A 53293-nucleotide genomic window follows, 5' to 3' on the forward strand; every position below is an offset into this window, starting at 1 on the left:
TAAAAGTTAAAACATTCGCAATTTTTTTAAAGTCTTTAAATCTGGAAAGTAATTTTTTTTCTCATTTTATTTTATTTAATTCTTTCACAGCTGATGTATTTCGAGTGCAACTTATACTGTTGCCAACTTATGCTGCGCAACTTATACTGTTGCACGCAATATTATTGAAGTAAAATTCATGTTTATACTTAGATAACCAAGTAAATACAGTGAAACAAAGGAATCTGACCAATTATAATTGATGAATTAATCTTATACTAATATTTTATAATTTATAGAAAATTTTCTTATAATTTTTTTATATTCTTATTTTTCTAGTTATTGAATGAAGTTTTCAATCGATCCTATTTCAACTAAGCGACCCTAGTCTTTCTTGTCGGAAATCCACAAATAGAAAAAGTAATTATGAACGATGATTACAATGCGCAACGACCAGACTTAAGCGAACTGAGAGTCATATGCATTAAGGCATTCTTAATAAAACCGTACCGTTTACAGAACTTTTTCATATCATTTTTACTATGTCACCTCATAACATTATTTTATTTAAAAAAAATATGAAAAAAAAGTGTTAATAAATTTCCTTTTTTTTCTCCACGTGAGTTAAATACGAGATTAATTGCCAATTAATGTTTCTTAGGTTGAAAACAATAAAAATATAACTGCTATGAAAACATTTCAATTTTCAGTTTTGGATTTTCTTCCAAGGAGGAAAGTTAATATTCATAGCTATCTTTTCAATTTTCATTGGGAAATGGTTAAAAATTCTTAATGTGATTCTTAATGTGATGAAAGATTATAACTATTATGTATTTCTAAAAAATATGATACACAAAGGATAGCATAAAATGTCGTAGGAAAATGATTTTAAATCTAGAAACAGGACAGTGATCTGTTTTGGCTAAAATGTATTGGTTTCGTATCAAATTAAAAACTTTTTTAAAAAATATATATTCTATTTTGAGACTTACATGCATATACTTTATCGCGAATAGTCATTTATTCTGTCATAAGTTCTTTTAAGCTGTTTGGCGTAAAATATTAAGACAAAAACAACAATACTGAAAGCATTGAGGAAGAAAAAAAAGATACTGATGAAGGAATCTGAACATTGATTTTGACTCTTCAGCAAGCGAAGTTGCTGAAATAGAGGAATTAACTTATCTCGAATCACCTATGACTCATTTTTCTATAAGTATGTATATTTTAATAGGTATTTTTAAAAATACCTCTATGAGGATCCATTATTCGTATGTCTGAAGTATTGATAAAATTGGTGGAGATGAACAAAAGATTATTGATTTGAAGAGCGCCAATGTGGCTGAATAGTTATTCAATTGGAAGGTGAATGAATAGTTTGCTAAGTAAGATGAAGGCTATCCTTCCCAGATACTATTATTGAAGTAAACTGAAAAAATAATCATTTGTTTGTTAATTTAGTGTAAATGTCAAAGAAATATAAGCTGAATAGAAGTCAGAATGTTTTATTTGGAGAGGAAATTCAACTTTCTAGTACTAAACTAAATTCTTAGTTTTTACTAATCTTTATACCTCTTCTAAATATTATACACTTCTCATTCTTTTTTTTAAAATCTTTTAAGACAAAATGAGGTCGTTTTTCAAATATTTGTGGCGTAATAATCTACTCTTCCTGTTTTTTATAAAGATTCATTTCTCAACTTTTTTTTCCATTTATCGACGATATTGTTGATAGAATGATAATAGGTTCTCCAAATTGAAGGTTGTAAATAGTTAATAGATTATGCGCGATTTTTTTTTTCTTTAATTTTGAAATCAAAGATATTTTTTACAACTGTACAATAAAAAAAAATTATTGGAAAATATGATTAGAAACAAAAAGTGAAATGAATTCTGAGATAATATACAGAGTGGTCATAATTAAATTTCCACTCATAAAAGGAAAACTACCGGACCAAATGTTATCAAACTTGATAATAATTTAAAAGAGGCCATCGAAATTTCTTTTCCGCCAAACAAAAAGTTCAAAAACTCATCACCAGAGGGGAAATGGCGCTGTATTCAATATTGTTAAGAAATATAGGACATGAAGACATCAGCTTAAAATGTGTTTAATTGTTTCTGAAATGTGTTACAATTCATGTTCAATGTGGCATCCACCATTTTCTGAAAGCAATTTAAATTGTATTTCTCAACAGTAGTGCTTAGCATATTAGAAGGAACATTATGCGCATGATGGTGTATCGCATCCTTCAGTTCCTCCAAATTGTTTAGATTATGAGACAACATACAATGCAACAATGTTTGAGACAACATACATTGAACAGGCTTTGTAACACGTTTCAGACATGATAACACGTTTCAGAAACAATTAAACACATTTTAAACCTGTGTCTTCATTTCCTATTTTTCTTAACAATGTTGATACAGCACCATTTTACCCCTGGTAGTGAGTTTTTGAACTTTTTTTTGGTAGAAAATAAATTTCCATGACATCCTTTAAATCAGCGTTTCTCAACATTTCAGTATTCGTGGCCCAGTTTTCAATCATAATTTTCAACTTGCCCCCCCCCCACTTACAATAAAAAGTATACAACAACAATAATGTATATTGAGTATTTTGCATTCTGTTTTTAAATTATTTTTAACTAACTGCCAGAAAAAGAGTATAAGTGAGCCAACATTGGCAAGAAACCACATCTGGCATTTTGCAAAGAGGGCATTGAACAGATAAAGCGAATGAAAGCGGGGAAAATTTAAATATTATATTTGAAATGAAAGCAAAACAGGTAGATAACGTTAAAAGAATATGAAAATAGAAAAAATCGTTAATGGAAGTTAATATAAACGGGGTGAGCTAAATTTAGAAACTGGGAATATATTGTTTCCAATAATAAAAGAAATAAACTAGAAGCATGACTAAACAAAAGAGAAAAAAATAAATAATGTTTGTGGAAGAGAATCCACACGACCGATGCCGTCTTGAGCCTGCGCAGATGTTTTCTCATAGGAAGAAGGAAAATGTTTGATAGCGCAAGTTTCAATTCCAGCCAGTCTGTTCTACCTTCTATCGCAATTGAGTATATCGTGAATGTGTATGTTATATATGTTTTCGTATTAATTGCAATTCACCCCATTAAATATTTACGGCAGCAGATTTATGCAGACTCATGGATAAATTTTTAAGCGGAAGTAAGCGAGCAGACAACAGTCAAGCATCAACAACTGCACAGACGGGCGTGGTTCCAAAAATAAAATCAAGAAAATATTCTCAAGAATGCTTAAATTTTGGGTTTACCAGTATTGAAGTAAATGAATAAGAAAGACCCCTGTGTATCATTTGCTCAAAAGTGTTTGCCGCAGGCAGCATGAAACCTAATAACTTAAACGACATTTGGAAACGCTTCATAGTGAGTACGTCAACAAACCCAGAGAATTCTACGAATTTAAATTAAAATCATATAAAAAACAAAAATTATTTTTTAAAGAAATATTGTCTGTGAATAAAAAAGCTTTAATTGTATCTTACAAAGTTTCATATAAAATAGCCAGATGTCAAAAACCTCACACCATTGGTGAAGAGCTTATGTAAAAACTATGTTTGGAGGTAATTTTTCAAAACAATTGCAATCTGTACCTGTTTCAAATGATACTGTTGCTCGTCGAATTGGTGATATAGCTGAAAATGTACAGTGTCAGCTTTTCTCGAAGTCGCTTGACAAATTGTTTTCAATACAGCTTGATGAAGCAACAGATAGTAATAAAGATGCTCATTTAATTGCCTATGTTCGATTTTGTGATAATATGTCAGTAGTAGAAGAACTACTTTTCTGCAAACCAATAGAATTCAAAACAACGGCCCTCGCATTATTTGCTATTTTAAATGATTTTATGAAGGAGAACGGAAGGCAGAGCAAACATAGAACGGAAAAATTGCGTCGGAATATGCACCGATGGTGCTCGTTCATTGTCTGGAAGATTCCAAGGTATACAAGCACTTGTAAAATAAAAATCGCCTCAGTGCGTCTGGACACATTGCAGCACGGCAAAACTGAGAGTGCCTATTTCTATTATTAAGCCTTCCTTCGAAAAACTTTGCTCTGCAAGACAGGCCCCAGAAAGTCACTATAAATTATTAAATTAGTTTTAATTTAGTATGTTTACATTAAGTAAGTTGTTTCACTTTAATAAGTTATTTAATATGTCGAAATGTTACCTGTTTTCTATGTGTATGTGTGCTTTCCTTTCAGTCGGTTAATCAATTTTTTTAAAATAATATTTTCTCTTGGGTATTCTCGCGCCCACCTAGGGGGGCGCGCCCCACAGGTTGAGAATCGCTGCTTTAAATTATCACGAAGTTTTGATAACATTTAGTCCATTTTATGAGACAATATACAATGCAACAATGTTTGAGACAACATACATTGAACAGGCTTTGTAACACGTTTCAGAGACGATAACACGTTTCAGAAACAATTAAGCACATTTTAAACCTGTGTCTTCATTTCCTATTTTTCTTAACAATATTTATACAGCACCATTTCACCCCTGGTAGTGAATTTTTGAACTTTTTTTTGGTAGAAAATAAATTTCCATGACATCCTTTAAATTATCACGAAGTTTTGATAACATTTAGTCCAGTAGTTTTCATTTTATGACCATCTCAAAGTGGAACTTTCATTATAACCACACTGTACAATCGTTTCTCATCGTTTCAAGCCATGGTGACTTTGAGGTAAATGTGTTTGTAACCAGAAGATTTTATTTTCCAAATTCAATGCAAGCAAAATTCCGAATAGTAATTAAATGACTGTGACGCTTGTTAAATTCAGTGATGTCAAATCCCCCCCCCCTTCTCTCCTTATGGACTTAGCACGAAGTTTGGAGAGGACTTTGTTCTCGCCATGTGGCCAAGGTTCAAAATTAAGAGTTTTGCCCGATAATAGCCCACATTTTTCTGCTAAACCTAATTTTTATTAAATTAAATATATTATATGAAATATATTTTTTTAATTATTTCCTTTGTGGTGAAAATATGAAACACATATTCCCAATAAATTTATAATCTCCGACATAACTGGAAAGTCTTTATGAGTCAGGCCTAATAACCAAACTTTATTTTTAAAAAATGCACTACTTAATGAGCAATGTAGAACATGAGCATGCACTCATGAAAAATTTAGACAATTTTAATTTTTTCTACTATCACTTTTAATTGAAAAAATTGTATAAAAGATTCATTTTTAGAATTTCATCCTAACGATCTCAAATCGGGTAAGTAGCGAAAAACACCCCTAAATGTAAATGAAGGCAATTTAGCTCATCATTTTCTTCCTCCAATATTTTCTTCCTTTCTCCTATATATCTCATTAACAGCTGCCTCCAATAACGTTATTGCCGGAAGTCGTAACAATACATCGACGCTCATTACTTTAGTAATCGTGCAATGCATTAGTCGTTTTCCTTGTTAGCACAAGAGGGAAACTACCGAAAGATACAGTCTTGTAGTGAACATGATAATAAATGTAGGAATAATAAAAAAAGTTCTTTGGTTAATTTTGCTGCTAATTACCGCTACTTTCTTGAGGAAAAAATTATTTCTAAGTTTCACCTGAAGATATCTAAAGCAAGAATCGTAAATATTATATTTACAAGTGTTAAATGGTTGATACTAACTGTATTTTAATTTGACAATCTTTGTTAGAAGGCATAGGAGAATGCAAGTTTTGACAAAAATTAAATTAAGAACTTGAAGCAAACATTAAATACTTTCAGAGTTTTAGTACTCATCGCTTTCAGAGAGTAAGTTTCTTGTGAGAAAAAGTAGAAATTGCAAAAAAAGCTGATATTAGACCACAGGCGTTATTTGATATTTTAGAAATACTAATGGGACATGCATTTGCTAGTGGCATTTCGCCATCGGTATATGCATGCATCTTCCTTATCAAACCGCCGACTGATCCCATAATCTTGATAGGTTAGATGTTTTTGTACAGTATCCAAAGATTATTCCAGAGCAAGCCTAGCTGAATCTTCATTAGGTTTAATTAAGGTTAATCTAACAATTTTAATTTCCCTTCTAGAAGCAATACTATTATTTTGGGATAGACTCCCCAATTTTGAACCAATTGATAACCCCTGCAGCACACTTCTGCACCTCACCATCTGTAGGGCATTTGATATCGAATTGTTTAATTTGTACCTGAGCTGATCTCGAGCCAATTCTCTAGTGAATTCGGGTTTCTAACCGATCTCACTAGAGAATAAACTTTAATTTTCAATCTTAATCTTCTAAGAGGTGCCTTCTGGCTTCATAGCCAAGACCTCAGCCCCAGATCATCGTGGAGAATTGAATAAAGTGGTCACAAAACAAAAGAGGTTAAATTCACTTGTTAGAAAAAATGGAATTATACTATGGTATCTTTAATATTAGTTGGTTTATAATAATGTAGTAACACTAAGCGCCATTCTTATTTTGACACTCTAATTATAATTACAATAAATGATTTAAGCTGTAATCATGTGTACTTATTAAATCACAGATCAATGTGATTCAAGTGTTAATCTGCTAATGCACAATTTTTGGGGTGTTTCTGTGCCTTTCTTTGATTGCGCATGTGAAAGATCGAATTTTCATTCTATAAATATCAAAAACAACAAGAAAAAAACTAGTTTTTGTAACAGTTGAAGAACATTGCAACTCTAAGGCGACACTGCAAAACTTAAGGGAGAATTTTTAAGAAAACAGTGTTTTAAAAAGTTAATTTAATCGGTCTAAAATATATAAAAAAATTGGTCACTCATTAATAAAAAATGCAAGAATAAGTTACCATAAATTCACATTTAATTCTTTCCTGCAATGACAAATCATTGGTATTCAGAGCTTATTTTTATTTTACTTTTAATAAAAATTAAAAAGAAAATTAATAATTGAATACAGTTTAACATTTTTAAAATAAATTATATACTTATAAATAAAATTCGGGAAAAAATAAAGTTGCTTTGATTATTTATTTATATTTATCAAAATTCGAATAAACAATCAAAAGTCACACTTACCTAGAACATGGTATTCAAATAAATCCATTGTTGTAGCAGGATGAGTTAGTAGTGCAGTCTTGGGCGATAATTGGTTGAAGGCAAATATTTTGCAGATCTCGCATGAAAATTGAAATTCGATACTCAGTTACTGAGTAACAACTTCCCCGCCGCTCTTAGAAGTTTAGAGTCGCTATAACCAAGTTGGAAAGGGATAAATGGCTACCTCAAATCTTCCATTCCTTAGTAGAGGAGCTATTGAATTTAGAAATAATCGAGCATTTCAATTTAAATGTGTCAAGTCAAAATTATTATTACATGCCACATAGACCTATAGTTAAGAAAAACAGTGAAACGACTGTCAAAATTGGTTGACACTTCTTCTAAATAGAAGAATTTCTATTCAGTAAATAATTGTTTAATGTCAAGGCCTCATTCAATCGATTTGCCTTTGATGACCAATTAATTGACCTTGGATTGATGATTACTAAAAGTTTGAATTAAATATGTTGCGTTGCTTCCTTTTAATGATTTCATCAGCAAATTATTTTTAAGCATCGAATTAGAGAAGATATGTATAATGTACTATTTTAGAAGCCTAATTTCTTTATTATGCTATGCATCTCCCTAATTTTCTTTCATCTTGCTTGAAATTTGGATTTCTATTTGAAATGATTAAACTGCCACTAATATAAAAAAATTTTCTTGCAGAAGCTATTTAAAAATGTGTTTACTGTAAAAAGTTTAGTTGTAATATTAAAAAATTGGTTTGTAAAGCATATGTAAAACAGGAGCCTATTCATCATGGAAAAATGAGAGCTCTTTTCATACCTTCGTCTTGGACAGTGAAAGAAAAATACTGGATTTCTAACCAGAATGAAAACAATTCCAGTGTCTTGGCAACAATGAAATATATTGTTGTAAAATAAACTTAAAAATATTTTTAAAAATTAATTAAAAATAGACAAACAACTTCATAGCAATTAAACTGTTATCATTGAAAAGTTATTTATTTATTTTTTACTTTAAAGATGGTGTTCAGTCAGTGCATGACAATTCCATTAATGACGAAGCAGGAGTTGAAACTTTCATAGGTTTTATTTTCACACATATATGGACACGGACATTTCTAAACCACAACACAAAAAGAGAGAGTGTACATGTCGCCGCGTCGGCGTCTCTGATACATCTGGTTAGGAGAAAAGATTTCTCCCTTTTCTCCACCGGAAGGAATCAAAACTCTAATAGATGGCATAATTTTTTTATTTCATAAGACTTTTAATATTTTTGGGTGAATAACTTCAAAATTTCATTTAATTTTTAATAAAATAAAATTCTGAAAAAGGCTTCTAGTGTGCGAATGTTCACTTTTCAATGCATATCTATCCCAAATTTGGTAGCTTTAGATGCAATACAATACCATCAGCTTAACAAGAAAAAAATTTTAATGCCTCATTTTCTAGAATGACAAATAATGCCAATATTAAAATAATGTTGCCTCTTATCCCGCTGGTTCCTCACAGAAAACTATCACGCCCATCTGGGAGTGATACCGCCTTCCGTTGGGAGCGTATGATCTGACGGTATGTCCTATAAAGGACAACACACACAGACATTTTTCTTTAGTAGTAGTAAAGATAATATTAACTTTAGCAAAATAAAGATGTATCAATTTAATTTAAATTCAATTTTTGTATAACCAAAAGAGAAATAATCACCATTGAATTTTGATTTTTAACATATTTTACCCTGCATTCAAACTGATATTTAAATAATATTCGGTTCAAATATCAATGCATTTTCTTTTTATTTTATTTTTATTCTGTGTATATAACTAATTTTTTGGTCTTTTGTGATAGTTAACTCTTTGAATAAAGTTCAAGTTGGCGAATTTAAAGAATTGTATTGATTTAATTAAATTAATTTAAAAAAATAAAGTATTTCACTGAACTGAATGCTAAAGATTTGAGTGTTGAGTACAAAAAAATATGCAAAGTAAAAATCGAAAGACAAAAAATGCCGCTCATCTCTTTAAAAAGAAAAAAAAATTCCTGAAAAATGCTTTCCCACTGCTCACTTAAAATCTTCTTGTTTGACCGCGAAAGAATATTCAGAAATGGGTTCAATAAAATTGATGTCCTCTTGACTTCTCAAAAACATTGTAAATATGATCAAATAAATGCTCCCCAAACACATAAATCAAAGAAAAGACGTGTAGGATTCTTTTTCCCAAATGGGGCTTCGGTCATGAAATACATAATTCTTCTACCGCTTGTAAGCATTTAAGTGGTCAGAAAAATATTTTCTTTTACTTTAGAAACACCAGTTAGCTGGTCTATTAATCTTATGGCAACAAAATGTAGTTGTGAAAACATAAAATAGAGAAAGCATATCGTTTAGTCATCTCTCGCAAACCAGTGAGAAAGGGCAACATTCCTTTTCATCTCGCAGTAGTACGCTGACACTCTTAAATATCTAAGAGGTTTGGTTTGGTTTGGTTATATTAACGTCCCGTTTGAAGCAACACTAGGGCTATTTTGGGACGGACCTCGTAATTTTGAACGCGGTCATATGACGAGGACGACACCTGAGCTGGCACCCCACTCACCACACCAGCGGGAGGACGTTTGGCATGACGGATTTAACGTGCAACAGAGCCCCTTACACGACGGTTCTTCGGTGGAATCGGGTCATGAACCTGAAACCCTCCGGTTCCGAAGCCGAGACTTTACCACCAGGCCACCGCGGCCCATATCTAAGAGGTAATTGGGGTCAGACATCAGAAGATGTCGTGTGTTTGTACCAAAAAGTAATTCCTTTCTATTTTGTTTACGTAGTTTCAAAATATAAACAAAATTGTTAAAACTTTGCTGAAGCATGTTCTTCCCTTTTCTGTGTTCTCTCTCTCTCTCTCGCTCTCTTTTTTTTTCTCACAACATCATGGTGGTTCGTATTGTCATATGTATAAAGGTGACCACTTGCCATCGGACAAGCTGGCAACACCACAAGTCAGCCACTGCCGTGGACCACATTTTGAAATTCTTGTCCAGTATTTCCCCTGCCATTTGACAAGTTCCGTAACTGATGATATTGGTGATCATGAGCTGAGTGCATACTTTGTAAGCCTTTATCAAATGGCGTACCTGCCATTGCAGAAATTTCCTAACCAATGAAAATAGCAACTATATTCTCTGTGCCTCAATGATTTATTCCTCTTCTTTAGTGTCAACCCTTCGGATCATTGATTCAGTTGCACGGAGCTTAGAGCAATAGCTTAAACCAATGCCAAGAAAAATCATCGGTAATTTTATTTCACTTTTTATATTAAAAAATAGTTTTATACAATGATTTATAATTCCCTATCGGTTTCTGACTGTTTCAATAATTTGCATAATATTTTAATTTGATTTCTTTAATTGTATTCTTTCAATGATTCTATAAAATTCTCTTTTCTTCGCTAATTTAAATCTTTAAATGTTTTTTTAATTGTGTAGTTGCTATTTGCCTCAATATTAAAAAAATATTCAAATTATAATATTTTTTGGTAAAATAAGAAGATTTAAGATTCATTCTGTGTTAATGTAGTTCTATCATGGATTTTTATTGCTCAGTCAGTATTTAAGAAGTTGTTAATTAACTAGCTAAAATTATATGCTGCAATGTTTAAAAGAAATATTCATGTGAAATTATATTTTAATGTGAATGTAATTTTATAGTATATAATGTAAATATATATTATGTAATATATAATGTGAATGTAATTTTCACTTAAATCATGTAGTTGACTTGTTGGATGTATTTGTAATTTTAATTATAATTGCATTTATTTTATTAATTCTGTTCTCGTTTTTTCCCCTGTGTTGTCTCTGTGTTTTTTTTATCATTTAAATGAATGTCATTGTATCTGGCAACCAATTTAAGATTCAATTTGTATTATGTTCTTGGCAACAGCTGTTATGTTGCTTTTTTATTAGCTTGAGCCGCACTCTACTGCAGACGTTCTGTAAAATTTTTATTCTAAATGGAAATTAAACGCGTTTGTACTTTTAGAAACTTTTAATTTGATCTGTAACAATCATTTGGTTCCCCAGGTGAGGCCAGTTTAGTGAAAACTGCCTTTAACTGACATGTATAGATGCTGTTCTTAGATAAGTAAAAACGCCTCATATTTCAAGCTCTTATGAAATTTATGTAGTGAAAAGTGGCTGATATTTAGTTTGTTTATAACTGAATTTCGTAACGAGTGTATTGAGCGAAGCAGATACTAAAAAGTTCAGAGGGCAAGCTAAAGCAACTCTTACTTGTTTACACAATGGCTTTAATGCTCAATTAAGCCTTGCTGAATTAAAGGCGCGGTTGGAAAAAGTTGTGCAAACATATAAAGAATTTGATGAATACGATGCAGCTTTTCCCGATCAAGATTCGGAAACTGCCGAATTTGAAACAAAATATTTCGAAACGAAAGTGATATATCAATCTGCCATTGAGGCATTGAACGGAGTTGCTCCGACTGTTAATCCCATGCCGGTTGGGGCGAACTATAAATTGCCGTGTTTAAACATTCCTAGTTTCAACGGTAAATATACCGATTGGCTCGATATTAAAGATTTGTATCTTGCGATGGTGCATAATAATTATTCGTTGGCCCATATTCAGAAATTTCAATATTTGATAGGGCTTTTAAATGACGAGCCAGCTAATATCATTAAGCATTTTCCGATTTCAGAAACAATATACGATGAAGCGTGGGGTAAATTATTGTCCCGGTACGATCGCAAAAATCAAATAGTTACATCACTTGTTAGAACATTCCTAGAACAACCCAGTGTAATAAATTCTGATTCTGTTAATTTAAGAAAACTAGCTGACGAAATTATTCGCGGATTAAAATTGTTTGACGAAAATGCGTCGTCTAGAGATGTTTGGTTAATTCATTTTTTTATTAGAAAACTAGATTCTGAAACATGCCATGTATGGTCACAAAAGATTGGCGAAGAGGAATTTCTTACTTTTGAATCCTTTTTTGGAGTTCTTAAACTCAAGATGCGTGTCCCTCGAAATGTTAAATGATCGTAATTTTGAAAAGCGATTAGCTCACAAAAATCATTGTGCTGTTAAGACTGTTTCACACCTTAATAAACATTCAATTCTGCAATGTCATTACTGCAATGGTTCCGATTCTTCATCAAAGTGTTATAAATTTAAAGGTGCAGACATTTCAACTAAAAAAAAATGTCGTTCGTAAGAATTCCTTATGTTTCAACTGTATGGCGTTTCATCAAGTAGAATTCTGCTCATCACAATCTTTGTGTCATATTTGTAAAGGAAAGCATCATACTCTATTGCACGAGGAAATTAGAAATAATATAATAATTTCAAGTAAAACTCCGTCTGATGAACAAATTTATAACGCTGATGAAGCAGTAAATATTTCCAGCTTTTCTGTGCAAGGTCAGAGAATTTCATTTTTACCAACTGTTACAATGAAGGTATAGGATTCATCCGGTCAAGGCCACGAGTGCTGCGTTCTTTTTGACAGCGGAAGTGAAGCTTCTTTTATAAGTGAATCATTTGTTCGTCAATTAAATATCCCTAGAAAAAGAAATGCTCGCATTTACGTAAAGGAACTTGGTGATTCAAAAGCAGCTACGACTCGCGGTTATGTAAATATTAAATTATTTTCTGATTCTGATTTGAAAAAAAAATTGCGTTTTAATACAGGCTTATATTTTTGATAAATTAGCTTCGCATTTGCCCTCCGAAAAGATTGACAGCAAAGACTTCGATTATATGCAATCAATTAATCTTACTGACCCCAATTTTAGTTGAAATAAACAAATAAATGTAATAATCGGTGATGATTATTTCTTTTCTCTGCTTCTGCCTGGTCTAATCGTTGGTTCAAAAAATGTAGTTGCACAAAATACCATTTTTGGTTGGGTAGTTTCAGGCAGAATTAAAACAGAAAGAGTACACCGCATTCCATTTGTGTTAATCGTATTAGTTTATATACAGGTGGTAACATTGATGCTACACTGAAGCGTTTTAGGGAATTAGAAGAAATAACAATTAAAAACCAAAATGAAACGATTGAAGAAGAATTTTGTGAGAAGCATTTCAGGGAGAATTATCGAGTCAATGATGGCGGGAATTGTGTTGTTCGATCGCCTATTTTCAACAGAACCGAAGAGTTGGGTGACTCTAAACCTTTGGCAATTTCACGTATGTTATCCATGGAACGAAAATTTAATTCCGATAAAGAGCTCTGTAGACAATATAAGGATTTCAGCTAGAATATGAAACTTAAAATCATATGGTTCCAGTTGATACGGAGAAAATTGGTCTGGTATATTATCTACCACATCATGCTGTTATAAAATCGAGCAGCTCTACCACTAAACTTCGTATAGTATTTGACAGTTCTTGTAAACCTAAATATTCAGTTTCCTTGAACTCTGTTTTAGGTGTAGGTACAACACTACAACGAAATAGTTTTTCAGTATTGCTTAATTTTCGAGTACGCAAAATAGCTTTTTATGCAGATTTAGAAAAAAATGAACCGGCAGATTCTTGTAGATGATGATCAAAATTTGCAAAGAATTGTTTAGAGAAATTCAGTAGATCCGAGAATGCGATCATATAAATTATGTACAGTTACGTATGGTACTGCCTCTGCCTCATTGTTAGCGATACGCTGTTTGTGGCAAATTGCATTAGATGCAGAAAAATGCATCCTCATGTATCTGCGATTCTAAAGAATGATATTTACGTAGATGATTGCTTATCTGATTCGAGTAATTAACCAGAAGCAATTAACATCTTTTCTAAACTGTCACAGTTGTTAGCAGAACATGGATTCTATTTGAGGGAATGGGGATCTAACTGTTCTAAACTTCTCAAAAATTTATCTATTGATCACAAAGACGCAAATGACTTAGAAATCCATTCAGATGATTGTGTTAAAACTTTAGGGCTTATTTGAAACTCTACAAATTACCAAGAGAATATTCATTTCGCAATCCTCTAAACTCTTTGACCCACTTGGCTTGCTATCTCCATGCGCAGGCATGCTGAAAATGTTTTATCAACGTATGTGGCTGCTGAAACTTGAGTGGGATGCTCCACTTTCAAAGAATGGATAGACAAATTGCTACGATTTTAAGAAGAGCTTAAGACTCTCAGTGATCTTAAGATTTCCAGGTGGCTCGATAAGACTACGAAGAGTATTTTCAGGGGTTTTGTGACGCCTCAGTATCTGCTTATGCTGCCGTCATCTATTATGTTCAACCTATATCTCCTGAAAGGAATGAAGTGAACTTAATGGTTGCTAAAACTAAAGTAGCTTCCATTGAGCAAGTGTCTTTATCCAGACTGGAACTTCTAGGTGCATTACTACTTGGCAGAATTTTTAAGGCTGTGACGGATGTTTTTTCAAGTTACGGCATTTCTTTCCAAGCCTGGTCTGACTCCAAAGTGGTTCTAAGTTGGCTAGTAGATCACCCTAGAAGATGGAAGCTGTTTGTGGCAAACAGGACTTCTGAAATTCTAGACGTTATACCTCCTTACCACAATGGATTTATATTCCATCAAAAGAGAATCCTGCTGATATCCCTTCTAGAGGTATTGATTCGAAACTTCTCCAGAACTCGTCTCTTTGGCATGGACCATCATTCTTGAAGTTAAACAGTTCAAATCGGCCTCTAAAATCTTCTATCAGTAATGAGACTGATAATGATGCAGCTGTCTTTGCTGAACAAAAGACAAAATCTATATTTTGTACTACAGTTCAGTTAACTGTGACAGACACTGTGGACAATTTATTTATTCTAAAGCAGTAAATGTAATCTCTTTATGTTTAATATTTATTTCTAAGTGCAAAAAAGGAATGTCTGCAGCTGATGAAAATATGCTGCCAAATTCATCATTTGTTCCTCCATCAACAAGTGAACGGCAGGCAGCTATGAAATTAATTATTAAGTGGATTCATGTTGTGTGTTTTCAGAATGTTTTGAAATTGATTAGAAACAATTTATCTTTAAATCCTAAAAGTGTTTTGAGTTCACTCTTTCCCTTTTTGGATAAAGATGGTATTTAGGTCGATTGCAAAATTATGATTTGGCTTTTAGTGTTAAGCATCCTATAATTTTTCCAGCTGAACATAAATTTGCTTTTGTTAACCTATATCATATAACGTACATGCATGCCGGTTCTAGTTTACTGGCTAATATTTAAAACAAAACTATTGCATTGTAAAGGGTGAGAAACTTATTCATTCTTTAACCCATAAATGTATTGTCTGTCACAGATATAAATTGTCATCAAATAGTCAATTAATGGGAAGTCTGCCAAAACAAAGAGTAACGCTTGAAAGACCATTTCGTAGCACAGGCATTGATTATGCTGGACCTATAATTTTAAAATGTTAAAAAGGTTGTTGCTTGAGGACCACAAAGGGTTATATAGCTCTGTTTGTATGTCTAGCAACCAAAGCTTGAGTCAGTTAGTGATTTAACGGCTTATATCTTTATTGCAGCTCTTAGGCGATTTGTTTCCAGGCGAAGAACGCCTATCTGAGTTACATGATATTTTAATTTCACTTAATAGTAATGAAATTATTGTAAATTATTTGGCCCAAACCACAATCGAATAGAAAATGATTTCCCCTGCTTCTCCCCACTTCGGTGGTTTGTGGGAATCTGGGATTAAATCTATAAATTTCACCTGAACAGAATGATCGGAGAAACCAATTGAAGAGTTAATTACTCTCTTGACTCAAATTGTGACTGTTTTAAATTCTCAGCCTTTGTGTAAAATTAATCATGCTGATGTATCTAATTTAGATGCCTTGACTCCGTCTCATTTCTTGCCTGGAGATGTCATTACTAGTATTTCCGAAAATAATTCAATAAATAATGTAAGCCCACTATTTTGAAACAATGGGAATTGTTACAAGAAATGAAGCAATGTTTTTGGAAGAGGTATTATAAGGAATATTTAAATTCTTTACAACAGAGATATAAATGGAAGGAAATAGTTCCAAGTTTGTCTTTAGGTGATCTTGTATCAGTTAAGGAGAACTATATGCCTCCTGGTGTTTGACCATTGGGTTGCACTTCTGAGATTCATTCTGGCAAGGATTGTCTCTGTGGTTTTTTTTTATCATTTAAATGTATGACATTGTATCTGGCAACCAATTTAATGTTCAATTTGTATTATGTTCTTGAAAACGGCTGTTATGTTGCTTTTTTATTGGCTTGAGCCGCACTCTACTGCAAGCCTTCTGTAAAAATTTTTATTCTATATGGAAATTAAACGCGTTTGTACTTTTAGAAGCTTTTAATTTGATCTGTAACGATCATTATTTCTGCTGAAAATCTTTATGTATATGGCATTTCAGTAGTTGGACAGCTGTTTGTATTTTTTATGGAAAAAAAGGCACTTTAATTATTTAATTTAGGCTCTGCAATTCTTTCATTTCTATAGGAATGCATGATTGGGATATCTTATTTAACAGATGCCTAGATGAATTTAAACTGTAGTTTCAAGAACGCAAATAAAACTGTTTAATAATTTATCAATTTGATCTAAATTCTTGAAATTTAAATTTCTGATGTTTAACTATGCGATAAACACATAGAATTAAACGTGGAGCAGTTTCGATTTCTGTTTTCTGCGCAGCTTTGTATGTTTTCTTCCAGCCTAGGTTTATGAAGTTCAAATTCGCAGACCCAAGCTAACGTCATAATTTAAATAACAAATCATCAGTCCATATAAATCAAACTCTTTCACAACGTGGGGGTTCGATCGCCAGGTTATGACAGGCGTGATTTCACTTTAGGCCCTAACATATTTGTTGAGTTTATTGAACAGGAGTTCATATGACGCCCAGGACTTCATGGAAAAGGGAGAGGATAAAGAGTAGAGGGGAAAGCAGCGACGGCACAATTGTTGAAATGGAATGTGAAGTTCGAATTGGACGTTTGTATGCGACCGCTCCGTTTCTGACGATCAATAAATACCAAGGTCGGCGGATAACTACGTCCTCATCCGCTCTGAGTTCTCATTCCTTATCGGTGGATTCGGTGCTTCATACCGACTACTTGTTGAAGGACCTGCAACTACTCTACGCTTCATATCGAGAATTGCTCCATAACGCTTGGTGCGTTTTGTTGCGTGAGTATATAGCAAGATTGGTTAAAGAAATTATCCTTTATCATTGAAATTTTAAAATAATATAAAAATTATGGAAAAAAAAGAGAAAAATGTGTTTCTATAAGAAAAGTTGGTATGTACAGCACATGCATTGCTTCAGTGAGCCAAAGAAGTTATTTTGCTTCATTTTTATAATGCACTTCTATTTTTGCATTTCCCATTTTAAAATTAAAATTGTTTGTTACTACCTTTCGCTTTTAGTAACTTGATATCTAAAGGCATAGTTTTTAAATAAAAATTTAGTTAAAAATTTCACTTGCTCAAAAGTTTCAATTTTTAAAGTGAGCAGAAACTTTTAATGCAACTTTTAAATTTTATTAGAATTCCATAAAGTGTGGAAAATTTCTAAAAGAAAAGTTGGTACGTACAACGTATGCATTGCTTCATTGAGCTAAAGAAGTTGTTTTGCTTCATTTTTATAATGCACTTATATTTTTTTCATTTCCCATTTTAAAATTAAAATGGTTTCTTACTACCTGGTGCTTTTAGTAACTTGATATCAAAAAGTATAGTTTTTAAATAAAAAATTAGTTACAAGTTTCACTTGCTTAAAAGTTTCAATAATTTTAAAAGTGACCAGAAACTTTTAATGCAACTTTTAATTTTATAAGAATTCCATAATGTAAATAAAATTGCTTTTCTAGAGAAAAGATGGTCTATACAACGTATGTATTCCCTCAACTAGCTAAAAGTATCGTTTAGGGATTGCAATACCGGACCAAAATTTCAATACCGGTATTCGGTATTTTTTAGATCTTGATACCGGTTTTAATACCGGTATTAGAAATTTTAGAAAAAGAAAGAAAACACAGGTGTTTCTTTGTTTTATTTGCCAGTTTTATTATAAAGGGTAAATATCACAAAAAATAATTTGTAACTTATAAATTACAAATTATAAGTTACACAAAAAAGTAAAGGAACAACTTATTTATTTAAATCACAAAAAAATTGTAAATATCACTATTCAGTCTGTGGTACTAATACAAATTTTTGAAATGTGATCTTAAAAAACATAATGCATCAGTTGTACTGTCATTAAAGCTGAAAAGTAATTTTGTGTAAAAATTACCAGCTGTCGAAAACGCTCTTCCGGCATCTACGTCTACGTTCTTCAGATAGTGATTTGTGCTGTTCTTTCATGATTGCAACATGAAATTTATTGTTGCATTAGCTGTTCATAAATTAAAATCTCTCCGACATAATGCCTCTATAGTCAGTTTTATTGGAAGTAGAACTGATATAGTTCTGGATATTAAGATGAATTCACTATCTGAAAAAATTTATTTGCAGGTTTAAGTCGATTATTGCTTTTTGGATTGGATTTCTAAATTTCAAAAACCGTTCCATCATTAGGAGTAAACTGTTCCAACGTGTCTCAGAATATATTATTAACATATATTCTGTTTTATTTTCAGTTAGTATATATATTTTTAATATGAAATTTTTTGTAGGGGAAAGTTTAAATATCTTAACAATTTTTCGAAATTTATAAATTATAGGAAGCAATTCTTGATGGGATAATATTTCATCCTCATTAGCAATATCTTCTTCCACAATTACATTGTCATTATCTTCATTGTCAATTTCATTCTCACTCTTACTCTTTTCAATGTCGGAATCCGAAGTTTCTATAACCACAATATTTGGATTCTTCTGTTTTTTATTTTTTTGGTATAATACATCTATTACTCCTAATTGAAATCCATGAGCATAGGACAATTGCTGATTTGCACCAATCAACTTTCCAACTTTTTTCATAACTGTTGCTCCATTATTCGTTATAGATACAATATCTTCTTTCAGGGATAATCCATGTTTCGCTAATTTATATTTAAGCAATTAATTAAGCCATTCATTAGCTAATTAATTTCGCAAGTTGGGGAGACATAAAAACAAAAACGTATACTATTTTGCTATATTGGCGATCCCTGAACATATAGTGGAGACAATTTAAAAAATTTCTAGTAAATACCGAAAAACCGGTATTTAAACTTGTGAATACCGGTATTACGAAATTGTAAAATGGCTCAAAATACCGGTATTCGGTATCCCGGTATACCGGTATTGCAATCCCTAGTATCGTTCCTTCCATTTCTATCATGCATTCACTTTTTTAAATTCTTTATTTAAAAAAAAAATTATTTTTGCTTCCCCTTGTTTTTCATATTTTGATAACAATTTTTTAAAGGATACACTCAGTAAAATAAAAATGTTAGAAAGGTTTGGTGCATTTTAAATGCTACAGAAATAATTTCAAGTATGTAAAATTCATTTCCAAGCGCAAAGATTGATAAATATAGCAAATATATGCTCCTTATGTGTTAAAAATGTTTTCTATTACTTAATTTTTTATCATGCATTTCCATTTTTTTTTGCAGTCTGCAATCTAAAATTATAACAATATTTTATTATTTTCTTTTTAATATTTGAAAATGGCTTTCAAAATATTAATTTTTGCAAAAAAATAAATAAAAACTTTTTTACTTTATAAATATGCGTATAAGTTCTAAAAGTGAGTCAAAGTTTCCAATTCAAAACATAAAAGTAGAATCTTTAATTGTTTTTCAAATAAAAATAAATTACACAGTAAATATGAATTCATGGTCAAGTGTATAACTATATTTTTAAAAAAATCTTTGTTTTTTTATTATTATGTATTCAGATATTTTTTTACTCACAATATAAAATTATTCATGATTTTTTTACTATTTTTTTCTTCGTTTATGTGAAAACAAAAATATGCTAAACGTTTTTATTTGAATAAATATTTCAAATAATTTTAAAATAAGTAAAAAAAATAATTAAATATAAAAAAAGATAAGTTATTTCTGGTTTCACTTTCTAGTATGCAAAGTTTATGACATGAAATTATTATAATAATAAAAGTTTAAATTCGAGATTTTGATGGATATTTACATTTCATATCTCCCTGACAAGAAACAGATTTTCAAAATTACGCCTGCCATTGAACGTGATGACTTGATGACTTTGAGAATGTTTTGTTCTAGAAGGATGAAATTTGGCATAGTCTTTTCTTTAAATTTTTAGATTTCTATCAAATTTTGAATAAAATTCTTTTGGGGGAAGTCTGTACCTCTGCTATCCGAATATGATTTAAAACGAACGAAAAAGGTTAGAAAGGTAAAATTTAGTACAAATATTTATAAACTGAAGATGTAGACATTGTTCATTCTTGGTTTCTAAAACCCTCCGTACTTTTGCGCATGAGGCAGGATGTGTTTATTTAGTCAAAATAGGGGTGAGAGGAAAAGTTTACATTTAACTTTAAAGTGAACTTGGATTATACGCGGACTTAGGAGATGTATAAATATCTGGTAATTAGCAATAGTGTCGGAAAGCATACTCATTCACAATAAAATACTTTAGAACAATTTTTATTTGCCATGAGAAGTCTAAACATTAAATTATGATGAATAAATTGAAGATTTATGTTCTTGAAATTTGGTAACTCACTTTTTTACAAAGTAATAATAATCTTTTAGGTTAATTTACTTTTTTTTATTTGTTATTGAATTTTTTGATAATATTTTAAGATTAATAACGGTTATTAATTTCTGGCAAATTTCATTTTATTATTTAAATATTCTTTGTGCCAACTTTGAAAGTTTTTTGCCTCTTGAATCGGCCAAGTAACCAATCAATACGAAATTTCGAGTTACAATAAAATAATACGATCAGAAACAACACGAACACTCGCATACACGTGTCAAAAAATAGAATGAAAACGTTTTTAATGTAACGAAATCAAAATCAACGAATAGAGAATTCCGGAATTGTGCTCCTCTTCGCGTCTCACCCCTTAGCGAGGCAGAATCTTCGAAAAATGATGCTCTCGAGATACTGAAACGAACAGTATGCATAAAAATATGAATCCAAATTCGTCAAGGAGATTCCCAGCCGCCATTCTGTTCTTTTGCAAAGCAGATGAAAAAAAGGTAATTCAAAAACGTAAAAACTTAAGTAAATGATATTTGGTTCACAATTTTAATATCTGAAGTGTACATTTATATTTTGAATTGCATTTGTTAAAAAATTGATCTATCAATCTGTACTTTCATAAGTTTGTAGCTCAAAAAATGCAATGATTCAAATATATGAAAACTAACATGCAATCTTGTGACGTCAGTTGAAGTTCTGAGTCAAATTTTGACTTCAATCAATCAGAAAAAAAAGCCATACAAAATATATATTCGTTTTATATATATGTATTTTAATCTCACCCAGAGATTAATCATCAAAAAAAATCGCCAAGGATCCCCCGCTGTTTGGTTCTGTCATAACTATTGTTCCTCAATGGCTTGTGCTTGAAAATATACAAGTATAATTATTAGAAAGTATGCAAGAAATATGTCAAAACCACCCCCACTGGATTAAATTGAAAATTAATTTTACAGCTTATGTAACTGGGATCAAAGTTAAGCTAATTTTAATTTAAAAATTGTAATTTAATCAGAAGTTCATCTAATGTGTTCTATAAACGGAAAGTTCCCCAATGTATTGTTTAATTCTAATAATTTATTTATTTTCAGTAGCTCCAACAACTATATATTTCAATCACTGTCCCGTACATCTTTTCATTTTGTAAATATTTGAATGTAGGAGCATTTGCATGATAGATTATGATACTTTCAGTTAAATAATAAAATAATGACATGAAACCAGTTTAGTAACTGATTTAAAATTTCTTTTCTCTAGCCAATCATGGCTCGAGAAGTACCAAATTACACTATTCGGCCCATGAAACGAGAGGAGATACCAGACGTCCTCCAACTGTGGAGGGAAACTGGCCTGGCAGAAGGAACATATTCTTTGGATACATGGTTTGCCCACGATCCAGATGGATTTTATGTAGCCGTCACTGACGACGGTGAGTTAATATAGAAAAAGAAATTGCATTAACTTTGATTGAGTAAATTTTACTTAAACATTTATTATTTCCTCAATTAGTTAAAAAAATCTTTCATTGAAAATTAATCATTAAAATTTACTCAAGCTTTAATTACAGCATCAACTTTCCTCGATTTTCCATAGGTCATTTATATTAAGAAGAATTGACTTCATTCTGAACCTTTCCTTACATGTTATCAATTTACTTCATTCTGGATTTTCTCGTGGATTTCTCATCTGTTTTCTTTCATTCATATTTTCAATGCATTTTGGCCATGTATGGATTTTCTGTATTCTGTCATCGATATTTCTATAAAAATTTTACTCTAATTTACAGACTTCTCCAACGGTCTCTACAAACTCATCGAATCGAGTTTGTCTGATTAATTCTCTTAAAATTTTTGGACGTTTTTAAATTTATTTTAAATTTATATTTTTGTATTTTATTTCTTTTATTCAATTCTTTTCATTTTTTTCAAAGAATGCTTCCATTTTCACACTTTTTTGAAGGTACAATTTAATTTTGCACTGAGGTTATTTGAGAAGAAATTTCCGATACTTTATCTGGCTTCGCTCAGTTGAAATAAAATGTAAATTTTCGAAAAATAATTAAAAGTAATAGTTTAATATTTGTATAAATTTTTTTCAAACTAATTAAAACGCAGAAAGGGAATAAAAACTCAATCGCATCAGCAAATAGATTCTATTGAACTAGCATTCCAACAGTATTGTCTTGATACATATATAACATATCGAAAATCAAGGATACTGAGTATAACTGATGTATTTTAAAACAATTCCTTAGATGTTTTCCTAGTTAGTTGTTTTAAATCACAGTATATAAAATTTGGTATACGGTAAGTTCTCACAATCAGAAATTATTTAGAAGAAGGGAAATGGAATGTTATCATAGAAAAAAAATGATATGAAATAAAATGATGACAGCTCTGCACATAGATATTATTTGTATGGATTAAAATAAGAAAATAAAAATCCTAAAATTCAGTTCTATGGGTTTGGTTGTTGGTGAAAAGTGATATAAGCTCAGAAACAAATAACGACGCTTGTTAGTTCACGATAGCAAAACACAGCTGAAGCGTGTGCTAAAACAGCATTTACAGCAAACAAGAGCACACAAACAGAAGAAATGCGATTAAATAATTCCAACTATTCGAAGTGTTCTCATAGAGAATTCGCTCAATTGCTCATTTAAAGTGAACTCAAATGACTCACTCCAAGGTTTGTCTCTCGCCTTTTTAAAATTTCCGAGATAAGGCAATGAATCTCCTAAAATAATTGCCGGAAATCGAGTCTTGTAAATTGCGAGTTATAAAAAGTGCTCCCTTGCTTTTTTTTGGCAGGCATTTCTTGGGTTTTGTTTAATCACACGCAATTTGCAATTGCAGCAAACTGCTTTGACATCTTATATGTTATTCAAAGTCTCAATGAGGCTAAATATTTTTTTACTATTATTATTTAGTTTCACTTTTTATATCTCTTCAAACTAACATAACTGACTTAATCTGTCAGATATGCCTATAGTCACTTATTTTGTTTGCATGGGGAATTTCCATGATTTTAACTGTTAATCGGCGTATATCAATTAATTGTATAATTGAAGATATCTCGTCAACAGCTTCCAACTAAATTTCAATTTTTCGTTATTCTTTTCATCATGTAGTGGCAATTATATGATAGAATAAGTAACTATTATCAATAATTACTAGTTGTATGTTATTATATTCGAGCACAATTTGGATTGAATATTTTGATCATGTATTCTAATTGAATACTGATACTAACTGATCAAGAATATTTTTTTCAATTTCTAAAATAATCCGAGTGAATATTTATTCTTGTATCATAATACATTACTTCGATTTAGTTCTCAAATCATAGTTTTCTTATTCTTCTGTTTAATTTAATTCATTAGATTAATTAATTTCGTTTTTACTTTAATAAATGAAATAACTTACAAAGGACCAACTTAATGCAAGCATCACTCAGTGTTACCGAGAAACTATTAAATTTTATTAAAAGAATAATATTTAACAAGCAAAAAAGGAACACAATATATTTCCAATCATTCTAAACAGACTGGAAGACAAAATTTGCAAAATTTATTTAATATTTGTCGCCGTTGACCTCATCAATCACAAAATGGCATAGTCGATAATGTTCTCGAGGTTTGCAATATCATTTGCCTCGATTTCAATACAATGGTAATTCTTTTAACAGGAACGATTGGAAGAAGCTGTGCGTTCCTATTTATAACATTAATGCCAAAATCTGTATTTATCTCTATTTTTTATAGTTAGTTTCCTCTAGTTCCTTTATATCGTATCTCATTATTGACGACTGATAAATCTAAAATTACGTAAAAAAACATATAAGATTTCTTGTTTTCAGGCATAGTTTCTAGCCATCGATATTTAACATCCGTAAAAAGCATCGCTTCGTTTAACATTGACTGTTTCAAAGATATGTAAGTCCACTCTATGTCCCTTCAACTGCAACCTTTAAAGTTCAGAATCGGGTATCAAACGACAAAAGATATCACTACGGAGAGTGTTTTTGCAAATAAATTTAGTAAAAAAATGCACTAGCTTGCAGTAGGGAGAATTCTACTACCATAGGACAAATTTTGAGACATAGTACAGCCCATTAAAAAAAATCATTTATTGTAAGAAAATGGTGGCATATATGCAAAAAAAATTCAAAAAACAAAAAAGTATTACATATATTATAAAACATAGTTTCAAAATGTTTCTTTGCACTGTTTTTGCCATTTTTTTGTGTGTTTCCATTACAGTGATGTGAAAAACACCTATATAAACATGTCAGTCGAGTCATGTTCTAGTTTATATTCCATATTTTCATATTCTGCTTATTTTCACTTGTATATCAGTGTAAAAGTGAAATCTCTTACCGCTTTTATCAAATAAATTAGTTCTGTGTGTGGGAAAAGGGGCTTTCGAAACTGCTGTACTTCCGCTGTAACACTGTACTTTCTAGCCATTAAAACATTTAAAAATCTAGCCATTAACAGCACATTTAAAAAAACCATTTATTGTAAAAACGTTATGACATAAATGCAGAAAAATTTAAAAAGTACACTTCAAAACAAAAAAAAGCATTATAAAAACATTGTTTCAAAATTCTTATTTACACTGTTGTTGTCCCATTTTTTTATATATGTGAAATCCATTACGGTGATGTGAATAAAATTTATACAGTAATGTAAAAATTCTTATGTCATTCGATTCCTTTTCTACTTTATAATCCATATTCTCATATTCTGTTTATTTTCATTTATATGTCAACCTAAAAGTGAAATCTCTTATCGCTTTTATCAAATAAATTAGTTCTGTAGGGGAAGGCGCCTTTCGAAACTTCTGAGGCTCGTTAACGCCAAATTACACCGCTGCACATGACTTTCCAAGTTGTAGGGGGACCCAGCAGTTTAGAGGAGCGCCGAAATAATGAGACCACGAGCGGTTGCCAAGGCAACTTCATTCCAGAATCATCTGCTTTGTCTCCTTCATCTTTCTCCCGTCCTCAAATACTTCATTTCATTCTCAATACATCACCACCCTAGCTTCTAATCTTCGCCTATTTTTATAGCCCCCTCCGAATCAACTGCTCGCACAACATCTCTCTGGGCGAGTCGGTTTCTTTCTGCTTTGCTTGCTTTCTCTCCCCCCCCCCCAATTTTCTCTTGGGTCTGAAATTAATATAGGGCTACGTGTTTAGAAATAGAAAAGCAGAATGAATTCAAGCCATCTTTTATTTGTTTTCGGTGATGAATAGTTAAGAATTTTCTTTGGGTGGGCGAGTTTAATTTCTCTTAGATGCAGTTAAAATTGCTTGGGGTGCTTATGCGTTTAGTTGAGCACTAAATTTTTGGATTTGGCTTGTTTCTAAAACATTTCACGCCAAGTATTATTAGTGCTATTTTCATTTTAATGTTGAATAGCGATTATTCTTGTTCAGTAAGAACGATTGGTTATATGTTTTGATGATGATGATTTGAAGTTATTTTTATTTTTTTAGTGAAAATTTCTGGGTTAAGAGTTTTGATGTTAGTTGTGACTATTTTTATTTTTAGCGAGAGTAGTTGAGTTGTGTATTTTGATAACTTAACCCAATTATTATCCTAAAATATTGCGGTAATTTGTGGTTACTGTTTTTGTTTAATGAGAATGTTATTGTTGATGTTGGTTTGTGGTAATCTTTGTTGAGTGAGAATTGTTGGGCTAAGCTCTTTTATGCTGCAATTTTTAATGTTTGTTAACTATCATTCTTGTTCAATGAGAATAGTTGGGTTAAATGCTTTGATGTTGATGATTCGATGTTATCTTTATTTGCTTAATGAAAATTGCTGGGCTAAGTATTTTGATATTAGTTGTGAATATTTTTACTTTTAGCGTGAATAGTTGAGCTTATTTTTATAAATTAACCCAATTATTCTCCTAAAATACTGTGGTAATTTATGGCAACTTTTCTATTTTGATGAGAATTTTACTTATTTTGATGTTGCTTTATGATCATCTTCCTCTAGTGAGAATTGTTGGACTAAGCATTTTTATGCTGATTTGTCATCATATTTGTTTTTTAATTGCATGAAATATTTTGTTGATAGTAATTTGAAGTCAATTTGTTTGCATAGTCAGAATAGTTAGGTTAAATAGTTGAGGCCATCTTTATTTGCATAATAAGAATAGTTGGGTTTCTTAATTTTGTTGAGTGAACGCATTAGAGATTTAAAATATATATATATAGTTGCCAAGTGCCGTTTGTAATGCTGAACGGAGCAGAAAAATCTTCTCCAGTGAGAAATCCTAATTTCTGTTTTGGCATCGGGAAATTTAGATATGTTTTTTTTTTTGTTGTTGTTGTTGCTGAGCATGAATAAAAATTAGTAAGGAGATATTAAACTTCAAGTTTTATTTATATTCTTTATGTTGGATTGTAGCAAAAGATAATGAGCTAAGCTCAAGTAATTCATAATTTTCCCACCAGTTAGGAGTAACTCCCCTAAAAATAATGAAAGCGGGGTTTTGATTTTTTTTATTATTATTTACTTTGTATCTAGCAATGCATTTTTCTCTGTTAATGGGTCGCTACAAGTTTTAAAATAATTCTAATTTTTCAATTTTGATTTCAATGTACATGAGTATAAGGAATATATAATTGCAGGAAACAATATTTTTAAATGTTACTATATATTTACATCTAAGGTATACTATAAATAATAAGTTTTTTTTTTGTATATTTTAAGATCTCTGCCATTGGATTTTCTACTTCAGTTTTCGTTAGTTAATCTATGGCAATCAAATCTCAGATATAGTTAGCAGAAAAGCAACCTGTTTAAACGGGCCCATCTTCTAATAAAAGAATAATAATGTTTCACAAGATATCGTGAGGTAACATATAGATTCCAAAATATTTTACCCTCCTAAAGTGGAGATTTAAGCATGTATCCAACTTATAATTTATATAATAGAACAAGAGAAAGCGGTATAAATGTGATGCAAAAATTATATAATTTCAAACGTAATGTAATTGCGTCATCTAGAACTTTACTTATTGGCCATCAAAAATACTGTTAGAAAGAGCTCACAAATGTAGAAATTATTTTACCTTTTAAAGTAATGGAATTAAATTCAAAACTCCAGAGAATTCTGTAACCAGATTTCAAAAAGAAATTATAATTTTTCCCAATGGAACCTAACAAAATAAGATATAGTATTTTGTTAACCACGTTTCATAATGTTGTTAATATTGATGAAAGCACATGAGACATTAGAGAGCTCGAAACACTGTCTTCTACAATTTACCTAGGAGACATTTAGTGTCGTGAATGAAATAATAGCAATGCATTCAGAGAAAGTTTCAAACTGGAAATTTTGGGAATAATTTTTTTTTTTTTTTTTTTTTTTTTTTTTTTTTTTTTTTTTTGATAAATTTAGACACTGTTACTGTTAATACACACATATTTCCTCCTTCAACAAAAAATGTTTGCTTTTCTAAAAAAGAAAATAATATATTAAAACTTGGCATTTGACACAAACCGATGACGTCGTTCACAGAAAAAAAGGGTACAGAAAGTTACAGGTTTCATTGAAGATTAAAAAAGAGAAATAAATTTGGAAAATAAATAAAATTTCTTACAAACAGTTTTATTTGTATGATCGGATATTAGAAAACTAAAAATATATTCGGTAAAAAAAAAATGTTAGGAGGCAACTTATTTTTTCTGTGTGTTCAATTGCGCTAAATAATGTAATGTCATTGTTATTAATTGCCATTTATAATTTTGTTTTTGCATAGCCACTTGCATGAAGCATTTAGGGCAGATATACTTCATAAATGTTGCTTGTTTTGTGTAAATAGTGAAATAATGAATTAGGGTGTAACACACTACCTTGCTCGTCATTTTATTCTTTATACTGCTCTTTCTCCTGGATGAAAATTTGTAGCATATATTTTAAATGCGTTTGTGCGATAAGTTGAAGAAAAATCATGAAGGAAAAGAAATACTTGACCTATCTTTTAAAGATAATGCAAAGAATTTGCAGTTTTCCAAACTTAACCGAGATAAGATATAAAAGACAATTAATTGTTGATTTACGAAATTGAAGAGAAGATTTTTCTAGCATATTTTTCAAATCTGAAAAATGCGCTAAATTAGTAAATATTCTAACATGCATATTTAAACAAAATTAAATTTTTGTACATGAAAAAGAAAAAAAAATTCTTCATTGTTCAAATTTAACTAAACTCTGCTAGTTTTTTGTACAAATATAATTGTACTAAAATCTCCCCCCCCCCAAATTACTGAATTTAAAATTGCAGCACTATTAAAGTATGCATATGTGTTAGAAAGAATTCACAAAATAATTTAAAAGCTTGGCATAATCTTTAATGTTCCAGACTGATCTAGAATGATTTAAATTTCTGTGGAAACTTTTTCGTAGTTCTTTATCTTTTCAAAATTGATAAAATTTGAGAATGATTCTAAATGTTCCAGAATTTTCTAGAAATTCTTAAATTATTTGAAATTATCTAGAATTCATAGAATGATCTATAAATTTTAATATATTCCTGGTTTTTCAAAAATGATTTAAATTTGACAATATTTATTATGATTTTGAATACTCAAAATATGCAAAAAAAATTTTAAGAAGTGCTATATAATAATGCTTATTTCGAAAATGTTCAAAGATATTTCAGGCAAACCAGAATATTCCCTACTGTTAGGATTTTTTAGGATTTTCCCTAATGTTAGGAAAGCTTTTAATCCTCCAAACAGAACTGCTATAAGTATATCTAACACTCAAGGTATTTTTGATCAGTTAGTAGTAATAGTTCAAAAATTATTTGAAATCTTTCTTATGATTTTAGAAAAGAACTAGAATGAATATAACTTTTATTTATATTAAAATAAACAGTAAATTTTTAATTTAATTTTTTATTCATGGTTTTTAATTTTCTTACAGGAATGGTATTAGGATCCTGCGCAGGGGTCTTGCAAAATGACGATTTGGCATTTATTGGTCTGTATGTCGTTAAATCCGCCTATCGCAGGCATGGTATTGGGAGGAAAATTTGGAATGCCGTCATGAAGAGGGTTGGAGATCGCAATGCTGGTGTCAATCCAGTTCCAGAACAGCTGGAAAACTATCGAGATCGATCAGGATTTCCAGTGCAAACGAGTTGGTGTTCAATAGTATCGCACACAAAATCCATGGACATGTCACTGTTTACCGCCAATGATCTAGATATCAATTTGCAACGGCTTATCCTTGAAGACAATGACACCTTAAACGAGGTAATCTGTTATGATGCTGATGTTTGTGGATTTAGCAGGGGTAATTTGGTACCATTATTGTGCAGTCAGAAAGATTCAGTTACCATGGTTGCTACCAAGACCGACAGCAATGAAATTTGCGGATATGGTAATATAAGGAAGAATATTAAAAATGGTGCGATTGTTGGTCCTCTCTATGCTGATAGTGCAGAAATCGCAGAGAAAATTTTGTACGAACTTGTTAAAGCTTTCCCCATTGGTGAGATTGAAGGTATAATGATGATGGCAATTGACTGTAATCTACCTGCTATGAAAATGATGGATAAATTAGGTTTCCAAACTTTAGAAGGTATTGCCAGGTTGTACAGAGACGAAGAAGTCCATGTCAAGTACGAGAAAGTATTCAGTCAACATAGCCTCAATTTTTCCATATTTTGATGTCTACTTTCAAAGAAAAACCGTAATTGCATTTATAAGTTGCATTTGGTAATGTTCAAGCCAGTCCAGCTAAGTAAAATGCTAGCATTCGTTAAGTGATATTTGCCGGAAAATGCTCAACGCAGCTCCATGAAGGGTGCAAAATAATCTTCAAGGTACAAATTGTCATCCGAAGGAATTGAAAAAAGAACAGAAGCACTTGCAGAAAAACCATTTTTCTTACTATTGTGCAAAAATACATCTGATGCTTTATACATCTGTTAGTTGCTATAATAAATTATTGATGTCGCTTTTATATGTGTTATTTAAGTACTAAATGAAATTACACTTTTTTTAGAAAGCGGATGAAGAGATCATTCCAAAATATTATACTATCGAAAGTGGGTGCAAAATGTGATAAATTAATTGTTTTTGACTATGAATGATAAAAGGAATGATATAGTAAAATGGTAAGTCTGTATTTGAATAAAGTTTCACGGACATTTAAAGTACTTCAATTTTTAATTATTTCAGGCAAAAGAAATTTAAATATTTCAAACAACAATAAAATTGAAAATATTTAATTAAAAAAAATTTTAACAAAATTTTAAATATTTCAAAAAATTAAGTAAACGAATATCAAGTAATGATATTAACAGCATGTTTTTTTGATAATAAACTTTAAGAAGTAACTATTACAGGTGTCTTTTTTTTTTGTTTTCGCTCTTTTTTACAAAATATGCAACAAAAGTTTATTCTCATTACTGGATATATATTAGGATATTTTAGTTAATCTTTTTGTAACAGTTTGAGATTAAATGTTTATTTTTATTACAGTGATTGTCCTTGATTTTTCTTTCTTTTTAATAATGTTAAGGAAATACAAAAAATTAATTGCATTCATCAAAAAAAATTGATGGTTCCTTAAACTTTCTTTCTTCCAGCAATTTTAAATGGTGTAATGTTAACTATCACTATAGAGTTTTTTGAAAAATTGTAATAAGTAGTAATCAATTTATACCAGTGCCAAATAACACATTGAAAAGATTTCAGAGTATTTTAAACTTTCCTAAAATACTACTAGTTCATCCTAAGCTTTATAGCAATCGAGCTTGAGTTTCCAAGGGAAAATGATGCACTGATTCATTCCAATGCAAAATGGAACACTGCAGACGTTCCAATACATATATATTGTATTGTAATATTAATATTGATAGTTTGTTTTCGGCTATATGGTAACCATTCTAAGTTAGTATAATCAAAACAGTTTTTAGAAAATTCATTTTTTAAAAGAAGCATCAGGTTTATTATTGATAGAATTGATGATGCTAAAGTTATTGATGCTAAAGTTATCTAATTTTGTTGCAAAATTAGATAACTTTAGCAGCATTTTATGGAATTAAGTATTATCATTTTATATGTGTAAACCTCTTAATCAGAAAATTTTATTGCAATATACTGATTGACTGTAATAATTTAACTCAAATCTACTCTATCGTATTAAGAAAACATTTATACATGTACAGATATTAGATCATCCTGCATCAGTTTCTTAATATTCATATCTATGAAACTTTTCTGAACAGATCTAAAATAATTTCAATTTAAACAATAGTTATCTCTGCTGTTTATCAGCAATTTTTCTTTGCTCATATTTTCCAGAAATTTATAAACTGATTTGCCAATTATACGTCTGTTTGACTTCTCCAGTACTTCAAGTTTACTGGGTTTTTTATTGAAGAAACTAAAATGTGTTTTCAATAAGAAATATAATAATTTCTGAATTAGGGAGCTAACATCTTCGCTCAGAGTTATTTAATATGTAAAACAAATTTTTTAAGTTGTTTTTCTGGCGGCAATGAAAAAGTCGCTGACCTGCTGGTGACTGAGGTACATAACTAAATAAAATGTCAAGCGCAAAAATAAAAGTGGAGTTAAACTACATTAGGTAAATATTAATATATCTCAATTTTGGGCCGACAAAATGAATTTATTCTATTAAGTAGATGGCCAATTTAAAATAAGCAGTACTAATACCGAAGAAATAAAACTTTATAGTTCAATTTCTCAATCAGATCCGGAATGTATTGATAATATAGGCCTGTAGATATTTATCAGCAGTAACAGTCAAAATAAATATTATAGCTTAAAAAATTACCTAAATCTGATTTAAAAATTTAATTGTCAATATGGAGGATATTTGTAGCTTAACAATTATAGCTGATAAAATTAGTAACATAAGGCCAAAATTACTTGAATTTGTCAAAAAATTTAATTGATAGTAAGGAGGATATTTATTGTTTAACAATTATAGCTAATAAAATTAGTAACAAGAGGCCTAAGTGCAAGTAATAGACACACTTAGTGCAAGTAATAGACACACTTAGTGCAAGTAATAGACACAATTATTCCAACCAGTAATAGACACAATTTTTATTTATTATATAGCAAGTAAAAAACACAATTATTCCAACCAATTATTGGAAGAGTTAAAAATTTAGAATAATTGTAATTACTGAATTATGTCCCCGTATTGTGGTACGCAATACGAATACGTTTTATAATCGCTATCGATCTCAGAGTAACAGGCAAAAGAATTTTGATCCGAAAGGAAAATTGTGTTACCTTCATTTACATTTTTGAGCTAAATGCTTTATGGAAAAATGTCTATTCCCCAGCAACTGGATTCAATATACACAGGATAACCAGGAAAACTCCAATCTACGGTAGATTCAGGGACACATTCTTCTACAAAAATTGTAAAGGATTGTCATGAGTTTTGCTTATTCGCACGTAACTATATATCTATCTAGTACTTCTTCTTTCCTAAATAGTATAACTTATAATAGCAAAATTCCAGCTCCTATTTAGAACAAAAAAAGAAATAATATAAATTCTCGGCCTATAATGACACAGAAATCTCGGCTTACAATATCTAAGTGCTAAACTGAAAGTGCATCGTCACTTTCAGTTCCCATTTATAAGTGAGAGGCCGTATCAATTTCATTGGTTCACTTCTTCTATCAAGGGGGAAAATTTACCATTTAATTTGTGTTTTATATCCGGATTTTCTAAACAGATGGAATTAATTCCTTTAGAAAGTATTTCAACTGACACTGTGAGCGGCAAGAATATTTTATAGAAACTTAAAAGCATATCAAACAGACTTATTACCGACCGAGGAACTCAGCTTAAAAATGAAACATGGCGAACTTGTCGAACTGCGGTACTAAGTTGTTGTTGTTTCTTATGGCACTTGCCACGGACAAGCCACACTGTTCAAAGACAACCGATTTAAGTCTGAGGGGGAGTGCCTCTTGTTTTTATCGTAGAACCACCTCGGGGCAAGAGTACGACTTGACTACTCGCGCATCACTCATTCGCTTGCACAACCCCTTTTTACAGGAGGGCATATTCACACATCTCACAGATAGAACAACCATGCCCAAACCGGGACCCCCAGATCACGGGGAAGATGCGCTACCCCTATGCCAGGACGCCGGCGTGGTACTAAGTTGCAGTACATGTTCTGCACGAGTAACAGTAAAGTTCAACGTTCTTATAGAACATTAAAAATAGCATTAAAATCTCACAACAATTTATCTCAGAATGACACGCTGCAGCACTTTTAGACATTTTATTCAAGGATATAATAGTACAGTAGACTCCCGATTATCCGCGGGCGGGTTATCCGTGGTGCGGATTATCCGCGCCTGCCGCACAAAGTTTTTTTTTTTTTTTTGACTGATTTTTTCAAAAGGGTGCAATTTTACAGTTATGCTTTTGTAATTACATAATACATTACAGTATTAAAACAGTACATATGTATTCATTTTTCTGTGTATCCTTGACGCCTCTCGTAAATACAAAGCACTTTTCTGTTTTCATTAACAAAATGCATTTTAGGTTAGTTTTGAGTGATATACTAAAATATTAAGCGTTAGTTAAACATTTCCTGCTGTTTATTTTACGTTTTATTGTACATAAAACGATTTTTCAAAGTTGGAATGACTGTTTTCTTTTTTGCTATACCCGTTTTTCGCTTTTTTCGGATTATCCGCGATTTTTGTTATCCGCGGCGGCCGCGCCACCCAATTCCGCGGATAATAGGGAGTGTACTGTAATTCAATAGCACAAATAGCTTATAAGGATAGTCGGAGATTGCTAGGAGAGTTTTGCCACGAACTAAATATTGAGGCAGCATCGAAAAGGTATGCTTATAATTTCCAGAAGCAAGTAGAATCTCTGGGAAGACAAGAATGACTCGAAATAAATAATAGATATTTGTGCATAAAGACTTGGAAGAGTATTTACAAGAGTAGAACCTGCCAATGTAAGATCCTTTCCCGTAATAAATTGGAAGACATTATTATTATAAAAGATATTAATGTCGATAATTCACTGTATTCACTTGAACTACCTTATATTTTAATTGATAAGGACAATCTTTAAAGGTCATATATCAATCATAACACACACTGCAGATTCCAGATTTAAAAAAATCAGATCCGATAAACAGTCTCGCACATGTGGAACTGCGTGTTTAATAAACTTTTTAAAGACTTTATCCAGGATATTTTACTTCGGAAAACCTACAATTTAAGCTAATCAATGTTTATTTCCCTTTTTCTTAACGTAAAATATTACTAGTAGAGGGAAAATACGACGGTTGAATTGCAGCATGTGCAGTATTTAACTTGGTTTATTTGTAAATATTTATAATTATTATTGCATTTTATATCTTTTAAATCTTAAATTTATTGGCAATACAGTAGACTCCCGATTATCCGCGCCTGCTGCATAAAGTTTTTTTTTTTTTTTTTTTTTGTACATGCGTAAAGCAAAGAAAATAAAAATGTTCACAAAACTGAGCGAAACGTTAAATTTGCTAACATCGTGCTTATTTATGGCAAAAATATCCCAGGCCTTCTCGGAACCTTCCCCTCTGATGAGTAAGTGATTTCTTCCTCACCCTTGCAGTGCGGAGTTGGCCGAGAAACTTATGCTACGAGAAATGCAATCTCGGATCAGGAGAAAATGCTTCCAAAGCAAGAAGCAAACACAAATGACTGATTTCTTCAAAAAGGTGTAGTTTTACAGTTATGCTTTTGTAATTACATGATACATTACAGTATTAAAACAGTACATATGTATTCATTTTTCTGTGTATCCTTGACGCCTCTCGTAAGTACAAAGCACTTTTCTGTTTTCATTAACAAAATGCATTTTAGGTTAGTTTTGAGTGATATACTAAAATATTAAGCGTTAGTTAAACATTTCCTGCTGTTTATTTTACGTTTTATTGTACATAAAACGATTTTTCAAAGTTGGAATGACTGTTTTCTCTTTTGTTATACCCGTTTTTAGTTTTTTCGGATTATCCGCGATTTTAGTTATCCGCGGCGGCCGCGCCACCCAATTCCGCGGATAATCGGGAGTGTACTGTATCTCTTTTTTTAAAAGAGTTGAAAAGCGTTTTAAAGAGAGTTCTTAAGAAAGAAATTCTGATCATATTTTATGTTCTTGCTAATATTCAGTTGTGCAGCAGGCAAAAAATTAAATATGATTTAAATTTTAGAGTTTTATTTAGTATGTTAAACAAGCTTCAATTTGCTTCAATGAGGATTGTGAAAAAGTATCAAGCAGCAGAAAATTCTTGATAGTAACTGAAATCCAATACCCTTGTAAGTTAACCGTAAGATTTGATGCAAATTTTAACACGTAACACAACTTTATTTAGATTTAGCAAAATGAATACGGGGGTGGCAATTATAGATTAAAAGAATTAGACCACTAATTAGTTTAGGATTGTCCTTGAGACCTGATACATTCATTGCTTTCGATCATCCCCCAAATAAATCATAACTTCTTTTTAAAAACTACAATATTGCTAAATAAAATAATTCAAAATCTGTGTGTGGTTGATGCGGTGAAAAATTCAACAGATTCAATAACTATTAAAGACACTTTAATTTACACGAATATCTGAATTATCTGAATATCTGAATTGATCTGAAACATAAACGAAGCGTACACAGAAAGCATTAGCAGTAAATGGCAGTACACAAATAGCAAATCAATAAAAAACCGTAACAACACTTAGAACTCTGTTAGAACTCTGAGCACTTAGCACTTAGTTAAAACTCTGAGAGAATTCGCCCAATTACTCTAGAGCTCAATTCAACTATTACTTGATTTTTTTATATAGTTTCCGAAATATGAGCTTTTAAGAAGATTGAAATTATTCGGCTCCTAATAGAGTTATCGTCAAAATTCTTATAGTTTCTGGAATGATCGATATTTTTCACCAAATCCATCGCTAACTACGGAGGTCATTGACCCGGTTCCCCTCAGTATATGTTAGAGTTGTCTATAAAATTCTTTTTCTTACCAAGAAAACGATTTTACGGATTCGTAACAATACGAACTAAAATATATGGTAATATAATGAAAAAGAAAGTACCACTACCTGTCAAAGGTAATCTTATTTTTAAAATTTTACTTATATACAAAATATAATAATGCTGTTTTCTTTATCCTCATCCTATCCTTTTGCTTATTCACATTTTATGAATGTACTTGTCGCTTCTGGTGATCAGTTGGTTCGTTAGGAATATTTATATTGCTTGATTTCATTTAAATCTCTTATGTATAACTTTTTCATGGTTCTGTCAACAAAGTATTTTTAAGAATCAATTCCTGATAGACAAAAAAATCAGTCTTATGTTAATGGCATTACACCTGATCTGTTTATTCTGCACTTGAACCTTTCTAATGACATCATTATACTATTGAAGTATAACTATGAGGATACTCTGGTTTCTAACGTTTCTTTCACGGTACTGCAACTTCACTTGCTTATTTCTTATGAAAATTGATAACAGAATCTATTTCTTTATCTTTCAATAATGAAAAAAAAATCAAAAAGTAAAAGTTTTGATGAGGCAATGAAACCCCTTTAAATTTCATTGCAATAATGAAAATTATTCTTAATTATGTAAAATGCATATATTTTTTAATTGTCCTAACTTTGGGAAAAAATTGCTTATCAATCAAATTAGTATCATTAAAATAATAACTTTTTGAATTTTATAACTATTCAAAAATTATTTCTATTCTTATGTTTCCGTATGCTACTGCAAGAAAAATACAAAATCTCGATTAGTTTTTAATTAATTAAATTCTGGTTAAAATAGCATTTTGAAATAGCACTTTCCCAAACACAGTGTACCAAATTTATTAGTTAAATATCAAGCAGTCATTCCTATAGAGCACCATTCTTTTTTGTTTAATTAATAGAGATATATAATTACTTATTTTAAATTTAAGTGCAGGAGTATACAATGCATTCATGCAATAATAAGTCTTGACCTACAGCTGAATCATTGTTACCAACAAACAATTACTTTTAGTGATTCTGCACATAATATTCATATGCTTACTTTGCGAGCATCAGCAATTTTTTTAGTTCGAAGTTACCACCAAAATATGAAGGTGATAATATTTTTCTCTGGATTTTAAAGTAAGTTTCTTTCAAAAAAATTTTCTGTTTCTTCTACTCAGTATTTTTTAAAGTTAGAATATTTTTTTTTTCATTTTATTAAAATTCTTCAATTAAAGATATTTAACCCTTATTCTAAGTGGAAGTCGGAATATCAACAGTATGGAGTTCAGATACATCAAGCATAAGATATAAATATTCGAAGACCTTCGTTGCAGATATTTGTTTTTGTTGTGAAAATTTTACAATATAGATTTTGAAATCTGTAACAGTTCTAAAAGAGAACGTTGATTTGCTATAATATAATTACACGAGAAATGTTTTATTCAATTTTTCTCAATCTATGCTAATATTTTGAGACTTATCAATATCAAAATAAGAAAGAAAGAAAAAAATTACCATAAGCCATTCCATAGCTTGAAAGCCTCTTTATTTTATAAATGCCTGATCTTTCTAAGAGTAATATTTGTTCTTATATATGTGAGGGAAGTGCTTTTTACAGAAAGAAAAAACGTGTGTCCTTCAAAAACACGAAAAAGAAATCATATTTGTCTGTTAAACTAATCAGTTCACCTATAATGGAGAATAACATATGCTTAGATAAGCTACGCTACGAATAACATATGCTTCGATAAGCTACGCTGCCGTCGTCCTATGTCACTTACACTTATTTGGAGCATTATGGAAAAATCTGCTAGTTGCTATATTAAACAATATGGTAGTAATTTGAATATTATTTAATGACTGAAAAAAACAGCAAGAGTAATATATAAGAAGGCAAAATAAAGTAATACAGAGAGGGGAAAAATGAAAAGTAATTAACTCGTACATAACTAAAATGGAAACTATTTTGAGATAAATTATTATATATTCCTAATTTTTCCAAAATTCAATAAAACAGACGATTCTTCAAGAAAGGAATACAACAAAAATTCTCAAAAAAAAATTGGATTTCCAGTATAATGAAGGAAAAAAAAAACAGAATGTTGAGAATTGGGTTGCAATCTACATTAATGTACGCCATGAGTTTTTCGCCAACATGGCAACCCAAACAAGCAAACAAAATCATTTTTGTTGCAACTCTATTGCTGATTTGTTGCTAATATTTTGCCTTGTTGAGTTATATATCTACTCAACAAGTTACTTTGGCGATATAGCACTTTTTGGCATCCTTTGTGACGTGAAGGGACACATAAAAATAGATTTCAGCTGAGAAAAAGTAGGTTTTATAAGTTCCAATATATGTATTGTAAATATCTTACAAATATACTAATTGGTTTCTTTTTCTATTTTTTCTTTCAATCAATATATTTTTCATAGCTAAAAATAGCTAAAAAAGCTAAAAAGCATAGCTAAAAAAGAAATATTTTAATTAATTGCGTTATGACTGAATTTAGTAAAATATTTTCTGAAGTTGTGATTTTAAGTCGTAAATTTCAGTTCTCATGTGGTCATCAGTCCTCCTCTGAACGGATTTTCCATTAATGTAATTATTCTAATCAGTCACTGAATTCGATATTTAATAATGAAGCAATTTCATAGTCCAAAATATGCCTTACTACATGCAATCTTGATAAATTTAATTCATCAAATGCCAAAAATCTATTCAAAATTCAATTGTGAGAAATCTAATAAGCCAAGTTTTATCTAATATTATTTCGACAATAGGATACCTATTTATGCAAAAAATAGCCCTAACTTTAACATCCATTATGGCATTGTATACGCTATCGGTTAACTGAATTAACCGAATCAATAACAGACATAACATTTTTCCTTAAAAAATTATTTTAGTGTTAAAATATAAAGTACAATTGTTGTACGTGTTAATAAATAAATATGAATCATATTTAGGCTTGTAATTTGAATCACTTGTTGAAAATATATCTTTTAAAAATAACTAAATTAACATCTGAATATGACTTAATCAAATCTTTTGGGAAATCCACCTGGTGAACAAAAAAGGAATGATAAAATGATAATCCTGTCCCTTTTGCCAACTATTTATACATTAAGAAGTATAGGCTAGTCGTCCTTTAAAACTATAATATTTTGTTCTTGCATTTATAATTAGTAAATTGGAAAATAATAGGAGCTACAACAGTGGAGACTCTTTACATGATTAGTCAGTGTCTAATATAATTGGAATTACAATTTGGTGAGAATTGTAATTTTAATATATCAACGGAAAACTTTACAAACGGATTTGATAAGAAATAAAAGATGGATGCATAAGAAAAGAATCGAAGATGAATAGATAAGAAAATCGCCTTATACAATATTGAGTCATCAATAGGTTATGAGCGTTTTAACTCAGGTTGGATTATGTATGGAGTGTTTTTACGTGCCGTCATAGTCGGTAGAATAATTCAATTACACCTGGCATCTAAATCATATAGAGAAATATGATGTCACGTCTAAAAATATTCACGGAACACAAGGTTGTTCTTTTTTTCATTCAGCTAATATAATTATAAATATTTATATCTATGATATAATGTGATTTGTTTTCATTATCGTATTCAACATATTTCCAGTTATTAAAGTTTTTTTATTTACATTGGCAAAAAATATTGCATTTTATAAATCTAAATTATATGCCATAGATGATTAACTTAAATATATTACAAAAAAAATTCTTGAATAACTTTCACATTTTTATCTGTCTTTATATTGAAAAATTTCTGCATTAAAGGCTCATAAATCAGCTTTTAAAAATCTTTTGAATAACACATAGAACAAAATTATTATTGCTATAAAAATTTTAACTAATATAAAATTTAGCTAATAAATTATTTAATAAAAATAACTAAACAAATAATAAATTTAATTTCTTCATTTTTTTTTCATACGATTTTATTATGCTACTATAAAGTTTCTTTTTCTTATAAAATTTCCATCTTTTTTCAGAAAATTCCTCACCACGTGAATCTTAAATTCCCAAACAAAATGTGGAGCAAAATAAAGCACATGTAGAGAAGCCTTTTACTGATGAGTAAATAAGAAGCACAATATGATTGAAATCAATTATTCTACCTTTAAAGGACTCTTTTTAGCAATGACGGCTGCTGTTTTCTTTTCTGGTGATGCAGCTGCCATGAAGATGATAACTAGTTTGCATCCAGCTCAAGTGTCACTGTACAGATTCTTCGCTTTATTTGTGATGAGCATGCCAGAAACTGTAAAATCTAAAGAGTATCCATTTGGACCAAAAGATGACCGCATACATCTTATTATTCGAGGTGTCTTTGGTGGAATTAGCCTATTTCTCTCTTACACAGCCTACCGTAGTCTACCTCTTGGCGAAGCCTCTGTTATTATGTATTGTACTCCCATAACTGTGACGGTAGCAGCTTGGATATTTCTCAAGGAACCATGCAGTATCATCCAATCTATTCTTGTGATTGTAACTGTCGTAGGCGTCGCATTTACTACAAAACTGCCATCACAAATTATGGGAAATACCGTTACCTATACGAAGGAGAATATTTATGGTTTTTTATCAGCCATGACAGCGTGCCTTTGCAGAACGATTCAATCGATCTGCATTAGGAAATCAAAGAATGTCCATCACGCTATTGTCATGTTCAACTTTGGTTGGATGACTGTCATAGAAGGCTTAATTCTGATGGCAGTATTTGCAGATTATAAACTTCAGGAATGTGGTACAGAATGGATTTACATTTTGTTGATTGGATTTTTCAGTTATTGTGGTCAAAATCTTCTAACGTTAGCACTGAAATGTGAATGTGCAGGACCCGTTTCAACTGTGATGTCTGCAACGGCTATTACTATTTCCTTTTTGTTGCAAGTTTTTCTCTTTCATGAAAGTACCGATATCTCTGCCATTATAGGTGCTGTTTTAGTAGGATTATGCATAGTAGGAGCTGGCTTGATTAAATTTATGTCGACTCTACCTGAGAACTTACCACAATGCAAATTATTGAAGTACGTAGAATTTGACTCAATAACTAAACAGAAGCCTTAAAAGTCTTTAGATCATTTTTAATATTAATTTTAAAATGTAAATAGTGTGAAATTATAAATTGTTTTCATTAACTGACAAGCAGACATACACAAGTTTAACATATATTTCTATTTCTAAATTGTATTTTTATGGATGATGAAAGATCTGAATTTTAATTTTCAAATTTTGATTTGATTTAATACTAAATTATTTTCTAGCGGTTATATTTTCAAAAGACTGTTTATTTAAATGTATCTCTACTTGTAATAAAGGAGAATTTCGTCTAGGTTTGTATGTAAGTGAGCATTGGCGCTTCATAAACCAGATCGTTTAATGCAGAGATACGAATTTAATGCAAACATATTTAGGAGGGTGAAATAGTACATTTAGGAATATTTTTTTGAAATTTTAATTACAATTTAATTAATTAAAAACTCAGCTATATTGTGGAATTTATCCACATCAGATTACATGAAAAATTATTGTTGCGTCATTTTAAAATTCAAAAAAAAAATTAATGATACAAATTTAATTTCCTTGGTGTTTCGGCAATTTTTTCCTAAAATATATTTTTACTTAATTCTCCACAATGAAAAAATAAACAAATTAAATGAAAATAAAGTTGTTTTCCTTATTTTAAGAAATATTTATTGGAATGATTTTCTTTCATTGCTGGAAGCTAAGGAAAAAAGATTCTGTACCGTTTCCATGAGGATTCAGAAAGTGAAGAATCATTACTGGGGAAAGCAGTTACCACTTTGGAGATGGTTCACTCAGTTCTGTTGAAATTTTAATGGTAAGGCATCATGGCTTTAATCCCTTTCACAATTTGATGAGTAAAACTACTTTTTGAGGAAACCCTGAACATCAAAGTATGCAAAAGAGATTTAATTAAAATTAGAAACAATTGATATCACCAGCAGGTCGGCTAGTCACCAAGAGTGGTTTGTACAAAAATTAAAACCGTCTGAAGAATTTTACAACTGATTTAAATTTCTTAGTGTATCTCTAATAAGTTTTGAATGAGTGTATGTCTATTCATTTCTTCTCACTCTTCAATCAACCATCCCCTTATAATACAGGCTGTTCTTCTGGTCAATGAATAAAAGTTTATTTTAATCTATTCGTTTGTTTTTTGCTTGTATTCCTTTCACTTGATCAATTAGCAAATTTTTTTTAGCTTTATTTCATAGAATGAATGTGAGCGTATTATTGGAAATTCTAGATGAGCGCACAATCTTAGAATTTTATTTGATGTAATTCGAAAATATAACCTTTATGGTACTTGCATGACATGGACGATATACCAGATGAATCTGACAGTTAATCTCATTACTCAGTTTATTGGTCTTTTTTTACAGGCAAAGTAGAAAAGCAGGTTTGCAAAAGCAATGTCCAACAGATTGAATCATTTAAGAAGTAACATAATAGATATTGGAATTAAACTGTATAAACAACACTGCATAAAAACATCCAAAAAAAGAATATGCATTATGAGAACTGTTGAAAAAAATGATAAATAAGATTCAATGGAAAGAAAAAAACTCTAAACTTGCGATTGTAAGTAATATAAATAAATGTTACCAAACACTTTAGTATTTGACAAAATTAAGCACACAAAAGATAGAGAATGAATTCCAGTTATTGGACATATGTAAGGAGAGCATACAATCTCCTTCCCACGACAATGACTCATGATCATTTCCATCAAAGACTCATCATCATGTTAGATAAATCTAAATAAAACTGTACCTTATTTTTAGTAGTGAAAGAGCATTAAAGTTTTTAGTTTCAAGAGTAAGTTGAAAGAAAAACAAGGAGGAGGAGATAGATTAGATTTCATGTAAATTAAAAGTGTATTAGAAGAATTGAAACTGGAAGAAATTCACTGATTTGTTTGTTATAAGAATCTCGAATTTTCAGTAAAAGTGTTGTTCATCCAGTTCTTCAGCAAAAAGATAGAAAAAAAATTAAAAAAAGTAAACCTAAAACGCATAACAATGAACATTAAAAGGGAAACAATACAAAAGAGAGAAAAAATCAAACTATTTACATAAAACTAAACTTGCTGGATGCCTGAAATTCAATTTTGGGGCTATGGCCATCTACTCTGATCTTGCTATATAGTTTCCAAGCTAATATATTTGAGAATACATTAATGCATACAAAAGTCATAATACTTCAGCAATCAGATTTAATAACATTAGATTATTTTCTTCGGAATTTTTTAAAATAAATGTTATGAAGAAATGAAAGGAGATTTAGTAAATCGGATTCTCATGGAAAGTAAATATGCTATGCGAACAATAGTGCATAATGTGCCGAAACAATTTGTTTTCAGTGACGTTTCCGTATTTTAAGAAAAAGAAATATAGTAAAACAAGTGATATAATAAAATCCTTATTAATTCTTTTCATATTATTTGTAACTACAGGGGGGTTCAAATTAAAGTATCCCTATCTGGGACGTCCTGGCGAGAGAGCCAACGCCTTCATATTTGGAGGATATACATTTCAGGTAATAGGAAAATGATTAATGCTATAAAAAAATAGTTCAAAAAACACAGCTAGGTAAAACGTGGAGCTGCAATCGGTTTAAAGCATGAATATGAAACATGACACCAACAATAAAGAACAAAATATGAGGTAAAAATATAATAAACTTTACTGCACAACACAAACTTTCGTTACTAGAGAAATTTGAATGATTGTAACAAACGAAAGACAGTAAAAACAGCAAGCAAAAGTTTTACAGGTGGTTTTCAATACGCCCACGTCACTTCGGGGCTAGTATATTACACCGTGTTGTAGCACGATTCACAGCGGCATGTAACAGATCGGGTTGATATTGTGTATGCACAAGACGATCTGCTTCTTCAAATCAACCAGATTGCCTATGTTTCATCTATTAACTTTGTCTTTGAGGTAACCTCCAAATTAAAAAAAAAAACCACAAGGTATTAGGTCAGATGAACATGGAGGCCCTTTTGTAGGAAATGCACAAATGATAATGCGATCCTCAGTAAAATAATATCACAGCAATTGTTGAGCCACACATGTCAGTGAAGAGGAGCACTATCTAGTTGGAATATTGTTGCAGTGAGGCATACGCGCTACTGGAGTTCTGGAATGACAAACGTTTGCAACCTATCTCGATAACGTACTGTGGTTAACAAGTTATTGTCCTCTGCGGAGTGATTTCTTCAAAGAAAAATGGTCCAATCAAAAAAATCGCAGGGAAGCCGATCCATACAGTAACATACGATGAATGAAATGATATTTGTTGAACACATTGAGGATTCGCAATGGACCAAATACGGCAACTTTGGGTGTTCACTGTTCTTTTCATGTGAAAATGAGTCTCATCGGTCCGTAGAATGTTCCACGACCCATTCTGTTCAACCTCCATCAGGGCCAAGAAAGTTAAAACGAATATTTCCCGCACATCATTATCAGTTGGTTTTAACTTTTACAAGTGATGGATCCTATACGGAGAGGCTTCGGGTGTTATCCGCACGCACCTCCAAACTGTAATATTGTCGTTGTACTTCAGTTGTAGTGTACTCCAGTTGCCTTCATTACTGTATGAGCATAAAATATCTCTTCTGTGTTCGAATTGGATTGTTCAATGACAGAGGTTGCGACGTCTTCAATCACCTGCGGTATTCGTGTTTTACGCCCATGGTCTGCTTTAACAGCAAAGCTACCTTTTTCTTCGAAACGTTTGACCAATCGTCGCAAAGCACAAGGCATTTTTGGACCCGTACGCAAGAGATTTCTGCCTTCGGTATAAGTAAAGCGCTTTGGCAGCTTATGGCTGTTTTGGTAAAATAACTTTAGTAGCAATGCTCGCTTGGGCAAAAAGAGAACCATCATAGTGGCGTAAGAATGTTCAGAACCTGTACGTTCAGCCTTTTATCTGTTAGGAACCACCTTTTGTTCTATTACCAAGCAAATTTTAGTATGCAATTATTATACCGAATATTTGAAATTTCATCTAGCTTCAGAAATTTGTGCATCAGTAACGCAATAATGGAGTTTATTAGAAATTTAGTGCAAAGACCATATACCAAATTTCATCTCCATAACTGGAAGTGTTTTCGAATTATCATTGTCACATACAGACAGACATTTTCCAAAAATGTGTTATTCCAACTCAAGGAGGTCTAAAACGTGGAGATTCGTCAAAATCTTGAGTTCTGTTTTTTTTTTTTTTTTGACGATTTTTATACTTTTTCTATACTAAGTATACGAAGAATTAAAAAGTTATAATAATCCGAAATGGTAAAAACTTCCAGAGAAGAGACATATTAAAGTAATACATTCCCGTATCAAAGTTAATTTTGAAGATAATTTCAAAGTTAGTTATCAAAATTCGATAACTAACGCAATTTGACTACTGCAGCACTTTATTTTACAGACAAACAGGCAGATGAACATACAGACAAACGGACATTTACCAAAAATGTATGTTTCGAATTGAGGAAGGTCAAAAAGATTCGTAAAAATCTCGAGTTCGATTTTTTTTGGCAATTTAGTACTTTCTCTATACAAAAAAGTAAAAATGTTTAAAAGCAAAAAATAAAAAGATACAGCAAGGTAACAATTAAAACTTTTTTTCTGTATTTTAAGATGACGTAAAAAATGTTTTATGGCATAATAAGTTATCGCTAGGAAACGCCAAAGTTTAAAATTCTTGCATTTCATTGATTCTTACTTCATTAAAATTTCAAAGATTTCAGGTGCGCATTCCTATTCTCCAACACATATTTGTTCCTATTTTGGTATTCTAGATCGAGCTGATTAGCCTATAAAGCGTCAACACAGAGACACATCTATTCATCTCTCAATAAATATAGATGAGATAAAAGTTTTTTTACTCTTGCAAAATTCCCAACTTAAAGGATTCAAATGTTGTTTACAATCACGCATTATTCGAAGAATTCCTAGATGTAAACAATGCTTCTTTATAACTAAAATATTTATTCTCATGTTCTCACAGACTTCCCTACAAGATATTGTTTTGGTTTTGGGTTTTTAAATCCTCAAAATGCACGGGCAGAAAATTGGACGATTTATCGCTTTTGAGGCATCAATTTTTCGCTTTTAGGGTTATTGGAAAAGGATAAAGAAGGTTGTGACAATTGGAAACTTATCGCCAATAAAAGATTACAACATCGCGCGGATGTTCGCCATGTACCTGATTCTCTTGTGTGGACAGCATTTCAAAATTGTGCCTATCTCTAAAAACTCGCCTAAAGATTGCCATCTTGGATTGATACAAAATGCTTTTAGAGGATTCAATAAAAAATTGTAACGATTACATTTGGTGAGAAATCGCTCTAAATATTTCAACTTTGGCGACTGTACATTAATCTTAGACTAGTTGTAATCGTTTTGATTTCCCTACAGAAATTGATATTCATATATTCCAAAAAAAATTATCTTAAAAGTTTACAGTAAAAGGAATCTCTGTTTAAAATGTGAAAAGAATTAGGTTGCTTATTATTTCGGCTTTTCAAAAGATTATCTCACGAAGAGTTGAATTTTAATGTAAAGTGAGATAATTTCTAAAGTTAAATAAGAAAAAAAAAAAAATCGGGATTATATGTTAAAAACATATGTGATTTAACTTATACGTATATGCTGTTATATATGAAAACCAGTAATTGAAAATACCTATTATAAGGAGAAAAAAAGTTAGATAAAATAAATTTTTAAAAAAACTTTTATTAGAGTCATAAAATGAAGAAAATGTATTTTTTTTAATCACAAATATGAAAGTCAAAACAAAATCTTAAAATCGTGAGGCCGCTGATGGATGTTTTCAAATACTAAATGAATTTAAGATTCATTTCGACTTTTAACATCAAAATTTCTGACTATCATCTGTTATGTGATATCAAAATTTAATTAAAATTAATCGCTTATCGAATTGCTAATTTTTAAAAATATTAAAATTTTGAAATACATCGAAGCGATTATGAAAGTTCAACTTTGTAAACATGAAAAAATTAAATGCACCTAAAAATGCAGAAAACGGCATTATTTTGGAACTTTCACTAATATAATGTGCCATTGAATGACTATCACCAGGTTAATAGCTGGTTCTGATGAGTTATTGTGATGTACCAATTACATGATATCAAGTCTATTTTGATTATATAGGAGGTGGGCGTAAATCATAATTTTTTTAGATTTGGATGCGCATTACTCCTTCATAACACCAAATATGTGCGCATTCAAAGCGCTCACATTTATTATAGCGTTATCGTTTATCTGCGAACGTTCTCTATTTGATTCTTGTCTCTTCTCAGTAAATGCATTCGTCTGTCAGGTCGTAGAGTAGACGTCTGAGGCATGCTATATCTCTCTATTCCTTAGAATAACAATCCATGAAGCTAGATATAGAAATTCAATTATTGCAATGTCACCTCGTTTATCACTTTTCCATAACATATTGCTTAAATAAGAGTGATCGATTCAGTCCTTTTAAGTTTTTTAAATTCAAAACGGCGTCTCATACAGCCATGAAAGTAACGTATATTTATAATAAAATGACTGTAGTGAATGTTTTGAGAAAAGTCACAGCACCCCTAGCGACAAAATAAGGAAGCAAAAAATATAGGAGAATGGTCAAAAAGCCCAATCAGAATAATGTATGCTATACCATAATAAAAATACAAGAAAGATTTTCATGGAGTTATGTGTATCGTTGGTGGAGAATTATGAATCCTCTCTGCCTTGAAAAAGGATTCTTCCTGAAATTGAAAAGTGTATTCTACCGTTATTACCATACAGCATTTTTGTGTTAAAATAAAAAAGAAGGAAAAACACATTTGGGGATGGGAATACCGGAGAATATAATTTTTAAATTTTAAGAAGAATTCTTTTTGAACTCTTATCAAGTTCAAGGAAATATTTCGCCACTTTTACAGATAACTTCATAAAACATTTTCCTGTTCTTTTTTTTTTTTTTTTTTCTTCTTCTTTTTTTTTTTTTTTTTTTTTTAGTATAACGTACATTTTACTTATTGGACTCTTTAGACGATATTTATTAATTTTTGAGTTCTTTTTGTAACTTCTTTATTTTAACGCCAAGGACATTATAACCTGTTTCAATAAATTCAGCATTGTCATTTTACTATATATACGCATCACTTCCCTCGCCTGTATGGGGTGCCGTTTTGAATTTAAAAGGCTTAAAATATCTTTTGCGATGGTCCTATGTATATAACTCTAATGAGCGTGACACAGAAATTGTTTTTTATTATTTATCATCGAATAGCAGTCTGCCAAGCATAAATAAATCGCTATTAGAACGTTTCAAAATTCCTCATAGAAAGTTTTTACAACTGTACGTAATTCAACGTCATGATTTGCTAATTAATGGAATTGCAAATTATCATAAATGAGGCTGTTCATCAAGCATTTAAATTTTCTTAGTTCAAAAAATCTTAATGATTCATTGCTTAACTTTAACATAAAATTCTAAAATAAAACAGTATTTAAGTACAGGGCACTTATAAACGAATATTTAATTTTGAACGACTATTTTTTTTAAAAAAAAGTGCAATCTTGATGTTTATTGAGAATTAAAAATAAAAGTTGAAGATTTAAATACAATTATGTTGCAAATGTTAAATGTGAACCCTTCTAGAACGATATCGAGCCAGCACGATAATGCATTAAACACTTTTTCTGCATAAATGGCGGCAACCTTTAACGATACTTGATTTTTCTTTTGTTGCGCTGCATCAAATATCAGGTGTTTATTCCTCTTTTAACAACTGACGCTGATTAGTTAAAAACACTTGCACCCTTTCAAGGCATCTGAAATTTGTCGGAAAAAAAAGCGCGATGAGTTATTATAACGCCTCGAAATCGTTTTTATTTCTGGAAGATCGCATGTTGAACACTTATAACAATGTTGAATTTAAACTTTCAAATGCTATTTTTTTTTCAGATGAATAAAAAGGTTGTGTTTGTTTTCTTTTCTTCTTAGCCGTACAAAGTTAATTGTTCATTTATAAATACACTGCAATTTAATAACTGAAAATCAAACTGAAAATTATTGGTACCGATTGTGAAAATTAGATATTTATCAAATGTTTAAACTCTCTGCTAAAAAGTTTATATCTAATTTTAAAAAGTATTTTAATATCATACATGCATTTGATTTTATCTGTGTATGTATAATTTTAAGTATACAGTATTTATTTTTGGATTAATTTATATGATATAATTAATTTATATGATATTTAGATGATATATATTTAATATGCATGTTTGAGTGATTTCCATAATTTTAATAAATTTATAGTGTAGGCGACCAATTTTAATAAATTATTTTTTTAGCCGAAGTCATTTTGTATCTGATAAATTTTCTGCACATGTATATGCTATCCGATATTGCATTCCAGGCAGATTTAATTTGCTTATTTCAGAATTTAAAATGAATGCGTCATTTCCTCAGATATCTCAAATATAGTGAGTCATAAGAAGTAACCTTTGTTTGCGAGCAGTGTTCTTCCCTTACAAGTTGCAAATTATTACAGGTTACAAAATCCATAGAATCAAAATTTAGAAGAAAAATAACGTGATACTGAAAGAAAAAGTTGAAGAGTTGTAAGGAAATTCAGCTTCGTGTTTGATGTAGCACCTTTCAAATACCCCATTGTTTCAGAATATAGTTACAATGAAACCGCTGGTTTGACACAAAGCAAGAATCTAAAAAACGACGAATATAAAATAGGAAACAAAGTATTCTTTACTAAGGATGAGTTTTCTTTAGATATAATAGACCCAAAAGAAAAGAAAAAGCTAACTAGGAATATTATGCTTAATAGTTGTTCATTTTTATGATTTTTGCCCTTTTAAACAGTATTTGTTGGTTATTGTGAAACCATATAAAAAAAGCTTATTAAAGCATCTACAGGCTTGATCACGTGGTATCTATTTCGAAAGGAAATGCACATGAGATTCGGTTTAAGCATTATTTCGACTGTTTATCGTTATTACTAAAACGTGAATCTCTACCAAGGTCTAAAATATAATCAAAACATTAAGAAGCAAACGAATTCAATGGGCAAATGAATCAATTGAAAAAAGTTTTGAAAGGCATTCAGAAAGAAAGAATAGATTGTTTCAAGAAGCTCTGCATGTTTGCATATATGTGAAAGGTCACAACATTGTTATTTAAAAGAATTGGCTTGGAAATATGTTAGAAATTAGTGAGCTTTATGGAGACTATTGTTTTAGAAAAATGAAATAAATGCTTCCAATAAATATACGAAAGCCGTCATGATGGTATCGCGCTCTTACCAGCGTTATCCTTCCACGGGGAGCCACCTCAGATATGAAAACTTGAAACTCCCAATATGATTATTGGTTTTCGTAACTCTGATCGATACAGAAATGATGTGAGGTCGACTATCTCCTTTCAATAACGGGGCGTGCTTCTCATAGGAAGGGTTGTACTGTGACCGGTGATGGTTCTTAGGATTTAATCCGAGATTTCGGCAATGCTGTTGTGGCTGTCAATCATTCAGATCTTTCCGTGTGCTTCAGGATGGGTTGGAGTAATGAACTTGTGATTGCCAGCGTTATCGAGCAATAACGGTTTCATGATACAGGTTTTAAACTCCGATTCACCTGCATCCAGGAATGTCCAGCTACATATTCGTGAATAGAAAGCTACATTAGCCTTCGAATCTATAAGAGATAAGTCATCCATCAGAGATAAGTATTTCAAATAGAATCGGTCCTTATTTCTTAAAATTTTATGAACATGTTTCATCTTTATATATTAAAACTAAGACAGATGCTGGCTATGGTCGGTTTTATATATTCGATTCCAATATAACCAATATTATATGGATATCAATGAATGATGGCAATAAAAATGAAGTAATGGAAAATTTTAAATATTTTCTTCGATACATCAATTCACTTCGCAGCATTCATTTTGCAAACGCATCACATTCTTCTCAAAAGACCTTTAAAAGATTTGAAAACAAATTTCTGCAGAATTCATTTATTTATATGAGAAGATACATAAATGCAGTAAGGAATGAAGTACCCGCAATTTTTGTTGAAGAGATCTGATTTGAATTAAGTATTATAAGCAAATGAATTAAGACCAATCATAATTGTTTTTACCATAACTGCGTTAGGGCACAATGTTTTTCATTATAACCAAAGAAGTGAGAGAAGTTTGCGTAACAAACGTAGAAGGATTTCTATACAATCCTCCAAGGAGGCTGCTGAGCGTTAAAAAACAGGGACCATGAACCCCTATTAATGATCAAATTTTCGATCATGATAAAACGTTTATTAGCCGATATCATGGAGTATGGTGAAGACATATTCTTATTTTAAATCAATCAAAATATTTATTGTATTTTAAACTTTAGAATTCATATATTTTAGATGCTTTTAAAATAAAACCGAAAATAAAGTAATACGATTACATTAACAATGACATCGATTGATATTTTCTAATTGAATCGATTGATTTTCATCACCTCTGTAAGACATGATGAAGACTATGCGGCGTAGGATATGTAAAAAAATTAAACGGGAGCAATTTGTGAAATACGCTTTGCAAACAATTCACAGAAAATCTTTTCAAAATGCTCAAGTTCGTGTATTTTCCATTTGTTTTAACTTTTCCATACAGCCCATTTCAAAGGAGTATGTGCTCTCTTCTGTAATTATAACTTCCCAGCTCAAATCTCGCTGCTAGCTACTCCCCCACCTTTTGTTTTCAGTTCTAAAAATAAATGTATCGTTATTATTTAGAAATCTGTAGATTATAAAATTCCGATATATTATAAAATTGTCAAATCGTGACATCACTTTAATTGCCCAAGTCCTTGTCTAGCTGTTTATTTTTTCTCAGCCTTTTGGAGTAAATCTCATCTTGTAACATCAATGGTGTGCAATTGGCAATCCAGTAATTATTTGGCGGTGGCATCAGCTGATGCCATTGGTATGTGCAAGATGTCAGGACAGGACATCTGGTACATGCCATTAATGCCGGATGTCACTATTCTATTCACATCAAATGAGTACAATCACAAATTTGCTCGACATTTCAAGGCGAATCTCATCTTGAGACATCAGTGAGGTACTATTGGCAAGCCAATCAGTATTTGGTGGTGAAATCAACTGATGTGATTGGTATGTACCAGATGTCAGAACAGGATATCTGGTACAGGCCATCAGTAACAAATGCCATGTGTGCTATTCACATCAAATGAGAACAATCTCATATATCAAATGAGAACAATCTCAAATTTGATATTAAATCTTGAAAAGTTTCATTAGATTTCAGTAATACTACCTGCCATCAAAAAGAGAAATATCACATGAATGCAATTTTGTTAAAATAGAGTTATTTTATTTAAAAAAAAGTTTTAGTAAATAAACATTAGAATCAAACTAGAATAATTTTT

The 53293-nt window shown here is 30.9% G+C and overlaps 2 protein-coding genes across 4 annotated transcripts; both read left to right on the forward strand.

The window, feature by feature from the left end:
* Positions 1–10273: 10273 nt before the first annotated feature.
* Positions 10274–30660, forward strand: LOC129961208 (uncharacterized). Of its 2 annotated transcripts, none has more exons than XM_056074970.1 (3): positions 10274–10318; positions 16888–17190; positions 29640–30660. In XM_056074970.1, exons 1-3 carry the CDS (start codon positions 10300–10302, stop codon positions 30386–30388), a joined length of 1071 nt encoding a protein of 356 aa, XP_055930945.1. In that variant the 5' UTR covers positions 10274–10299; the 3' UTR covers positions 30389–30660. The 2 variants fall into 2 exon arrangements, with proteins under 2 accessions (XP_055930945.1, XP_055930946.1); XM_056074971.1 differs by lacking the exon at positions 10274–10318 and adding an exon at positions 21946–22117 and having other exon boundaries at positions 17056–17190.
* Positions 30661–37842: 7182 nt separating this feature from the next.
* Positions 37843–42958, forward strand: LOC129961570 (solute carrier family 35 member G1-like). 2 transcript variants are annotated; one of them, XM_056075065.1, is made up of 2 exons: positions 37843–37889; positions 40779–42958. In XM_056075065.1, the coding sequence occupies exon 2, from the start codon at positions 40882–40884 to the stop codon at positions 41854–41856; it is 975 nt and encodes a 324-aa protein (XP_055931040.1). In that variant the 5' UTR covers positions 37843–37889; positions 40779–40881; the 3' UTR covers positions 41857–42958. The 2 variants fall into 2 exon arrangements, with proteins under 2 accessions (XP_055931040.1, XP_055931041.1); XM_056075066.1 differs by lacking the exon at positions 37843–37889 and adding an exon at positions 39952–40026.
* The last annotated feature ends 10335 nt before the right edge of the window (positions 42959–53293 follow it).

This window comes from Argiope bruennichi, chromosome 2 (assembly GCF_947563725.1).
Source record: "Argiope bruennichi chromosome 2, qqArgBrue1.1, whole genome shotgun sequence".
NCBI lineage: Eukaryota > Metazoa > Arthropoda > Arachnida > Araneae > Araneidae > Argiope > Argiope bruennichi.

Excerpts from the sequence above, each read along its gene's own strand:
- LOC129961570 (XM_056075065.1), top strand. The coding sequence starts at position 40,882 with ATGATTGAAATCAATTATTCTACCTTTAAAGGACTCTTTTTAGCAATG.
- LOC129961208 (XM_056074970.1), top strand. Across the intron at positions 17,191-29,639 it reads CGCTTGGTGCGTTTTGTTGC|GAATGGTATTAGGATCCTGC; the intron begins GTGAGTATATAG and ends ATTTTCTTACAG.